Source organism: Aegilops tauschii, chromosome 2 (genome assembly GCF_002575655.3).
Source record: "Aegilops tauschii subsp. strangulata cultivar AL8/78 chromosome 2, Aet v6.0, whole genome shotgun sequence".
Lineage (NCBI taxonomy): Eukaryota > Viridiplantae > Streptophyta > Magnoliopsida > Poales > Poaceae > Aegilops > Aegilops tauschii.
This window is the reverse complement of record NC_053036.3, coordinates 162,260,211-162,332,299: the sequence shown is the minus strand read 5'-3', so window position 1 is coordinate 162,332,299 and position 72,089 is coordinate 162,260,211. Positions and strand designations below refer to the sequence as shown.

The 72,089-nt window shown below is 45.6% G+C and overlaps 2 protein-coding genes and 2 long non-coding RNA genes across 6 annotated transcripts; 1 reads left to right on the top strand and 3 right to left on the bottom strand.

The window, feature by feature from the left end:
- Positions 1-13,957: 13,957 nt before the first annotated feature.
- Positions 13,958-17,330, bottom strand: LOC109736287 (uncharacterized). 2 transcript variants are annotated; one of them, XM_020295512.3, is made up of 2 exons: positions 15,843-17,330; positions 13,958-15,776 (listed from the first exon to the last, which is right to left on the bottom strand). In XM_020295512.3, exon 2 carries the CDS (start codon positions 15,499-15,501, stop codon positions 14,788-14,790), a length of 714 nt encoding a protein of 237 aa, XP_020151101.1. In that variant the 5' UTR covers positions 15,502-15,776; positions 15,843-17,330; the 3' UTR covers positions 13,958-14,787. The 2 variants fall into 2 exon arrangements, with proteins under 2 accessions (XP_020151101.1, XP_020151100.1); XM_020295511.3 differs by having other exon boundaries at positions 13,958-15,767.
- Positions 17,331-35,429: 18,099 nt separating this feature from the next.
- On the top strand, positions 35,430-36,307 carry LOC109736286 (uncharacterized). Its single transcript, XR_002226369.4, has 3 exons — positions 35,430-35,706; positions 35,805-35,892; positions 36,094-36,307. It is a non-coding gene; the product is annotated as an uncharacterized lncRNA (long non-coding RNA).
- A 1,241-nt stretch (positions 36,308-37,548) lies between these two features.
- Positions 37,549-38,978, bottom strand: LOC120973199 (uncharacterized). The gene is made up of 2 exons (XR_005767408.3): positions 38,379-38,978; positions 37,549-38,080 (listed from the first exon to the last, which is right to left on the bottom strand). It is a non-coding gene; the product is annotated as an uncharacterized lncRNA (long non-coding RNA).
- Positions 38,979-47,939: 8,961 nt separating this feature from the next.
- LOC109736285 (vacuole membrane protein KMS2) lies at positions 47,940-53,316 on the bottom strand. Of its 2 annotated transcripts, XM_073508263.1 has the most exons (9): positions 52,868-53,130; positions 52,299-52,362; positions 51,632-51,843; positions 51,169-51,247; positions 50,769-51,056; positions 49,772-49,926; positions 49,356-49,472; positions 49,029-49,214; positions 47,940-48,534 (listed from the first exon to the last, which is right to left on the bottom strand). In XM_073508263.1, the coding sequence occupies exons 2-9, from the start codon at positions 52,312-52,314 to the stop codon at positions 48,340-48,342; spliced, it is 1,248 nt and encodes a 415-aa protein (XP_073364364.1). In that variant the 5' UTR covers positions 52,315-52,362; positions 52,868-53,130; the 3' UTR covers positions 47,940-48,339. The 2 variants fall into 2 exon arrangements, with proteins under 2 accessions (XP_073364364.1, XP_020151097.1); XM_020295508.4 differs by lacking the exon at positions 52,299-52,362 and having other exon boundaries at positions 52,868-53,316.
- Between the last annotated feature and the right edge of the window lie 18,773 nt (positions 53,317-72,089).

Sequence of the window (72,089 nt, the reverse complement as noted above, 5' to 3'; positions counted from 1 at the left end):
TGACAATCTAGTTGCAAGTAATCGAGACCTATATCCCTATTTTCGAGATGATGATGAGAGACCACTTTGTGTTGGATCATGATTATTATGATGACATGATTTGATGAGACTATCTGTATGTATATGCTATGGTTACATTTGTATGTGTTTGATATGCTAAAGATTATTGTATAAAGCCTGTTCGAATACAAAACAAATATGCAGGAAAAAATAGAAACTAATAAAACTAGAAGTAGCGAGGGCAATAAAGTTAGCAGTAGCGCTCTCTTACCAGTAACACGTCCTGGTCAAAAGCGCTGCAGCTATTAGCAGCAGCGTGTGGCACCAAAGCCCGCTGCTGCTAGCCATGTATAGCAGTAGCGCGGGACGGCAAGCGCTACTGCTACATGTTAGCTGTAGCGCCTTATCAGTAGTGCGGCACCACGCGCTGCTGCTAGGCAAAATACCCGTGCTACTGCTAGGCTTTTCCCTAGTAGTGGATGTCTGCCCGTTGCTATTTGGCAAACAAACAAAGTGACCGCAATTTTGGTGGAACTACACAAGAGAATAGTATAGTCACTGCATGTAATGCCATTTGAAAATAGACATATAAAGATTGGATAGTCACTTCATGGACTGCACAAAAGTAGTATTGTACTATTTATTGGCCAACACTAGGTGATTCATTGCTTTGCTTTGGCTATACAATCGGCATCATTTTGCCTAAGTTAAAGTTTGTATTCCGAAAATAGTCTCGCCGTGTGATCGAGAGAAGACCAAATCATATTGCAGTGGATGTTCCTCCATCATGTGTGGTTCATTCTCATGGTTCCAGCTGTTGGTGAAACCACTTACGTTTGTAAGAGGAATTGTAGACTTCACAAACAAATGTGTCTTTCACTCTGTACTGAATATTGGCCCAGAGAAGCATCCATGTTAGTAGGAAGAACAGATGTTTTTTTCTAGATCTTTGCTTTTGGAGCTACATATTTGTATATGATCTGTGAATCATTGAGATGCATTAACATGTTGATCTTATGTATGGGAATCGTACTAGTTGGTTGTGAATTTGGGCTACTAATGTGAACATATTACAATGCCAGGCCTGTGAGTCTCGTGTGAACATTTCGAACGGATCGTCTCTTACTACTGTGCACAGCATGATCCTTATTTCTGTGTTCTCAGTGTTTACAAGTTACTAGCAGTTCCTTATTTCTGTTCGCTCAGTGTCTACAAGTTACTGATCGATCACTAGCTAGCCTACTAATACGCTCCTGGCAGTTTTAATTGCGACGCAAGATCCGAAGGTGGCAGTTTTTTGAATAAAAATGCCTACCTCTGAAGAAACTTACATGCTGTTCTGAAGAAAATGCCATGTGAATCTGAAGAAACTGCCAGCAAAAATGTTCGCAAATGCCTTATCTCCCAGCGAACGTTCATCAGCTATTGCGATCCTACACACACACTATCCGACCGACTCGATCCTATGCGAATAACCAGCGGATCACGCATGTACCTCATCTGGATGAATCGAGCACACTCGTTTGATAGTCATGTCGACGTGTGACCCAGCACGGGCGGGACGCACCACTGACGGGGCGGGACGGGATGGCACAGTCATAATTTCAGTTTTTCTAGTTTTCCACGGCAAGTTGGCCCACTAGGCCATGCCTGCTTATGCATTGAATTCCGATGACCGTCACGTTTCCCGCGACATGCTGGTTCACCTACCTTCTGCCTATAATTACTGGTTCCCGGCGTTCTCCGGTGGCACCATCACCCAACTCGCCCTATCCTCATAAGCCCCCACCGGCCCGACGTCGCTCGCCACTTGTCCTCGCTCTCGCCATGTCCGCCATGCCCCCAACCGTCCGCAATAGGCGACGCCGGAGGCGGTCACCGCCGGAACTAGTGTTCGGTTTTTCACCGGAAGGCAGACGGAGGGAGGAGGCATTCTATCGGTCTTTAGATGGCAATGCGGAGTATCAGGACTTGTTCGAGCGCGACCGCCTGGCGGAGGAGCAGCGTATCGCCGATTTGCGTCGCCAGCGGGGCATGGAGTGGCAGCGCACCGACACTCTGAGTCGCGAGCAGAGCGCCCGCAACTGGGCCGACTATGTGCAGGCCAGTGCCCGACAAATAGCCCTGGAGGTTGTCGGGCACGCACGCGTTCGCAACGCCGAATTTTACTACCAGCTCGACAAGTGGGTTTCCCGCTTATAAGCCGAAGCTTCGGTGGACCACGCCGGCATGGAAAGGGCCAACACGCGCGAGCAATGCGCCCTATCGCACCTCTGGCAAGTCCAAGGAAAGGAGGAGGACGTCGGTGTCGGCGTTTAGCGTGTACCGTAGATGTCGGCCGGCATCGTCTAGTTAGCTAAGAGTAAGTTAGTACTTGTAGACTAATAGAGTATTAGTGGGAGTAGATAGTTAACTTGGCTATGATGGTTGTTAACGTGGAAGTTCAGTACTCTATATCTGGATCAGACATGTTACTCTGCTCTGAATGTTGAACTTTCTGTTTGAACGTATGGAATGGGTTGTTATTTTTTTAGATGGGTTGTATTTGTCCGCCACGGGTTTAGAGGCTGACTTGTGGGCCTACTAGGTTGACGCATACACAATCAAGAGATGATTATACATGGAGAGGATGACAACAGGGACCCACCAGGTTCATGGCAGTACGCAAGCACGTGCCTCCTTATTTCAAGCCAAAAAATGGTTCCTCCTAATGGATTTCTGACATCTGGGTCCCATGCCATTGTCAACGTAGTCAATAAACGAGAGAATTGTACAACGAGCGTCTGACACCAGGGACCCAGCAGCTCGCCCAGTTATTTTTGTTTTTGAGACGGAAGCAGGGTGTCAACTGGGCTGTGCGGGGCACTCTGGCCTGTCAAGTCAGCCTTTTCTTTTATGTTTACGACAAGACCAGCCCAGTAGTATTTTTCTTTCTGAAAATGGTTGGCCTAGTTTTTTTGTTCTTTTGCAGAATACCCAACCGAGGCCTACTTGCTTTGTCAGCCCTACTGGGCTGCAAATCTTTCAAGATGAGGAGAGCTTCATTCGGCTTGCCTAGAAAATGGGCTATTAGTAATGAGAAATGGGTTGTACATTTTTAAAACACATCAAACCGGATATTAGTTTCAAATTTCTTTTTTTTCATTTCGAGATTTTAAATTCCAATGATTTTTATGCGTGGACAATTATTTGGATTTTATATTGATATAAATTTATTTTTCAAATTAGTTTGAATGTGACTCGAAATTTCGGGATTAAAAATAGTTCGGACCGCACCGAAATATGCAAAATTTCGTATAATTTTTTAACCGTGGCCACAATATGGGCTGTAATGCTAACAAAAAGAATATAGGCTCCAAAAAAACCTTAAGAATTAGCAAATGGGCTGTAAATTATTAGAAATAATGGCAGATGGGTTGTATGCTGTTTTCCACATATTTGAGGCTGACTCGTGCGCCTACTATAGGTTAACGTGTACGCTTTCCTAAAAAAGATTGATGCACGCAAGGCCTCGTCAACTTAGTCAATACACGAGAGCAGTTACTGTTGGATGTCCATCCAACGGCCGTCATGTTTCTTCAATCTCCGCTCTTCCTGCTCCAGCCACTCAAACCAGCGCCGGCGGGACTGCCTGCTCCCTCCTCCCGTGGCCGGCTATGCTACCGCGCAAGCCTCACCGCCCCACCCTACTCCCATCGTTGGTCTGGCCATCCCTCTACTCACCCACACCTGTTGTTATTCTCCGGCGACACAAGACAAACCAGTAAACCCTCGTACTCCCCTTCGCGTGGGAAACAACTGCCGAGTCTTCCCTGGCTCCGTGTCGTTCCCTTCCTAGGCCTCACCGTCATCCACCGCCCTGGTGCTCTCGGCACAGCATGGTCAACATGGTCAATGAACGACATCCATCGGAAGAGGACTGTACGTGGAGAGGCTGACAGCTGGGTCCACATCCGCACGCAAGGAAGTGCCTCCTTATTACGCGCAAAATTATGATTCCTCCACCTGACAGCTGGGACCCACTGGAAGGGCCTTTGTATTTCACGAAAAAACATTCCCCCCACTGAAAGCTCGGACCCACCAACTATATCTTCGCACGCAAGGAAGTGCCTCCTTATTACGCACAAAAAAATGAATAATCCCCCTGCTAGCTGGGACCCACCATAGTGGGAGGCTGACTTGTGGGCCTACTAAGTTGACGTGGGCGGAGGGCTTTGTCAACTTAGTCAATATGAACGATTCTAGCTCCAGTGACCGTACGATGTCCATCCAACGGCCGTAGTGCTTCTTCAACCTCTGGTCTTCTTGCTCCAGCCGCCCAAACCAGCACCGGTCGTGCCGCCTGCTCCTGCCTCCCGTGGCCGGCTCTGCTGCCGCACAGGCATCACCGCCCCACCCTACTCGAACCTCTGGCCAGGCCATCCCTCTACTCACCCACAACCCCTGTTATTCTGCGGCGCCGGCAGCCTCACAATGCAGCTGAACCAGTTAACCCTCGCACTCCACTCCGCGTGGGCATCCACTGTCGCGTCTTCCCCGGCTCCGCGTCGTCCCCTTCCTAGGCCTCGCCGTCGTCCACCGCCTTGGTGCTCTCGGCGCGGCGTAGTCAATGTGGTCAAGGAACGACTTCCATTGGAAGAGAAATGTACGTGGAGAGGCTGGCATCTATGTCCACAGCCACAGCAAGGAAGTGCCTCCTTATTATGCGCAAAATAATGGTTCCTCCACCTGACAGTAGGAACCCACCGGACGGGCCACCGTATTTCACGATAAAATGTTTCCCCCCTGACTGCTGGGACACACCAGCTACATCTACGCACGCCAGGAAGTGTGTCCATATTAGGGGCAAAAAATATGATTCTCCCCCTGACAGCTGGGACCCACCAGCTATATCTTTGCACGCAGGGAAGTGCCTCCTTACTTCCTTGATAGCTGGGACCCACCTGGACGAACCATATGTAGGGTTGTCTGTCTGGTCGCGTACGTGTACGTACATACCGGTCGATTGGTCTGTCTGCAGGCTGCAGCGATGAACCGTGGCCGAGTAAGGAAGGGCACGTGTCGTAGTAGAGGCGCGGACGTAGCATGTCACGCAGTCCCGTCTATATCATGTATACGTACGTACATCCAGGGTGCAAGAAAGTAAATACGGCCACGTACGTACATACGGGCGGGGTCTCGAATGCCTACTCGTGCATACGTACGGCCAGGGTTTGTGTACATCGAGAGGCAGCGGAGGGCAGCAACAGCGTCCTGTTCATTGGCAGCCAACCGGCTGGGTCGGAATGGAGAATATGTGTCGTGTTCATCGGGAGGCAATGGAATGCGTCTTGTTCATCGGGAGCCAACCAGCTTGGACGGAACAACCCAAACAAGGCCTGGCATACCGCATAACGGAGGAAATGGCCTTCTGTTCGACCGCCTACGGTCGAAACGGGATCCTTTTCATCGGGAGGGGTTTGGCATACCGCAAAACGGAGGAAACGGACTTCTCATCGACCTCCTACGGTCGAAATGGGGTCCTATTGATCGGGAGGGGTGTGGTGTACCGCAAAACGGAGGAAACGGACTTCTCTTCGACCTCCTATGGTCGAAACGGGGTCCTGTTCATCAGGAGGGGTGTGTCATACCGCAAAACAGGACTCCACGGGCTACTGTTCGTCCACCGTCTACTGCCTCACTCCAGCCTCCACGGGCTACTATTCATCCACCCTCGACCTCCTCCAGCCTCCACCTGCGACTGTTCATCCACGGCGTCTCCCTCCTGCCTCCACGGGCTCCTGTTCATCCAGCCTCCCCCGGCTATTGTTCAACCAGCCCTCCACGGGGTGTTGTTCATCCAACCTCCATCGGCTACTGTTCAACCAGCCCTCCACGGGGTCCTGTTCATCCACCCCCAACCGGCTCGATCGGGGTCCTGTTCATCCAGCGGCAACGGCCTCTAGTACCACGGGTCCTGTTCATCCAACCCCCGCCGGGAACTGTTCATCCAACCGCCAACAATGCTCACTGTTCATCAAGAGGCAGCAGGTTCGATCGGCTTTAGTTAGCAGCAGTAGCGAAGGAATCGCTCAATCGGGTTCGGTTAAGAGCCAGGGATCGATCGATCGCTCGGGTTCAGTAACGTGTAGCCAGTGCAATCGCTAGGGTTCAGTAAGCGAACGCCTCGCACACACGTGCATAGTGTACGAGAGAAATGTGCAAACCTCGATGCATCACTCGGCCCCGACCACCCACAGTAACGGGGAACTCCCGGAAATTTTCCTCGCCCTCGCTTCTACCACGATTTTTTCCGTCATGGACGGCCCAAAGAATGTCATGCAGGTTCGTCCCCGGTCCGCCCAGGACAAAAAGCCCATTTTCTGTCATGATTTTTTGTCATAGAAGTAGGAGCCCACCACATCTATGATGATACGTGCTTTTGTCACAATTATCGTCATAGAAGTGTCATAAGCATGACAGAAAAAAAATCGTTCGGGACAAAATGTTACAGATGTGTCTTTTTTTGTAGTGCACCACGACTCCGAAGATCTCCTGTCCGATCATGGGTCCACGCCCTAGTTCGGCTCCATAATAGCCCATCAGTCCGGCCCGTAAGCAATGGGCCGGTGGCCCGAGAACCCCTTAATCCAGGACTCCCTCACCCTCACCGTCAACGACCTACGGCGTGTGAAGTAGTGCCTTGGCAAGACCCTTTGCAAGTTCATCCAGCGCTTCAGCTAGGTGCGCCGCAAGATCCCGCACGCCTCCGATGAGGCCATCATCTCGGTGTTTTCCTCCGGCGTCACAGACGCCAAGATGCGCGAGAAGCTCGCCATCAACGATGATCTAGACTTGACGCTGGAGCTGTTTAACTTCGCCGAAAAGTGCGCCAAGGCCGAGGAAGGCCGCCTCTTCATCCACAACGACCCCAACGCCATGGCAGACGACAACAAGGCCAACGGCAAGGACGTCAAGCGTAAGGGCCCTGCCGTGCTGGCAGTGGAACCTGAGCAGAAGCACTGCTGTGACCGCGATGAGCCCGAGAAGGACAACTGCGTGTTCTACGTCTAGCTTAATGTGCGCACCCACAACACTGAGGACTGCCAGGAGCTCAAGTCACTTCGCGATGAGTGTCTGGGACACCGAGGGGATCGTAGTGACCACGGCGCCGGACGTGGAGGAGGCCGGAATGGCGGTCGATGGGACAACCGCAGCAGCAACGGCGACTGCCGCTAGGCCTGGTGCAATCAGCCTCATGAGGGTGCCTGGCACGACCAGCCTCGAGAGGGCACCTGGCGTGATCAGCCTCATGAGGCGCATCCTCAGGCCGGCGCTGCCCTTCCACCACCGCTGCTGCCACCAGGGAGGAATGACGTCAACCAGCCTGACAAGGGGGTTTGGGGCTACTGGGAGCCTCGCGCGGTAGCCTGCGTCCTCGCGGGAGCTCAGGCCCCCGCATCCAGTCGCCTCTTCAAGCAGTTCTATCGTGAGGTGAACGCTGCCCTCTCGAGGCCTGAGGCTGCGCGGCCCCTCAAGTGGTCAGAGTACGCCATTTCCTTTGACTCCAAGGACCATCTCAAGTCCATAGCCGTTGCTGGCGTGCTCCCCATGCTGTGCACCCCCACCATTAGTAACATCGCGGTCACCAAGACCCTCATCGACGGGGGCGTCGGCCTCAACGTGATCTCCATCGAGACCTTCGAGATGCTCCAAGTTCCCTATGACCAGCTCGAGCCGACCAGACTCTTCTCCGGGGTGACAAATGGGTCTACCATCCCCTGGGGCAAGTGCGCCACCCTGTCATCTTTGGCACCCGCCACAACTACCACACTGAGCTCGTCGACTTCTACGTGGCGCACATCGGCCTCTGATACAACGCCATCCGGGGATATCTGGCACTCGCCAAGTTCATGGCAGCAACCCACCATGGCTACAACGTCCTCAAGATGCCTGGCTGTAGTGGTGTCATTACCATTGCCTACAACGAGAAGGACGCGGTCTGCTCGCTCGAGCATGCCTATCGGGCTACCGCGGCCGCGCATTCCAATGGCAAGGATGCCACAAAGCCTCCCGAGGCCGCTCCCACAAATAAGAAGCGGTTGCTCTCCCAAGACCTCCCCGAGGCGAAGAACTTGTCGGCTGATGGCACCAGCCCAAGCCTCGCCCTCCTCCCGCATAATAATGCGCGCTTGGTGCCTCCCTTCGGGAGGGCTCGAGGGCTTTCGCCTGGAAAGCATCTGACCTGACCGGTGTACTGAGGGAGGTGTTCGGTCACCACTTGGAGGCGTGCCTTGACGCATGCCCCATCAAGCAAGGAGCGCAGCGCAGGGCGCCAGAGGAGCAAGAGTTCATCGTTCAGGAGACCCACAAGTTGTAGGAAGCTCAAGCCATCCATGGCAGGCACCGCCTCACGAGGTCCTCCGACCCAATCATCATCCCCGAGAAGGGCGGCAAGGTGCGCATGTGCATTGACCTCGCGGGCCTCAATAGAGCCTGCTCACAGGACCTCTTTTGGCCGTCACACATCAGCCTGAGCAGGGGCCTCGCCACCAACTACACTCGCATGCCCTTAGGCCTAGAGAACGCTAGTGCAACCTTCCAAAGGTTGGCGCAGGTCATGATGGAGCCGCACGAGCCCCCTGTCCCTCCGAGCCCCCAAAACATCGGGAGCCTCTCGGCCCCTGAGCGATAAGCTCCCGCGAGGGACTTCAGCAAGCGGCTCGACATTCCCTCAGCACCACACTGCCAGGTGACTTTTTGGTTTGTACAAATTGAGGGTGTCGTACAGCTGCATCAACCTCAAGCTGGCTCGTGCCAGACGGGGCAGCAACATTTCCTTTTGGTTGTGTAATGAATCTTTTTGATTGTACACAGTAGTAGGACAACACCCCACTGCAATTTTTATATATTTCAAATAAAGTAACAAATATACAAACTGAATATACACAAGGCTTGAGGTGAGCCTTCCAAGAGACTAGAAGAAAGAGAGAAAGAAAAGAAAAAAAAAGGAAAGAAGAAACCAAAAGCTACTCCTAGAGAAGTTACAAAGTAAGATTATCAAGCCAGGAGAAGAAAGCCCTAGCATAGCTCTTTTTGATCCTGTATTTGAGCAGGTTGAGTTCCTCCAAGAAAATGTCTTTCCACCTCTGAGTACTGGGTTGTATAGCCTGGAAGATGAGATTGTTTCTTGAGACCCAAATGGCCCAGGAAGCTAGTATGATAATTTCCATGAAGAAGGGCACATGTAGCTGCTGCTTGAGGTCAGCAAATGCTTCTAAAACTAAGGCATTATCCTGCCTTGAAGGGTAGATTAAATCCCAACATTGTGAGGCAAAGGGGCAGGTCCAAAAGAGGTGTTGTAATGTTTCCTCCTGCTGGCAATTATTAAGTGCACAATTGTAGTTGTCCAGATGAAAAGTTTTCTTCCTTAATAAATTCCTTGTGTTTAGTCTGTCATGAAGAAGTCTCCAGAAGAACACCTTATGCTTGGGCTGGCCAGAACTATTCCAAATTCATTGAAATTGCTGAGGCACTATTTTAAGTCCCATCATGATTCTGTAGGCCTTAGCCACTGAGAATTGTTCATTGCCCCAGATATAAATCGAAGTATCAGTGCAATCATTGCATTTATATGTCCTTAATAAAGCACAAATGTCCTCCATACTTTTAAATTCCTCAAAAGCTTGAACTGTCAAAGGCAAATGAAAGAGATCTTCCAGATATTCAAGTTGCAAGACTGAGTGCACTATTGTTTCCTTATTTTTCACAGAAGAAAAAAGGTGTGGAAACATATCTTGCAGACAAGCAGAATTCCAAAGGTGGGACCAAAAGGGTGCACTTATTCCATCACCTATGTTGCATCTGGACAAAGATTTGTAATTATCAATGAGCTTGATGTTGGCTTTCCACCAGAAAGATCCTATCCAACTGTTGCCTAGCAATGTTCCATTACTGTAATAGGACTCCCAAATTAAATTGACCGAGGGAATGTTGTGCCTGTTGTAGAATTTGCAAAGATTCTTGAGTAGTAGGGCTTTGTTCTGTACAAAGATGTCCAACACTCCCAATCCCCCTTGGTTCTTTGGTCTGCAGACAGTATTCCAAGCCACTATTGCAGGCCTATGGTCCTCCAGATCTGGGCCTCTCCAGAGGCAATGCCTCAAATATTTTATGACCTGGGTTTTAATTGTGATAGGCACATCTGACTATGCTTCGATAAGCTTATTTTTCCCTCACAACTTTGAGTTCGACTCCTTGCCACCTTGAGTGCCGCGCGCCCGCATTTTCTCTCCTGGTCATTCCATAAAAAAGAATTCAGCACGGCGTCTGTGCTTGGGTCCGTCCCTGCAGTGCCGCTAGATCCAAGTGATCGAGCTCTGGTTCGCGGGCTAGGCCCGTGCACGCCACCTCGTTAAGGTCCTTGGTGCCCTACCTCTTCATGTAATGGCCGCAGTCGTTAGGCGCGCGTCGCTCCCCATGTTGCGGATTCTGACAACATACAACTACATCAAGAGCCTGGCGTAGACTACCTGGAAACAGAGGAAGGAGTTCCTGAGTCTAGTGCCTAGAACATCCGACACCTCCGCAATTTCTGCCCGTGATAGTCACGCATACGAACGAAATGGGGATGTACATGCCCCAGAGACTCTCGACAGAGCTCCCGCCCACGTCCCAGTGGAAGCCCCATGCCCGCACTTGCAGAACGATCAAACCGCAATCATGCCCACGCCCCAGTGGAAACCCCATGCTCCATGCTGTTGGAAAATTAAATGTGTAGTGATCCGACCTTAGATGGTCAAATCTCTGTCAGTGTCATCCCTGGATCGGTAATGCTGACACACACAGTACTCAAAGGATTTATAACAGAGTAGCAATCACACACTTATTACATCGAATGTCTCAAAAGAGAACTTATTACAATAAATATGGCTTAAGGCCATCTAAATAAGATAACAGCGGAAGGCTTGGAAGATAAAGTGAGTCCATCAACTCCAACGGCATAGCTGAGTGCATGACAAACGGCCTATGGCACCTTACTCGTCGTCTGAAAAGTCTGCAACATGATATGTTGCAGCCCGAAACGGGTCAGCACATGGAATATGTTGGCAATATAACACAGTAGAGCAATGAATAGATAAATGCTATCACTACATGCATATATGGCTGGTGGAGGCTCTATGGTTATATTGTTTTTGCGAAAAGCCAATTTTTTCCTACAACAAAGGAATAGACTTTATTTAACTATCATGGTGGTTGAAACATCATTGAGAAGGGTCCTCCAACTCAATCCCAATTAAAGTAGTCATTATCATCCCAACAGATTAATTTAGAGTGATGAGATCAAATCAATAATTCAAGTACCAGATACTCAAGATGTCCATAACAGGGGACACGGCTAACCATGATTAGTTTATACACTCTGCAGAGGTTTGCGCACTTTTCCCCACAAGACTCGATCTCCTCCGTTTGATTTCTCACACTACATGGTGTTTGAGAAACGGATGACCGGGACACAGTCTTTCAGAAGCATTAACTCTTTACTCTGGGTAGACAGTTACACCTACTTTCCCTCTACATCTACTAGCCTACCACTGAAAGAGGTCACGCAACATACTCAACTATGCCAGAGCCCATAATGGCTTGTGGCTTCACACGGAAGTTTCTAGCATGAATAATCTTATGATCCCTTTGAGCCTGGGTGGCGGACCATAGGATGATCACACGGGTACTCCGGGATATCCTAGGACAACACTGGATTCTCCAGGTGCCCACAAGCAATCCACCCAGATGTGTATTAAAGTTGCCACCTTAAGTTGAACCATTAATTAGCAATCTCACATCTGTCATGGATACTCTCAAACCCAGTCCACGTCTACGAGCATAGCATGGCAATATAAGCATAACATAGAAATAACTCTCAAGGGTTTGATAATAAACAGGGCAATAGGTTCTACCTCATCATCTAGTTCCCAGACCTACATGTTAAGAGATCTTACTCATGCAATGTGTGAGGGTTGAAACTAATGCATAAAAATTGGGTAGTAAAGGAGTATGATCAATGTGTGACTTGCCTTGCTGACAATCCGCAAAACCTAGTGACTCGTAGTAGCACGCTTCGCACTCCGGGAATTCTATCGCAAACAAACAATAGCATACATAAGCACTCAAGCAAATATGCACGGGTAAAACTCAAATAAGAAGATCTAACCAGAAAGTTCAACTGAAGAACTTCGGTTTGCAAAAAGAATCAAATCAAACGGAGCAACGAAACTCAAACTACGAAAGAAACAAGATCCATTTACTAATCTGGACTAAAGTCAAATTTTACAGTACTGAAATCTTGTTCAAGTTGGTTAAACAGAAAGAGGGCTTCGAGACGAAGATCTAGGCGCTTGTTTCACCTGATTTGGATAAACGAGCGAAAATATAAACTAAAATGAAGATTAGGGCAGAAATCGCGATCGGAAATAATCGCGGAAAAACCCTGGAAAAAAACTGACGAACAGTCTAACGAACAAACATTCGCTGTCTGCGGCTAACGGATGAACAGCGTTCGTTAAAACGAACGTACGGACGAACGTCCGCTAAATAACTTAAACCGAGAAAACCGAACCGATAAAATAAAAAAACGCATCTAGGGTTTTTTAAAAGAACCGGGGTTTTTACCTAAAAACCGAAAAAAACTGGCGGCTCAGATCGGATCGGGACGGCGGCGGCTCCGGCGACGTGCGGCGCAGCTCCAGCGAGGAGGGGCGGCGCGGGCGAGCGGTGGCGCGGCGCGGCAGCGGCGGCGAGCGGCGCAGCGCAGAGCGGGCGGCGGGCGGCGCGGGCTCGGCGGCGGGGCTGGCGTGGGTAGGCGGCGGCGGTGACTCGGGGCTCCTAGGGGCCCCGGGATGGGCTTTTAAAGGGGGGGCGAGGTGGCGGCGGCGCCCGACTTGGGGAGGGGGTCGCGGCGGCAGGCGCGGCTCGGACTCCTCCGAGTCCGGCCGCGGCACGGGACGGGGAATGCGGCACGGCGGCTGGGCCAGCTGGCCTCGGCCCAGTTCGGTTCGGCGGGTTTTTTTTAATAAATCCTAACGCGAAAAAACAAATAAAAGAAATACTAAACGGAGTCCAAAAATCCTGAAATAAATTTTCACGGTCCTCTAATAATATTGCGGACAAAGTGAACATTTATTTGGGCCTCTAATGCAATTTTGAAAAAACGCATATTTTTCCTAATTCAAATAAAATAGCAATAAAAGTCCAAAAATATTATTTATTTGATCTTAATATTTTTCCTTCAATATTCCCTTTATTTTGAAGAAGTCATATTATCTCCTCTCTTATATTTTAATATGAAATATTTTCGGTGAGAAAAATAATTAAAACCAAAGTGATCCTTGTTTCGATATTTGATAAAATTCAAGTATGAAAAACATGAAATCCGTATAGTGAAATCCCCAACTCTCTCCGTGGGTCCTTGAGTTGCTTAGAATTTCGAGGATCGCAAAGCAACAATGCAGTAAAAATATGATATGCATGAATGGCCTATGTATAACATTCCAAATTGAAAATTTGGGATGTTACAAAATGAGATCGCTGAAAAACCCAAGTGACCGGGCTCCGGCTAGCGGGCCTGCTCCTGCACACGCCACCCCACCAAGGTCCTTGGTGTCCGGTCTCCTCGCGTAAGGGCCATGAGTGAGCTGACTAGCACGCGCCGCCCCCGGGGGGACCTTTTGTATGCAGGACGATTCAGGAACGGGTCACTTGGGAGATTCCGTGAGGTGCGCCCTGCAAGCGGAAGGCTATCAGGCGTGGCAAAAGCTAAGTTTGGACACCTCCGGAGGCGGTCTCGCGAATGCTGGTGTTTTCCCCCGCGTGGACCGTTTGCACGTCAAAAGAGGGTTTCCTGAGCATTATGCCTCAGGAGCCTTCAGTAGCCTCCGGTGCCCCTCGCCTTCTGGCCTTGTCTAGGCATCGCGACCTGACATACCAGCAACGGTTGAAGCTCGCACGGGGCTGGGTCCTGACGTAGCATCAGGAGGAAACCCCGCGAGAGCACATGCATTCATTATAGCATTAAAATACTCCAACAAAAGTTATTGTTTTCATGCCACTGCGAGACCGCGTCAGTCTGTTTTAGGTAAAGAAGTGGAGTCCTAAAGGGAAGCGTCGCCACCGCTGTCAGCACCGTCGCCATCACCTTCTTCAACCTCGTGGGAGCCCGTGTCGCTATCGCAGGAGAACTTCCCAAGCAGCGCCTCGCCTCCGCGAGGCCATCATGGAACGCTTCAGAATGGGAGCTATCACCCTGCCAAAGTCAAAGTTGGGATCGCCGTGGAGGAGGTGGCTGAAGACGCGCGTGGCCGCCTGAAAGAAGAGGTCACGGCGCTCCTCCTCCAAGATGTCGTCCACCTTTCGGGCCCCTTCTTCGAGCTGCTCCACGAGCTTGGAGGCGAATTCAGGAAAGTCAGCGTCGCTGGGCACGAGGGGAGTTTCAAGCCTCTCCCTGCAGATGGACCGCAGGGCGCCACGGGCTCGGAGCTCAGGAGAGTGGAGTGTTGTGGGGCGTTCGGACTGTCGCCCCTGATTCGCGTCGAGCGCCGTCTTGAGTTCGGCAATTTCTTGCCGGAACTTCTCACGCTCCTTCTCCAAGTCGCCCTCCCACTGCTTCTGCTCCCTGCCATGCTCCTCGGCCAGCCTTGAGCGCTCAGCCTCAACCTTCGCGTCAGCGTCCGCTTGGGCCTTCTTCTCCTTAGCCTCCAGCTGGGCGTTGACTTCGGACACATGCTTCGCGTGGGCCTCCTGAGCGTCGGTCACCTAGCGCCCCAGAGTCTCCACGCGCTCGCGTTCCACTGCCTTCTCGGTCGACACCCTCGCCAGGTCCGACTCACGGGTTGCGAGCTTTGCCTCGCGCTCTTTGAAATCATCCTCCCGCGATTGGAGCTGCTGCGACTGCGTGGCCCGTTCGTCCAGGAGCGCCTTCAGGCTGGCCTCCGCCTCCTTGCGGTGCTTAGCGGCCGCCTCGGCCTCTGCGAGTGCAGTCGTGCAAGCTGATTTCACCTCACCGGTCTCCTTCTCGCTTTCCGCACGGGTGGCCTCGTTCTGACGTTGGGCCATCTTCGTGGTGACGTTGAGCTGGCGCCACCCGTCGGCAAATTTCAGACGCTCTTCAGTAAGGCGCGCCTCGGCAACCTGGAAGTCTGCCCTGAGCCGATCGAGCGCGGCCTTGGCGTCACTCAAAGCCCCATGCCTGAGCAAGGCGCGGTAGCTCACGAGCGTGAGGGCACGGCCCAGGCTCGGCTCCTTGGTGCCCGCGGGTGTCATGGCTAGGAATGCCTCGGCGACGCGCACCTGTAGCGGGGGGCATGCCAGGACTCGTTTCACGCTTGGTCGCTGTGGCACGTCACAGGGGCTCGCCGCACCGGTCTCGGGAGCGTTGGAGGCGGGCGCGACCTCCGTCGTCGCGCCGAGGGGGGCGGCAGATGCAAGGTTTGGCACCCCGTTCTTCTCCGGCGCCGCCTCCTTCCGCATCAGGCCCCGCGAGGGACGCGCCCCTACCCCCCGAGGGGGGGCAATTGAGGCTGGCCCACCTCAGCCTCGGTGATCGCGCCCCCGCACGGCTCTGGTGGGGCGGTCGGCCTCTCCTCGACACCAGGGCGGCCCGCTTCGGCGCTAGGACGTCGGGCGGCTTCCCCACGCCGCTCGGGCTCCCGGTGGGCATTGGCGCCCCCTTCGAGCTAGGGGCTGTCTTCACCCCCGACTTCTTCGTCTTCTTCTTCTGATCGTCAATGGCCCGCCTGCGCAAACTGGGGCCAGTTTAGACTTACTCAAGGGATACATGCTGAGGCGCGAGAGCGGGCACGGGAACTTACTCGTCTTTGGCGGCCCATTTGCTCTTCTTCGCCGCGGCAGCTGCTGCATTGCCTCCATCTTCGAGCGCTGCCTTCCCGGCCCTCGGGGCGGCCCTCGGCGAGCCTGGCGGTGTCGTCCTGTTTGAGGGCCTGAGAGACCCCCGTCCCCTGGAGGACCTCGGGTATGGGCTCCTCTGCCGCCTTTTCGCCGGAACCCACCTCCGCTGCGGGCAGCACGGCGGCCGAGGTGTTGGGCCTTACTTCGCCGGCTACTCCGGTAGGTGGAGGGGACGTGGCCGCGGGTAGTGTGCTGTCGGCATCGTCGTCCTCTAGAATCGCAGATGAGCGAGCGGTGGGAACGCGGTGGCGCCCGGCTGAAAGGAACATGCGGTGCCTGTGTGGTTTTGGTAATTGTTACATTCTCTATGGACTAAGGGTTGGATTGAGTTATATTTGAAGGATTTGTCCATAGGTATTTCTTAAAGTACATGTGTTGGTTTCAAGGAGTTTATGAGTTAACCAAGGTGGTATTAAGGAATTATCCAAAGATTGGTCATAGAGTTGGAAAGAGTCAAAGTTGATCAAGACTAAGTACAGAGAGTGATTCAAGTTGATCATCACACAAAGCATAGAAGATACATCGAGTGGGATCAGGTGATCTCATGGTACGTGTTCATGGGCTTGTGTCAAGAGAAAGATATCACTCAACCAATGGAGAGGATGACATCAAGTGGTGATCGTCATCAAGAATTCCGTGCGCAAGCTCAAGTGGAGCATCACGAAGAGATCAAGTGCTTGATGCTTGCCGTCCATTGTGGTGTCAATGGACTTGTGAAGATGTGCCGAAGAGTGGCTCACCCATAGTGGAGTATGGGGGAGCAATCATCTAATCTTCATCGACCCAACGCAATCAAGAAAGGTGGTTCAACTTGAGGGAGTCAAGATCGTCATCATCTAGCTCAAGTGGACTTCATGCAAGGCAAAGGTTTTCCCTTGATAGGTTTTATATTTTACCGGTCTCATGGTGATAGTTTGGAGACCGGGTTATAGGATCGATAGCTGTACTATCAAGGGGGCTCTCAAGTGAGTAGCGTGATCGTATCGTTTGTCGAGAGCTAAAACCATTGCATCCTTGCATCATATTTCTTGATTCTTATTTATATTTTCTTTTGAGGTTTTAGATCTTGTGGTTATCTTCATGACAAGCTCTAGTACATCAAAAACGGATTTCATATGCTTCTTCTATCGCGTTTTCGGTGTTGGAGGTTTTATCGGTCTTTTTCGAGAAAGGGTTCTCACCATTTTCTTTTGGGCCTTTTCTAATTTCCTTCTTATTGTTAGTTCTCTCAAGATTGTGTTAGCCCTTGTCGCTAGCTTTCCAACAAACTTGGTTTCGTTGAATTCGGAGTCCGTTTGCAGAAGTTGTGGCAGTTTTGGTGTTCTGAAAAGGCTGCAGCGGTACTACCGCGGACAGGAGCGGATGTAATTTTTTACTACCGCTCCAGAGCGGTACTACCGCGGCTACTACAGCGGTAGTACCGCTCCGGACCAAAAACTTGTCACAAGTCCAGCGGTGGTAGGCACGGATGTATTTTTTAGTACCGCTCGCAAGCAGTAGTACCGCTACCCTTTGAGGTAGTACCGCTATCCCTAGCGGTAGTACCATGAGGTCGAGCGGTAGTACCACTCTGTGCGGGCTGTGAGCATAACGGTTAGATTTTTTTCCCCACCTATAAAAGGGGGTTTTCTTCCCCAATGAATTTTATCTCTTGAGCTCGTGTTCTTCCCCCATTGTTGACCTTCTTCGAGCTTGCTAACTCTCAATCCCTCCATGAATTCTTGCTAGTTTTTGAGGGAAAAGAGAGAGGAGATCTAGATCCACATTTCCACCAATCATTTTCTCCTCTATGTGAGGGGAACCCCCTGGATCTAGTTCTTGGAGTTCTTGGTGTTCTCCTTCTTGTTCTTCCTCTCATTTTCCTCCCTAGCATTAGTTGCTTCGGTGGGATTTGAGAGAGAAGGATTTGGGCACTCCGTGTGCCCTTGCCATTGCATTTGGTGCATCGGTTTGAGTTCTCCACGGTGATACGTGGAAGTTACAAGTTGAGAAGCTTATTACTCTTGGGTGCTTGGTACCCTTGAGCTTGTTCCTCTTGGGTGCTTGAGCGCCCTAGACGGTTGGTGGTGTTCGGAGCTCAATCATTGTGGTGTAAAGCTCCGGGCAAGCGTCGGGGTCTCCAATTAGGTTGTGGAGATCGCCCCGAGCAATTTTACGGGTTTCGGTGACCGCCCCCAAGGGTTGCCAAAGTGTACGGGTTCGGTGACCGCCCCCAAGGGTTGCCATTTGTACGGGTTCGGTGACCGCCCTCAAGGGTCCCTTAGTGGAATCACGGCATATTGCATTGTGCGAGGGCGTGAGGAGATTACGGTGGCCCTAGTGGCTTCTTGGGGAGCATTGTGCCTCCACACCGCTCCAAACGGAGATTAGCATCCGCAAGGGTGTGAACTTGGGGATACATCGTCGTCTCCGCGTGCCTCGGTTATCTCTTACCCGAGCTCTTTACTTATGCAGTTTACTTTGTGATAGCCATATTGTTTCTTGTCATATATCTTGCTATCACCTAGTAGTTTATCTTGCTTAGCATAAGTTGTTGGTGCACATAGGTGAGCCTAGTTGTTGTAGGTTTTGTGCTTAACAAATTAACCGCTAGGTTTATTCCACATTTGTTCAAGCCTAAACCGTAATTATTTTAAAGCGCCTATTCACCCCCCCCCCTCTAGGCGACATCCACGATCTTTCACCGGCCAACGGCGGCCTCCGTGGTTTCCTCCCAGTCCGCAGCGTTGTCGCTGCTGCTGGAATCTAGCACCACCGTGAGGGGGTTCTCGCGGGCCCAACATGGCCCGCTGGCACAAGCCCCCATCGGTCAAAATGCGCATCACCCCCACCAGCTCCGACCTCTCCTGGTAGCAGTACAGCGGGAGCACATCCTTGCGAAGGTCCTCGGGGGTACCGCCGAGCAAGTTGGCTAGAACCCATCCAACTACACAGGCGTCAGGCCGCCAGCACACAACATTATCTAGTCCCTAGCGCCGGCGTACTCCCACATGGGCTGAGAATGCTCCACGAGTGGCGCGATGCGCCGCCGCAGGTACTTCTTGACGATCATTGGCCCCGTTAGCCCCGTGGCCCGGTACGCGGCCATCCGCTCCAAGACCGGCTCCATCCTCGGGTCGGTGAGCTTCTTGTGCCCCCACCCGAGGTTCTGCTCGGCCGGGTCTGTCGGAATCATCGGGAGCGGGTTGTCCCAGCATGCATCATGAAGATGCAGCGCTGCCGGTAGCCCTCCACCTTCTTCTCGGCCTTCGAGCTGATTATGTCGTCTTCCATGCCTTGACGGCAAGGAAAGAGACGCACGCGGAGCGTTGGTCTGCTGCAGTGAACCGCAGGCTGAAGAAGTGGCAGAAGAGTGCCACCGAGGGCCTCATGCCCACAAAGGCCTCGCAGTAGAAGGCAAACAAGGCTAGAAGGAGGATGGAGTTGGGTTGGAGATGGAGGGCATGGATTCGATAATGAGACAAGATGGCGTAGAAGAATGCAGAGAATGGCGGGACCAACCCGGCGTAGATGTTGTGGAGGAAGAAGGGGTAGGCGGACGCCCCAAGCTTCTTCGTGCTTGCGAGCCCGGCTTGGTCTGGGTCGCCTGCCCTTCGTTCTGATCGTTGTCCACCAGTGGGAGGACTGGTTCCATGTCCTCCGCGGCGACGATGGAGGAGCGTGAGAGTTCCGCCCCGACGACAAGCGTGCTTGGAGCTGGAGTCATCGCCTTTTTTCTTGTTGGCGGGCGCCATTCACGCGTCGCGGAGTTGCAAGCGAGGATGGGCAGAGATGACGCGTCTGGGTGGATCGTGAGGAGTCGTGCACGAGAAGGGAGGCGTAGGAAGGCGGATGCGGGGCAAGGAAGGAAATGGTGGCCTCGCACCGCGTGCGGGCAGGCTTTATGCCAGCGAGGGCGGTTGCCGAGGCATCATGGAAGAAGTGGGGGCGCCCCACGCTCCATTGTGCACCACGCGTCTAGCCTGGCCCGCAGGCAGTTGGGACCCACGTTGTTTCACCCCCTAATAGGTGGGGACGTGCGCGCCCCGGGCCCGGGGGCTACTGTCAGGCCTGTGGGACTGGGGGTATCCAGGCCCATCTGCCTTCGGCCCAGGGCGCGGTGCATACCAAGACGCCCAAGGAGTGGCCCACCAGCAAGCTTCATGACCAAGACGCCTCACAAGGCTCTTATCTCGCGAGGCCCACGTCAGCAAGTATCCCGGGCGGACTAGAAGCGTCAGCAGGAGCCTCGCGAGGCGGCCTCCCAAGGCCCCCTCTCGCGGCGGACAAGTCAGAGGTTGTTCAGCCCGGTCGTGAGGCTCAGAGTCGTCACGTGGGTGACACGCGCGACGACGAACAATGCCAGAGGCTATGCCAGTATGCGCGGATGAGGAGGCTTTCCTCTTTGGTGTTAAGGGAGCAAGTCCAGCGCGCCGGTTCCTAAAGCAATCCCCAAATATTGCTTGATCGGTGCAAGAAGACCAAGACGACAGGCGCGCAGGGCAGAGGTCACCATTGAGCCCACCGACGCGTCATGGGTGGAGGCTTTGCAGGCGAAGACCACCTTTTGTCAGGATAGACTGCGCCCCTGTCCCCCTTCAAAATTGATGTTGTGTGGCAACCCTTCTCGCCAAGGTTTTCCGGGCAAGAGGACCAAGGCATGTATAAAAGAGGGGCAGGGAGCTGCCGTAGAGGAGGTCGACCATTCTGGCTCTCCAGCCCTTGTACTCTTGCCTCCACCACCATAGCAATCCACAAACTGAGCAGGAGTAGGGTTTTACACCGCAAGGTGGCCCGAACCGGGGTAACTCCCATGTCTCCAGCCGCCCCCTCTAGCTCGCGCTTGTCGTAGCCTCGTCGTGGTTGGTAGCAGGATGGAGTAGAGCGGTAGGAGCGAGCGCACCCCCAGAGTTCGAACCTCTTGGGTCCCCGGAGCCTCGATTCCGACATGCTCCGGCATCGTAAGCCTTTGTACCAAAGCGATCTCATCTGGAGGCCCTCTTCGACACCCTGCCGAAGGGGGGCATCATCACTAGAGGCCAAGGAGGAGGAAGCCAAGGGGGGAGACTCTCTCCCCCTCTCTCTCGATGGTGCCAGAGTGCTACGGGGGAACCATCACCGCGGTGATCGTCTTCGTCAACATCACCGTCTTCATCACCTCCCTCATCTCTTTTCAGCGGTCCACTCTCCCGCATCTCGATGTAATCCACTACTTGAATATGGTGCTTTATGGCACATATTATTATCCAGTGATGTGTTGCCATCCTATGATGTTTGATTAGATTTCTTTTGTCCTTTGGGTTGATTGATGATTTTGATTGGTTTGAGTTGTATGTTTATTCTGGTGCTGTCCTATGGTGCCTCATGTGCCGCGCACACGTGGGGGATTCTCGTTGTAGGGTGTTGCAATACGTTCATGATTCGCTTATAGTGGGTGGCTAGAGTGACAGAAGCTTACACCTGAGTAAGGGGGTTGTTGTGTATGGGAGTAAAGGGGACTTGATACTTAATGCTATGGTTGGGTTTACCTAAATGATTCCTAGTAGTTGCGGATGCTTGCTAGAGATCCAATCATAAGTTCATATGATCCAAGTACGGAAAGTATGTTAGCTCATGCCTCTCCCTCATATAAAATTGCAATTATGATTATCGATCTTGTTAACAATTGCCTAGGACAATTTCGCACACCGATCCATCATTATGCCACACCCGCTATTTGTAATATATTGTAATATATTATAACTTTATTTAGGCAGCACATATTTTCATATTTTTGCTCTCCGATATTATGCAAAGAAATCCTCTTTATACCCACAACGTAGTTTTATTTCTCGTCTCTAGATGAAAGCAAGCGCTTGGTGTACGTAGGGTCGTATCAGTGGCAGATAGGACCCGAGAGAATATTGATCTTACCTTTAGCTCCTTGTGGGTTCTACATTGCATACTTATCACTTCCATTTGGAAATTGCTACGATGATTCCTTGCACTTGGGGATTATCACGTGTCATCTTGCACAATTCAGTAAAATTATGCAAATGCACACTGGCATCTTCAGAAGCAGAGCCTCCAAATTAGTCCTATTGAATGATGGAAACTAAGTTTGGTTTGATCTCATACTCAGTGGCTGCAACCTCAGGTTGTGCTTTGGGTTCACGCATGAAGTTGTTGCTGGGAGTAGCAAAACTTCCAAGATTACGAGCCATGGTAATCTGTTTAGTTTTACAACTGACAAGACTTGCAGCTAAAATAAAACTTAGGACTAAAAACATAAATACTAGGAATACTAAACTCCTCCCCGGCAACGGCGCCAGAGAAAGGCCTTGATATCTCCTTTTAGTGATCCGGTAACGGAACAGAAAGTGTATCCCGCACCTATTTCCCCATAGGCAACCCTGGGTTATCAAACCGACGAGAGGCAAATTCCCTTGAAGCGATGGTCTCTAGCAGCTTTTATCAAAGGATCAATTCCAGGTTTTGACCAGATCAATCAAGCAAACAGTGATTCAAACACTTATAATGAAAAGAGGTAAGGGTATGAGGGCTTAATGCTTACAACCATGTACTTGTGTTGGGACCAGATATGATCTTAATTTGTGCGCTAGAAGTCACCCATCAAGATGTGCTTGTTACAAACCGAAGTGGGGGATGTGTCTAAATAGCATCTTGACCACCATGAGCCCTGCATCAAGAATCAGTTGTCCTACCGCAGGCCCTATCCGTCACGCGGGGTTGCCTTGATAATTAAGATAATGAAATCAAACAAGAGCTTTGGACGTTTAATGACTACACCTCATGTATCCCCAAGGATAGGATCCGTGTTACCCTACTAAACCATACTATCACCGGTGTTTTGTATCACATTTCACGGTCTCTTTGCTCCAAGACTCACCATGGCATGATCTCCATGATCTTGGGTACCTGCAAGGATAAAGATCGCGGGAAAGACAAGAGACTTCTACGGAACAGTTTTATTTCACAGATATGGGATATTAATTCAAAGCCCTTCCATTGATCCCCACAACAAATACAAAGGGTTGCAAGGATTATGCCTAAACTCATACCTTACCGAACTACTCAGACATGGAGATCAGATCACGAGCATAAAACATTGAAGAACACATCCTGAAGATTGATTGATTGCAAATATTTCTTATAATGGATGCCTTATGCGATGCACGATTACAAGTATGAACCAGATGAGGAAGCTCTATGGTGGTGATGGTAGCTATGGAGATGGAAATGGCGGCGGCTAGGGTTTGTGGATGAAGATGGTGATGATTATTGATACGTCTCCAACGTATCTATAATTTTTTATTGTTCCATGCTATTATAGTATCAATCTTGGATGTTTTATATACAATTATATATATATATTGGGACTAACCTATTAACTTAGTGCCAAGTGTCTGTTGCTATTTTTTGCCTGTTTTTGGTTTTCCAGGAAATCAGTACCAACCGAAGTCCAAATGGCACGAAACTTTTTGAAGATTTTTTTTCTGTACATAAGAGACCCTAGAAGCTTCGGGGGTAGTCAGAAGGCGAAGGAAGTGGTCATGAGCCACCAGCGCACGCCCAGGCAGTAGCCATGCCCTGGTGCCTCATGGGCCCACCTTTGCTCCGTTTGACCTAATTTCGCCTCTATAAATTCTCTAAAATTGGGAAACCAACAAAGAGCCACCCAAAACACTTTTTCGTCACTGCAAGCTTCTGTTCTCGCGAGATCCCATCTGGAGGCCTTTTTCGGTACTCTGTTGGAGGGGGAATCGATCACGGAGGGCTTCTAAATCAACCTTGCCGCCATGTCTGATTAGTTTACCACAGACCCACGGGTCCATAGCTAGTAGCTAGATGGTTTCTTCTCTCTCTTTGACCTCCAATACAATGTTCTCCTCGATGTTCTTGGAGGTTTATTCGATGTAATCCTTTTTTGCGGTGTGTTTGTTGGGATCCGATGAACTATGGGTTTATGAGTAGATTATCCATGAATATTATCTGAGTCTTCTTTGAACTCTTTTATGCCTGATTATTATAGCTTTGTATTTCTCTCCGATCTATTGATTTGGTTTAGCCAACTAGATTGATTTATCTTGCAATGAGAGAGGTGCTTTGTGATGGGTTCGATCTTGCGGTGCTCAATCCCAGTGACAGAAGGGGACATGCAGGTATTTTTGTCGCTTCCATTAAGGATGAAACGATGGGGTTTATTCATATTGATTGAGTTTACTTTGTCTACACCATGTCATCTTACTTAAGGCATTACTCCGTTCTTTATGAACTTGATACTCTAGATGCATGTTGGATAGCGGTTGATGTGTGGAGTAATAGTAGATGCAGGCAGGATTTGGTCTACTTGTATCGGACGTATTGCCTATATACATGATCATTGCCTTGGATATCATCATGATTATTCGCTTTTCTATCAATTGCCCAACAGTAATTTGTTTACCCACTGTATGCTATCTTCAAGAGAGAAGCCTCTAGTGAAAACTATAGCCCCCGGGTATATCTTTATTATATATTAAAACTCCAAAAATACATTGCTGCGATTTTATTTACTTTATTTTATTTTGTGTTTTTATTTATCTAACTATCTATCACTACGAGATTTGATCCTTGCAATTAACCGCCAAGGGATTGACAACCCCATGTTTGCGTTGGGTGCAAGTATTTGTTATTTTGTGTGTAGGTACTGCTAACGATGTGTTGCTTGGTTCTCCTACTGGATTGATAACCTTGGTTCTTAACTGACGGAAATACTTATCTCTATTGTACTTCATCATACTCTCCTCATCAGGGAAATCCCAACGCATCTCACAAGTAGCAATGATGTTCCGGCTTCTGTCAACGCTCTCCCCCTTGACATTTCGATGGGGTCCCCTTTATGGAAGTTGTCCAGGTGGATGATCTGCCTCGAAATCCATGCCATACAACCGCTCATACGAGCGCTCGCGGTCAGATGTAACACCATTGTTTGTGCCATCTTCACGGAAACGCCTCCTGTTGATTCCTCCTTTCTCCATTTCCATTCCTTTGCATATTCCTACGTGACTTCTTGCCTTTTTAGCCCATTTCCTGTGGAAGCACATCAACATAGGATTTGTGGAATCCTTTGCGTTCATTAGTCATTAGTGGCAATATCGGAGCGAATATCTCTTTTCAAATGAAATATCTCGGTTCAAACTAAGGTAGATGAGGGTAAAAATATCACACATCACTAGATTAACTTTCGGGGTGTGTGAGAGAAGAGACTTAATTAAAAATCTCTAGCTCCACATTAAACTTTGTCAAATATGTGTGACCCCCTAGAAGATCATTCATCTTCATCGCCCTCTTGTGTACGTGACGGTTCACTATTATTGACTATGATGAAGCTCAAAGAACTGTTAGCAGATCGTCAACAGCCAGAGCCGAACGGTTGTCAGAACTTCGTACAAAGCTACATCATGTCGTCAATGAACTGAACTGAAGCAACACTCGAGGGAAGCATAGCAAGAACATCAAACCCTCACATACACATGTGATCAAGATAGAAACCTGCATCTACTCATAGAACCGCTCTAATACCATCGTTGCGAAACGTAGTAGAAAACAAAAAAATTGCCCCACGATCACCCATGAACAATATGAAGATGCATAAACAGTTTGGATCACAATCGTTACCAACTCTGGAGTTCAACAGAAGTAGACGAATTGGTGTAGATCATACTGGCAGTCCCTCAAACTGTTGATGACGATCCCGTGAACCACCCTTGAATGACCCCTTGAACGGAAGATCGAAAGCGTGGCCTCTCTACTTGGTTGCAAGCGTACGGTCTTCACATCCGGCAGCGCTTCGTCGTCTAGAGCTAATCGTCGCCAGAGAATTAGAGGAAAAAGATTAGAACCACATTGGGTTTCTAACTATGAGGATTAGAGGAACTAGGTCTAGCTCTAATTCTCCGGCGACGATTAGATCCACGATCACCCAGGAACAATATGAAGATGCATAAACGGTTTGGATCACAATCGTTACCAACTCCCGAGTGCAACGGAAGTAGACGAATTGGTGTAGATCGTACTTGGAGTCCCTCAAACTGTTGATGACGATCCCATGAACCACCCTCGAATGACCCCTTGAACGGAAGATCGGAAGCATGGCCTATCTACTTGGTTGCAAGTGTACGGTCTTCACGATCCGGCAGCGCTTCATCGTCTAGAGCTAATCGTCACCGAAGAATTAGAGGAAAAAGATTAGAACCACAATGGGTTTCTAACTATGAGGATTAGAGGAACTAGGTCTAGCTCTAATTAGAACAACTAGCATCAACTAGAACTAGAACTAGATGAACTACAGGAGGCTCCAAAACTTGTGTATCCCAAAGGGTAAAATCCTGTAGTATATATAGGTTAGAGGGCAGAGGAGGGGCTTCCACCAAGGAGGGAAAGCTCCTTGGTGCGAAGGGAGGGGAGGAGGAATCGGGAGCTCCTATTGGACGCATTTTGCGTCAAACAGCCATGTGACGCACGCACACACCCCGCGACTGGGCCGGCACAATAGTGGGCGCTGTAGCGAGCGCGCCTATTTGCCATACAGTAACGCAGCTATGTTGAAACAAAGGAAGCACGCAAAGTCCTGGCTAGGATTCGAATTTCGGACCTCCATCTTGTGTGCGAGAGCTAACAAACGTTACTGTAAAAATGGGAGCATGCTAGTATAAGAACTAATTCCAAAGCACAATCCGGACAACAGTTTTCATTTTTTTTCAAACTTTATTTGGAAATTTGATTCTTTTTAAAAACAAACAATGTTTGAAAATCTGATAATTTATTCAACAACTTGGACAAATTTTCAAATTTTCAAAAAATAAAATAGAAACATGAACATTTTTCAACAGAAAGCATTTAGAAATTCCAGAACATTTGATGAAAACGCGAACATTTATTGAATTTTGAGAACACAAATTTGATAATGGGAACAATTTTGAAAAGTGCAAACATTTTTAAAAATTCCTGAACATTTTTTAAAAACTCAAATATTTATTGAATTTTGAGAACAAAATTTGATAATGGGGACTGTTTTTGAACTATTGAACATTTTTTAAATTCTCAAACATTTTTTGAAAACACGAACATCATTTGAAAAGAGGGACAGTTTTTAATATTCTAAACTTTGTTGTAAACATGAACATTTTTTGAATTTATGAGAATTTTTTAAAAACAGAACAATTTTTTAAATCACAAACATATCTTGAATTTTTAGAAAAAATTCAAAATGGAGAACAATTCTAAAAATCCCAACAAAATTGAAATGCGAACAAATTTTGAATACGTGACCAAAAATTTGGAAACACGAATTTTTTTGAATTTGTGATCAAGTTTTGAATATAAGAACATTTTTTAAAATGCCGGTCATTATTTGAAAAGTTCTGATAAATTTGAACAAAAACATTCCGAACAATTTCTACAAAACGGGAACATTTCTTGAAATTCCTGAACAATTTTATAAAAATGCAAACCTTTTTTGAATATATGAACAATTTTTGAAAAAAGACGACCATTTTTATAAAATTTGAACTTTTTTAAAGCGCGAACATTTTTTTAAGTTTCTAAAGAATTTTCAAAACATGAACTCTTTTAAAAAATAAAAATAAACTTGAAACATAAAAAAGAAATGAAAGAAAAAAGAAACGTAAAAGGAAAAGAGAAAGAAGATAAATAAACAGAAAAACTAAAAAGAAAAAACCAAAACCCAAAAAGAAACAGGAAAACCGGTTCCCAAGACCATAAAACCGGCTGGGAAATTCTAGAAGGTTCCCAGAACGAGAAAAACCAGCTGGGATCTAGAAGGTTCCCAAAATCAAAAAACGCTCAAACCTGTTAATGGGCCCGACCCAGGTCATCGCTCGAGGTCACCTCTGTGCGAAGGGTTGACATTTTGACGCAATATGCGTCCAATAGGAAATTCCGGAGGAATCCTCCCCCCACTCCAATTCGGCCTCCCCACTTGGAAAAGTGGGCCAAGTAGGGAGCCTTTCCTATTGGGCCATGGTGGCCCACTATTCCTTCCACCACTTGGCCTTTTAAGGCTCGTTGATATTAAATATAAATGCCCTCTGACAATTACTAGATAATATTACTATTAATTTAACACCTCCACAAACATTTTCCACCTATATACTATTTATCGGTAATACCCGGTATTGCTCGATAAACTTCGGAACCCTTCCGGTGACCCCGAAACGCTTTCGATTCCTCTCAAAACTATTCTTGATAATAATGAAACAATTCCACAAATAAATCCTCGATATTCTCGTCCAACAAACACTTAGCAGATCGTGTTTACCTTAAGTTTGTGACCCCGTAGGTTCGGTGAATCATAGGCAGGAACGAAACTCCTTCGTTGAATGACCAATAGCAGAACCGTGGACGTCCATATCGATCCCTATGATTACACGAATGATATTCGAGTGAAACTTTGGTTATCATGTGATGTTCCCTTTGCTTCATGACACTTTAAAAAACCCGAGGTGTGCTGGTATCCTCTTGAGCCATGCACATGCTCACTATACCGTTCTTCTTGTTATGGATATTGTTTTCTTTCTCGTTGAAGTGTTCCGGCATCTGAATGACATAGTCACCTGTCTCTGGCTATACGATGATTGACGCCGTCACACCGAGAGGTCCCTAAGAATATCTCTCCATCATCGTAGGAGCAAACCCCACTCTCGAGCTATCTAGTCCCTTGTCAAACTTTCCGATGAACCTGTAAGTTGTCGTCAAGATCACCGTGTTACAGACGATGTTTGAGCAACCCCAATGTTCACCATACAGTGGGAAGTGACTACGATACTCTCATGGTCTGAGGAACTAAAATCATATGCTAACACTCTGTGTTATAACAATTGATTTCAGACGATATTATCTCAAAGTATAACAAACAGGTTTGGGTTGATTCAATTTGATCGTTCTTCTAACGTCATACTCGCAATGTTGTTCTAGGACTATCATTACACTTAACGTATCCTATGATCCAGAAAACATGATCACCAACAACACTTGAGCTAGTCTTAGAGGAGAGACTAGGAACCTATTCCTTACCTGTTATTATTTCACATGTGCATATGAGTTTATCACTAAATCACATATTCCAGTATCATAGCAGTTAATGGCATGAAATATAAACTCTTAATTATGAAAATGGAAATATAATAATACAATATTATTGCCTCCAGGGCATATTTCCTACGGTGGCGATGTCCCTCATTATTAATAATGTCTCCCACGTCCTATCCCCGTTCCGTTAAGGCGAATAGCATCGTCGGAGGATATGTGGAGGTGTGTCTTCGTCGTACCTCACGGGATTCGGTCGGTGCTGGTCTTTGGTGGATCTATTTGGATCCAGGTCATCTTCGTTCATGTGGTTACATATTTGATCTTTCCGATCTACAACTCTCTTCATCGATGATGGTTACTGCTCTGGTGTGCTGGTCCTTTGGGGCCTTAGCACGATGACTTCCCGACTGTTTACTACAAGATTTGTCCGGCTTCGGTGAGGGAGGAGCGATGATGGCGACGCGCCTTCGACTTGCTCCAGTGTTTGTAGTCGTCGCTAGGTGGTCCATAGAACTGATTGTAATTTTCATTACCTCTACTGTTCTTTGTACCGCCATGATTGATGCACTTGAGGGAAGACATACCATGGTAGAGCTAGTTGGGTGCCGTATAGACTTTTTTAGGGAAATGTTATATGGCGCACGTCAGATATAAGGGAGTTGTGAGCGAAAGCCATGTGCACCGTTAGACATTTTCTACTACGAATCTTGATGCACAGTAAGGTGCCACGTCATTTTTCTGAAGGCGTTCGTTGTATGCTCGAACCCATCGAACAGAGAGCACCGCTCTCTTTTAAACAAACTCCAACGCACTGACCCAAACGGGCGTGGTTTTTTTTTGCTTTTTGTTTATTTGGATCGGCGTGTCCGCCTTCTTTCGTGCTTGGGTTAGCAGTGGACCTAACATATGAACGCATTTTTGTCTGCAAGACCGGAATACGGTCCGTGTTTCTCTCTTTTTGCATACACATAAGATAAATTGCCCCAAGTTCACACAATTCAATCAAATTTAAACTTATAGTTTCCCAACCAAATAATATCTCATAGTTTACAAGCCAAATAAAATTTAAATTTTCACAAATATATTAAAAATAAAAAATAGCCGATACATCTATTGGTTGCCAACGTAAGCCCACATATGCTCAACCAAATCATCTTGCAGTTGAATGTGAGTTTTTCAATGATACATTTGATGATGAAATCCAGTGAATTGTGCAAACGTTGCCGCTCCTCCATGCTTAGGCACAACACTTTCACCCTGACATTGAAACCTATTGTCGTAGATTTCATCCAGACGTTCATCCTCTACGACCATGTTGAGCATGATTACACAAGCAATCATCATCTCCCACAACTTCTTGGTGCTCCAAGTTCCAACGGGATATCGAATGATGCCCCATCGAGATTGAAGAACACCAAAGGCACGCTCCACATCCTTCCTAGCACTCTCTTGTGCTTAGGCAAATCTCTTCCTCTTCTCTCCTACAGGGTTGGGGATTGTCTTCGCAAGAGTAGTCCACTGACGATAGATAACGTCAGCTAGGTAGTATCATTTGTTGTAGTGGTGGCCATTGATCTATGGGCAGTTGCCTTCAGCAAGCCTTGCGAACACCAGAGAGCGATGAAGCATGTTGGTGTCATTGTGAGAGTCGGCCATGCCGAAGAAATAGTGCCAAATCCAGAGATCTTGTGAAGCCACGGCCTCAAGTATGACAGTGCAAGCTTTCACATGGCCACTATATTTCCCCTGCCAAGCAGAAGGACAGTTCTTCCATTCCAGGTGCATACAATCTACGCTACCAAGCATCTCCGGAAAGCCCTTACTGGCATTGGTCACCGACAACCGGGTTGTCTCTACAACAGTCGGCTCTCTCAAGTACTCTGGGGCAAACACTGCTACCATAGCCTTGCAGAACTTGTGCATGGAGTCTAGGCATGTGGACTTGCTCATTCGAATATATTCATCAATGAGATCACCGGGTACTTGCAAGCATCCGAATAGCTGCAGTGCATTTATGATAAGAAGAGAAGCCAATCTTTCCCAGGGCATCCTCCTTGCTCTCGAAATAGTTATCATACGCCACCACCCCCTCCCGGATATGGTTGAACACATGTCTAGCCATCCGAAAGCGGCGCCGAAATAGGTGGTGTTTGAAGAGCCTATTAGGGGACTCGAAATAGTCCTGCCGGAGTAGGCAATGGCCGCTCTCTCTGTTGCGATTCAACGCCAGAGTATGCCCCGTGATCTAGCCCCTATACATCAGCCACTGCCTACTAATGTGGTCATGGATGACCAAAGCAGCAACCACAATCTCCTCATCATCGGACGACGAATCATCCGAATCGCAAATGAAATTATTGAAAGTACTCGTCACCGGCGTCCATTTGTACCTTGCGGGCGAACCGTCGAACACCTTGCGGGTGTGGTGGAAGAAGCCGGTTGGTGAAGAGCCTCGCGCCTCTATGAGACCAGGTAGCAGGATTATCTGCATGGAGGCGAACGTGGCGGCGTCTAGCGAACGAGGTACACGCGTAAGGCGGTGCGGCAGTCGGTGGAGGCGAGGGGGTGCCGTCGACGTTGGAGTACTGCGACGGCGGCAAAAACGGTCTACCGACGCCGTAGTATGGGGTCGTCGAAGGGTGGCGTGTTGCTAGTGGAGGTATCTGGGTGCGGGCGGCTGGCCTGGGCACCAGAACTGGGTGCCGGCGACGAGGGGGCGGGTTGGTTAGCTGGTGGTCAAGGGGAGAAAGGGAGAAATGGCCACTGTGTCACCGACTCGTGGGCCGGGGGAGGCTAAGGGTGGACGTCGCACACGTCCACTGTTTGTCCGCGCCGACACAAACGTGACCCAAATTTGGGCATGAAATAGGTCGCGCACAGACAAAATACAGACGCTGGTGCGCGTTGTGCCATCATTTGTGTCCGGTTCGATCCAAAGGGACACTCGCGAACAATTTGGGTATTCGATCCAAACGGACACTCGCGGACAATTTGGGTATCTCCCCCACTGCTCTCCGTCTCTACCCCAATGCTATCATTCCCCATCAAATCCACTCACCGCGGGCCGAGCTGGCGATCCCGGTGGTGCGGCGGTCGCCGAGGAATCCAACCCCGCCCCCTCCTTCCCCGGAGAGGCGGAGCAGCCGCCGTCCCCGGAGGAGGCACTGCCGCAACGGTGGCTCGCGTATGCGACAAGCCGTTAGGCCAGTCCGGCATGGTTGGCGCGACGCAGCGGTGCCACACGACGAGCAAGCCACCACCTCGGCGACCTCTCCTAGCGGGCCGCCGACCAGGATTCGTGACAAAGAGGGCATCGATGGACAGGGCGATTACGGAGGGGGAGGCGGGGGCCTCCTGATCGCCATCAGGGCCGCGCGCCTCTTGGGGGGCTCCGGTCAGTCGGCGCGGTGGAGGAGCACCGGCGACTCGCGTCGGTTGCGCCAAGAAGAGCACCGGGGTGGCCCGCCGCGTCTGCACATGAGGAGCACAGTGGTTGCCGCTCCTTCAGCCGCGCGTGGTGGAGAACTAGCGGCCCGCGTCGGACGTGCAAGGTGGAGCACCGGCGTGTCTTCATCGCCGTCGTTGTTGTCCACTCTGTCGCAGCGCGTTGGGTGGTGCCGGTGCGCGTCGTGAGGATCCAATCCCTGTGTTTGTTTTAGTACTTCGTTTTGGGGGAGATTGGACTGTTTGGTTCTAGGCCTAGGAGTGCCACACTTTGCCATACAATATTGTCAAACTTGCCTAAGGTTAGTTCTTCAAAATGAGAGCCACGAGTTGGCAAGCCTAAGGGAATTTTACCACACTTTTTGTGTGTATGTAATGTGGGACCATAATGTGGCTTGCCTAAAATGTGGCTTGAACCAAACACACACCTAAGTTGGTCAAACTTGCCTAACCTTAGATGTGGCAAGCTTTGGCAAACTTAGTCTTAAACTAAACAACCCCTTAATTCCACATCTATGTGGATGTTTAGCCCATCCGATGAAATACCATGGTTACTTTTCAGGTTCATTTTGCCATGAACTTTGTATCAGTTTTGTCCGAATTTGCCCTATGAACATAGCACATGATTTTCTGAAACTGCCATGTGCTTGAGCATCGTGTGACAAGGTATGGGCGTGTGGCCACTATAATGACTAACCTACGGGGTGTCACTTTCAGGTTCCTTTTGCCATGTCTTATATGAGTCTTTTTTTTTTTCTAATTTTGCCATATGAAGCTAGCACATATTTTCTGAATTTGCCACGTTTTGAGCATCGTCCTAAATTAGGATGACGCCATGATGTGTTCTACGAGCATCATGGCAAAGTAGTTAATTTGCATTATGGCATTTTCACGTACATTTTTTCCCATGTCTGAACATTTTTGTACAATTATATTATGACATTTTTTGTTATATGATGCATGACATTTTTATTGAACATGACATGACAAAAAAATGCCATGTTAAGTTCAATAAAAATGCCATGGAACATACAACACTTTATGCCATGGCATAATAAAAATGCCATGTGGAAAACAATAAAAATTCCATAGTTGCCATGCTATACTATTAATAGTTGTAGTACTAAAATAGACGGGAGCGACCTTTTGGTGGACGGGGGCATTGACTCCTGTTTTTTCAAATTATTCAAAAGTCATATTTCCAAGTTTTAAAATTATGAAAACTTATACATACTCATGGTGGAGCTGTGAAATTTCGTTCAAAAATATTATGATTTGCAAGTTACATAAAGAAACAAAATCCCGGCCCAACAATAAAAAGATTGAACCATTTTTATTTATTTATTTGCTTTTTTTGTCTACGCCACGTATGAAAGTATATTGTCATGAAAATTTTCTTGAACGTTTTATATGTCTACTTGTGTATGTACAATTTCTTTCTTTTTTTTGCGCTGTGGAAATACGCTTTTCCTAAAGTCCAGCAATGCACACGTCCACTGAAAGGCATTTTCGTAAAACAGCCATGTTATACTACTAATAGTTGCCATGTAACATGATATAAAAATACCCATCAAAATACTATGGTATTTTTGGTAAGATTGTATCATGGCATTTTTGTTGTTGTATGATGCATGACATTTGTGATTGAACATAACATGGCATTTTTTGTTTGCATTTAAGAGAAATGTAGGTTTTCTACTTTTGTGACATGCAAATTCATAACTTTTTATTGTATTCTTTAGAGCATGGCATTTCTTAGAGAATATTTTTCCCACTAACCTTGCCATGTGCAATTTTATTAATGTACCTTAGCATTTTTAGTTTTTATACCATGGCATTTTTACTAATTAGAACATGACAGTTTCAAAGCAGGTAGCATGGCTTCTTTTTTGTTCCTTAGTCCATGGCAATTTTGTTAATTAGACTATGGTTAAAAAAAGTAGCTACATGGCAATTTTTAGTAATTAGACAATGGCTTTTTTTATTAAGTAGATCATGGTTTATTCAACTTACGTAGCATGGAAATTTTATTTCTACAGAGCATGACATTTTTAATAATTAAACCATGGCATTTTTATTAAGTAGACCATGGTAGTTTAATTTAGTTAGAATGGCATATTTATTCTTGAGAGAGCATGACCATTTTTGACATATGTGCTGATTTTTTGGACTTGTGATTGACTTTTTTCCAACATGTCTATTTTTCCTATGTCAACTTTGTAGCATCGTTCTTGACATTTGTCCCAATGGTATTTTTATGTCTATTCCTAGAGCTAGCATGTCCACGTTAGATGTTATGTTACTATGGTAAAAATATCTACTCCCTCCGTCCCAGCTTAAATAACGCTCTTATATTATGGGACAGAGGATGTACATGGTGACTTTAGTAATTAGACAATGGCATTCTTATTAAGTAGACCACAACATATTCAACTTAGGTAGCATGGCATTTTTATTTCAATAGAGCATGGCATTTTTATCATTTAGACCATGGTAGTTTTAGTTTGGTAAGTTTGGTATATGGTTGTGCGTGTTTTGGTTACTGATGTTGATTTGATATATTTGGCCCCCGTTCGAAAAAGCTTGTCCATCAAATAGATATATCTAGCACCAAATTAGTGTTAGATACATCCATTTGAGGAACAAGCTTCAGACAAACTTTTTTAGATGGAGGAAGTATGTGTAGATGCACTATATTTGAGAAGTCCAGCTGCATGATTGATATGTGTATGGGTGTTGGATGACGGACCATCATTCACTAACTCTTTTTTAACAGTATAAGAGACAATAAAGATTTAGTACTAGCCAAAATAATGTAAACGCTAAATGGTGACAAAACACAAAGTTCCCCGGAGGTCGCTACAGAAAAATTGGCACATTTTTCAGTACACGAGTCGAAATTGACCATCGACTGGAGTACTGTTGGGGTGTGTTTAGTTCCAGGCACCAAGCGGAACCTAACGGGTCGGACCCGTTCCTACGCATCGTTCTGGCGTTTAGTCCACAGCTGGGATGGAACCTGCTCGTTCCCACCGACCGAATATTCGGCTGAGATCCGGAACCAAGTGATACCTCCAAATCGAAGGAATTACATGGAACCGGTCGTTCTCTCTTTCTCCTCTCCCGCGACCCCTTGTCTCGCCGTCTGGTGCGCCGCCGCCCCCTCGTCTCAGCCCCTCCCTCTCCGGTACACCGCCCCCTCGTCTCGCCGTCTAGTGCGCCGCCGCACCTCGTCTGGGCCCTCCCTCTCCGGTAGGCCGCCTGCCCCTCGTCTCGTTATGTGCCTCCACTGGATCTGCGTCGTCGCCGGCTCACGTATCTATTTCTGTGTCGATCTGCATCACAAAAAGGGGAAGAAGAGGAGCACGTGCAGCCGGCGAGCAGCTGCGTGGCTGCAGTCATGCAACGGGTTGCAGCGGGGCTACATCAACGGCAGAGGTGAAGATGTCCTCCTCCCTCCTCCTTGTATGGCACTCGCGTTAGTTTTCTGATTAAAGTTTGGTGTTCTATGCTGTTCAAACTAGCTACATGGAAGCAATCAAGCAAAAGGAGGGAGTTAAATAACAATAAGAAGCAAACTTAGTATGTGCGTGCTCGAGTCTATTTTGTTAACAACTGTACATCTTTACATCTTTTCAGGGTCGCCCAGCACCTGGATTTGCACCTGATTTCGATCAAGAGAGTGCTAACCTCGCTTCAGGAGGGCCAATTGTTCAGAATGTAACCATACTTTTTGGCGAATGAACTTGCCATCTTACGAAATTGTGTTCTATGTGATGTAATACATATATCATGCTTGTGAATATATACTGTTATATTGTTTTTTTTAAATACAAATGAAATGTTGCCGAAATTTTGAATTTTTGTTATTCCATCTTTCATTCCATGCTTCCGAACCAAACACAAGAACAGAACCATTCCATTCTACCTTTTACTCGTACCAAACACAAGAACGGAACTGACCCGTTCCTCTGGAATGGAACCATTCCATTCCATGACAGTTGATTCCTCAACCAAACACACCCTTGACCACCGGGCAAGCTGGACGATACTCGGTTCCGAAGTCAGACAGTAAAAGCGGTTACTCCTGCAAAGCGGCAGGTTAACCGCGTCAGATCATGCGGCATAACCGCGCGTTTAACCAGGAGATTCTTCTTCCCCGAGGAAAAAAAAACCCAGGAGATTCTCCACGGGCACGGAGCAGGCGTGGTCGCGGTGCACCATGGGCTGTCGTGCACCACAGGGCGAGAGAAAAAGGACGCGCGGTGCGGATGTGGCGGGGCCCGCGCCGAGGATAAGCCCCCTTTTTTCCGTGACAAGCACGAAGAGCGAGCGAGGGATAGAGGAAAAGAAGGAGCACGGGGCCCGCGGCGCGTACTTTTCGCTGCCCGCCGGCCAGTGACATGCGGGCCCGACGCCGTGCTGGCGCGGGCCCCGCGCGTCAGTTTCCGCCCTTCTCTCTCGGGCTTTCCGTCCGCGGTGGGGGCCTGGTGCGGTTCGGGGGCGGGAAAAGCGTGTGGGCGGCGGGGACCACACGCCGCTCACGTGAGCCCCGGATCTTGCTGGGCAAGCCGAGCACGTGGTCGTAGCCTCGCGCAGGATCCTCTGCGGCAGCGCCGCGTAGGGTTGTTGATGCTGCCGCCGCTAGGCTGGTCCATCCAGCTGCACCGCACCTGGTCCACGGCCTCCTCCGGCCAGTGACAAGCGTGGTGGGTCCCGCCCAGACCGGACGTCCCTCGTCCGTGCGGTGCGATGCCCCGTCCAGATTCCAGCGAGAGGTCTCCGTCGACTACGTGTGAGTCGCGTAGGCGATGAGATATATACCACGGGGTACGTACTACTACTTCTGTACGAACATGGCAATGACTGTCGCCGAGCCGAGCAGTGGGCTGAGAACGTATGTAAATCCACTTGTATGGAGAATGGTACACCGTACGCGACTCTGGCGTTGTTCTTAGGTAAGCATGCCGCGTCCATCTCACTTTTGCCGAGGTTGGCATGGCAGGTCGCTTGTCACTTCATGGTGGAAAAACACTTTTGAGTCTTTGATGAGGCACGTACTATAAGTATGTGTCAATGTCATGGTCACCGTGCTTTTCGTACCAATAATGCATAGATAACACGAAATTATCCCGGGCCCAGCAGGCCTCTTTACTTAATCTATTAACAAATTATTAAAATAATAAAGAAATCGACCTCGAAGAGTTCTTTAATAGCAACAGGTCAAGATCCAAAACTTCACAATGCAGCAAGCAGCGGCAGCTTGGAAAAGCCAAAACAGTCGGCATAGAAAGGAGACAAGCGCAAGCAAGCAATGTACATGTAGTACGGCCGGCACACTCCGGATAGATAAGCATGATGTGTTCCCGTCCGTCCTTGTTGAACGATTCCGAGCATGAATGACATGGACGGAACCGCACCACGCAGGCTGTGTCCAAGCATATGCAGATACAGACCCTGCGTCACGGTCGACCTAGAACGGTGCGCCCTGGCTCGAACTCTGCGACGACCAATCCCGCGCCATGCCGGCCAGACGCCGCGCCGGTTCACATCTCATCAAAGTCCTCACGTCATCATGCTAGTACCGCCGAGGCCGACGAAGCAGCAGTGGGCACCCCGCCCTGCCCTGCCAGCAGCAGCGAAATATCGAAGCAGAGTAGGAGGACCAGTAGTACTTGCTCAGCAGCAAAATCCCAACACACAAAGAGAGAGAGAGAGAGGGGGGGGGGGGGGGGGGGGGGGGGGAATCCAGACGGTCGCCGCATTGCATTGCGTCGCGCTCCGGCTCAGGCCCTGGCACGCTGGCTCCCTTTCCCGTTGACCCGCGGGAAGCTCTCGCCTGAGCTCAGGCATGACGCCAGGGCAGTCGCGGAGTCCCAAGGCCAAGCACTGATTGAACCGCAAGGCGAGCGACGCCGACGTACCTCACACTCCAACAGCGAGCACCAAGGCGCCCCGCGCCCCCGCCCCCGCCTCCTCCGCGGCCACCGTCTCCGACTCGGCTCGCCGGCGAAATCTCGCGTGTCGCCACTTTGCTACACACCGGCAGCAGCCTTCCAATCCGGGAGACGAGACGACCAGCCGGGCGGCGATGAGCAGAGGACCTACCTGGGCTCCATGGGGAGCGAGGCAGATCGAGAGGGGCGCGCGCGCGCGTTTGCGCTCGCCACCGCGTGGGTTTTATAATGCCGCTCCTGTTGCCATCAGCTTCCACCGATTTTTCCATTGTGCGCGTATTTAAAGGGGTGGATGTGCTGCTCGCTCGCACAGCCAGATCAATTGTATACTCTGTGGCGGACGGAGTATTTTAAGGGTTGCGGATCGCGTGGGCGCACCACCACCCCCTGGACTTTCTCTAGTGATGATCTTTGAACGCCACCAAAGGTGCTTGGACCTTTTCAATCGATTAATCTAGTTTTGGAGCGAGTACCTAAGCATGATTTTTCTATCTTGGTAGAATTGCATGCATATGCATGATGATGGTGATTAGTTGTAAGGGCTTAGTCACTAGCCCTCTGAAAAATATTGTTAATAACCTGTCATCGAACAGTATAAAAAACGTCGCATCTTTCCAGAATACACATCCTACCTGGAGTAGTTCATTTCGCTCACGGGAAACAGTATAAGTAATTTCAATTTTACTAATATCACTATCCATATAAACTTTATGTCAAATCACCATCACCTGTATTGTCAAAGTTGCACCCATTGGGATCATTTATTACTTTGAGGGACAGTGTGTGGAGGAAGCATGTGAAAATACATTTGTTAAGTTATACCGATCTGCATATATGCATGGATGTAAAAAAATGACATCAGTAATGCTACTAATAATAATGATATTTTATATTGTCATCCACATGAGTAGGATCTGGAAAATTTGCTGGTCCACACTCTAGCCACATGTCCAGCTCACATGACAAGGACATATACCAGTCCACGTCGCAACAGAAAAGGGAAACTTGTCTAACATATTGCAGTCCATTCACAATCGCATTCATCAGTTGGTCCAACACCCTAACCCCGATAGATAACATATCATTTGGGTAGGCTGATGACCTTTCCACCCTCTCACGACAGAGGACTGGCAAGCCAAGCCACGCATTAGTCTATAGACAGTCTCTTGATTATTTGACCACATGCATCGCATCGCCTAAGCAATGACCAAAGATGATGATGATGGCTTGTATTTGTGCGCCCTGCACTTTGTCCCTTCTTAAATCAGTCACTAGCTTGCTTGCCTGCCCTTTTTCGTTGTGATTGTCTTTGATCACTCCGCTATTCCCCCTTTCCTTTTTCCTTCTCTGGAGGCTAGGTGCCATTCTAGACGAGACTGGCCACTAGATGTCCTACTAATATTGATTTTTTTTCGATAAAGAACATTACATTGAATTGATATATCGAGGCGATACAACCGCATTCAAAGAATACCCGGTCTCTGCATAATAGTGATGTACACAACCAACAAATCCAACGCAACCAAAAATAAGCGTCGTATTACAACAATAATAAATCAGTGTAGTTCCAGGGTGTGTAAGATGCTAATTTTTTTTAAATAGTACATTTTTTAAATTAATTTTCATAAATATTACGTTGGGTAATTTTTTTTAAAAAATAATACACCGTCGGCCTGGCCTAGTCGGCCCACAGCAGGCCGATTGGACTCCAGTCGGCCTACAGCTGGCCGACTGGCCCCTGTCGGCCCACTGTGGGCTGATTGGGTCCTGTCGGCCCACTGTGGGCCGACTGGAGCTAATTAGCTCGCTGTGGGCTAATTGTTTTTGCAAAAAAATAGGCATAAAAAATATGTTTAAAAAATGTTAATTATGTAATTCAAAAATGTTAAACATGTATAAAAAATGTTCCTGGTGTATACAAAAAATGTACAATATATATGCAAAAAAGTTGACATAAAAAATATGTTTTAAAAAGTGTTAAGCATGTATTTAAAGTTGTTAAATGTGTGTATAAAAAATGTTCCTTATTTATACAAAAAATATAGATTGTGTATCAAAAAAGTTGACACCAAAAAAATATGTTTGAAAAGTTGACATTTTTTCAAATACATGATTAAAAATTGTTAAATGTGTGTATAAAAAATGTATCTTATCTATTAAAAAAATATAGAATGTGTATGAAAAAAAAATGACACCAAAAAAATATGTTTGAAAAAAATGTTCCAGTTCCATACAAAAAGAGCAACCAATCATACTTAGATCCGTGATGCTCCCATACCGGATCCGGAGCTGGAACATTTTTTTATACACGTTTAACCTTTCATTCCAATACATGAAACTTTTTGTGTACTCGTTGAACATTTTTTCAAATACATGATTAACATTTTTTTCAAACATATTTTTTTAGTGTCAACTTTTTTTCATACACATTCTATATTTTTTGTATAGATAAGGAACATTTTTTCAAATACATGATTAACATTTTTTTCAAACATATTTTTTTGGTGTCAACTTTTTTTCATACACATTCTATATTTTTTGTATAAATAAGGAACATTTTTTATACACACATTTAACAATTTTTAAATACATGCTTAACACTTTTTCAAACATATTTTTTATGTCAACTTTTTTGCATATATATTGTACATTTTTTGTATACATCAGGAACATTTTTTTATACACGTTTAACATTTTTTAATTACATAATTAATATTTTTTTAAACATATATTTTTTATGCCTACTTTTTTTGCAAAAACAATTAGCCCACAGCGAGCCAATTAGCTCCAGTCGGCCTACAGCTGGCCGACACACAGTGGGCCGACAGGGGCCAGTCAGCCAGCTATAGGCCGACTAGAGTCCAATCGGCCTGCTGTGGGCCGACTAGGCCCAGTCGGCCTGCAGCGGGCCGACGGTGTATTATTTTTTAAAAAAAATTATCCAGCATAATATTTATGAAAATTAATAAAAAAGTATTATTTAAAAAAAATAGCGTGTAAGATCCCATGCGGAGATTACACTAATATTGATGGTATCTAATACCAAATAAATATAGTATTCCTTTCAATCCTTATTAGTTGTCGCTGAAACGGATGTATCTAGAACAGATCGGAGGAAGTATCAAAATTTATTTCATAATGGATCTACTAATATCATTGTAGCATTGTGGATGCTCTCTCTCTCTCTCTCTCTCTCTCTCTCTCTCTTTTCTATGAAGTGTCTGGGCTGTCCGCACTAACATATGAGGACGATTTGGAGACCTTGGTCGAAGATGCTATAAACCCGGATGGTGGTCACTAAGATAAAAGTAATGCTTATCATAGTGGTGATTAATTAATAATTGCATCGATGAAGACAAAAAAAGTATGCTGAACTATTGTAAGTAATTTACACTATTAGAAATTCTCGAAAAAAATTGCACGATTAGGACAACGCTAAAGCATAAGGAGTAGCGAATCAACCGGTGGTTGTTTGGTTAAGAGGACAGTGGTATCCTCAACCCACTACGGTTCAAATCCCGATGCTCGTATTTTTCTGAATATATTTCAGGATTTCTGGCGATACCCGTTAGGGTCACGTACGCGGCTGCGTCTCTATCATAATCATATTCTACTACTGCTCGCCATGTCTCTTGTTCGTACCGGAGTAGCTTTTCTTAGTAGTTTTCATACCCTAGATTTCTGTTATGGTACTGTTCGTACCTAGCTAATGGTACAATGATTCCCCCATAGAATATGGTTTACCAATTCCACTAGCTAACCGCTTATTTCGATCGTTTTTTCTGCATACTCGAGAAGAAAAAAGCAGATTCCTACCTATTAACTTAACACGAATATAAGAGAGCGATTGTTCAAGAAATGATTATAACGCTGACCAGCTATCTGCTGACCACTTAAAATGTTGATTGTTGGACGAAACTCTGCTTGGAAGATCTGCTGTTTCAAACAGACCTTTATTGAAAACCAGAGATTTTAGTTAATTTCTTCTCAGTTATTCTTGAAATTTTATAGGTTAAAATAAGTAACTATCAAAACAGACTATATATTTAGTTACTACTACCCCATCTTTGGTCTTTAGGAGTTCAAAAAAGTAGTATCACGATGTGATGTGCACTCATAATCCTACATGTTTGATTTTGTGTCAAAGTTTGTTTGATTGCACCACATAAAAAACAAAAGGTTCTTTTCAAGAGGTTGAAATGGGTAATTGTTTTGAAATATATTACAAAACAATCCATAGAAAAAATTCTTTTACAAATCATTCTATCGACGTACGAAAATTTTCCAAGGAATAATCCTCCAAGTTTCTATGAAAATCGTTTGAATCAAAGTGACCCCCGAATTGCAATCCGTATGAGGCTAATCAAGAACAACCTCGCTATAACAAGGATAATAATAAACAAATATTTTAACTTTGATTTGAGGAATACCACAATGAGATATTAATACATTAGTTTTTGCGAGGTTACTACAACATAGTTTTCCATCTTGTATTTTGCGTCTCTAAGTAGTTGCAGATTAGATAATGTTGACCTAGGTGCATAGATTGATTCATATCGATTTGGTATTTGACTCTAACTAGGTGCATAGTTTAGTCCAACTTGCTGCCCATTCGACTTGATTGTATACTCATCGCTAGTTATTTGATCTTTTCGGAACTCTGCAACTTTCATTTTCCTAAGCGAATTAACAAATGTAGTTCAGATAGCTGCCATTTAGACTTTGATTTTGTTTTTTTGGAGTGCTACATTCATTTTTCAGATAAGTAAAAATGTCAAATCTAATTTTAGCCGATCTGTTCGATCTCCACCAGTTAAAATTGTAGCACTAATTACAGTGAATGAAACTGCACATGCATACGCTGACGTGCACTGTGCATTATACTTGAAGTTAATATTTGAAGCATAGATGTGTAAAATATCAAAAGACTAAATATGGTTTTTAATATTTTAAATGCAAACTAACTAAAGCAAATATAATCGCAGATTTCTAAATTATCATTACTTTGTTAAGTCTCTTATAAATATGTGCAATTTTGTTAGCTATAACCAAATCAGTGCAGTAGATGGCATGTTTTTCTTCACTATATACCCTCTACTTTGACACGGATTACCCTATTTAGCAAATGTTTTGCTAGCTTTTACACCATTTAAAATAGTGGGAGTGATCTACAAAATAGGTCCCAACAGTCAGGTACACCTGGCGGTGAAATGTTTGAGTCGGACCTGCCTAGACGGTGCCAACCCTCGCAACACCCTTGACTTTTGTGCCATTGGTTCTCCTCATATGCACGTGGTTGGGTTAGGATTTTGGCAGAGGTGGTGCCGACAGAGTGACGATGATGACGTGGCGTCATAAGAAACGGTGGTGGGTGCGGAGCTGGTTCGAGGTGGTGGTGGCTCTGGTGCTTCGCAGAGGAGGAAGAGGAGAGTCACACGGTGAGGACGAAACATCTAGCAAAAGAGGAAGTTGAATGGGGGGCGTTGTCCATGGCCTCCTTCTACTCCTAGGAAGGAGAAATGTCAAGGAGCACATTCATTACCGCACAAACAATTTCTTCCTCATAGCTCAACTGTTCTTGCCATCATCTCAAATTCTCCTAGTCTACCCCTGAAATTGTTCTTTGCTTTAAGTTGTGGACAACTCCTCCAATTGGTTTGTTGGCAGACAAAGCGCCGATAGAATTATTTCTAGTGCGATGAAAATCCTTAAACATATATGGTGAAGCAAAATGAGGCGAAAGCAATCAATAGGGAGCAGCTTTGACATGAAGAAGGAACCCACCAAAATGAAGCAGTCCATATGCGCGACTGACAACCATGAGAATCAAATTGTTTCTGGCTGACTCATTCAACCGATTAAGGCACGGAGAAAATCCTAGGAGGAGAACCACGATGTGACAAACTATGTACTTGATAGCTGAGAGCCCACCTAGCAAATTGCTCTAGAAAACTAGGGTTAAAAACAGGCAAAAGTTTTGTTAAATGAGGTAATCTGGATGAGAAGTTGTTAAATGGACAATTAGTGTACAAAATTTTCAAAGTAAGAGATATAAACTAAACTCACTCTCTTATCAATAGATGCACTGTATACAAGGAGGGGAGTTTTACTCATCTAATTTTACAAACTTGCATACCGTAAAAACGTGTAGGATGGCATACAAAAGGAAGACTAATTGCTATAAAAATGAAATGAAGAGGTAATAGTTGTAATGATGATGATGATACCCATGGAACCTCAAATTCAAAGTGCAGACAAATGTTGTGTCTTGTACTAGTAATTAACCAGCTAGACTTGCCGACTTAGCAAAAATAACTTGCTTTTTTTTAGTTTCACTTTCTTTTTGAGTTGGTGGAACTTGCTTTGTTGATATAGAAAGAGCTAGTGAATGAGAGTTGGTTTCTAGGATCTACTAGCTGTTTGGGCTTATTGGCCCACCACAATTTATATAGATGTCAAATCTACTGATATCTGGCCCACATTAGCCATTCATCAAACATTCATTACTTTTCTTGTCCAAAATAAAACCATTACTTTTGGATGATTTGTTCGTATTATAATATGGCAACTTGCATTATTCCGAAATGTGCTGCCACTACATCCTATAGGGCTAGTGAGGGGGAAGGTACTAGTATAAAGCCAGAAAGGCTGAAAACATGATAATGAGGTCTATCAAAAGAGATGCCCAAATGCTTGAAAGCTTCTTTCTTGTCCAGTTTGTTTACACTACTAGCAAGATGCCCATGCGTTGCACGGAAAATCAAGATGCATTTGTATGAGTACTTTATGTTGTGGGAGAAAAGGATGAACAAGAGAAACCCTTATTTGCAAATGTGGAGAGAGGTGTGGGTATCTTTTTACAAAATTGCCATAATTTCGTTCCTATCCGTCAGATATAAATCGGACGGCCTATATTGCAGGATGGCAGGCACACAATCATCACCAACTCTGTTTTTTATAAGTGTAGAGATACTTGGGACTAAACTAATGGCAGGGGAGGCAACAATGTACGATGGCTCTTATATTTTTTGCGTTCTTTGTTTCCACTTTATTGGCCCCATCCGGCATATTATATGCCTGGGATCATGTCTCTAGGTTGAAAATTTCCTGAGCCCCAATGTGACCTGGACAAGCAAGCCAATGTTGCCACATCCCTCCAGAGGCTTGATCACACTAGCTGGCTCGCTGGCACATATAAAAAATACTGATATTTTAAAATTGCACGATCGATGCAAGATATCATCATGTTCACCACTAGATACAATATCTTGTGGTAGGGCCAATTGTATATTTATCTATGGCAAGTGCATGGGCTGGGATGCTTTGTTTGACTGGTGATACGTACAGATATAGCTATGAGCACACATCTGAACCATTGTATATAGGCAATATATGATCGGCTGATGGCCAGTTCCACATACATACAAGCATATTTAATCCAACCATTTGGTATGACAAGATTATCCTCAGCACTAAACAAATGCTCATGTTACCAATCTGTTATTATATCGGTATCATGGCGATTACTTTACGAGCAAGTACGTGGTAATGACTACCGATCCTAGACGTATTCTCATGGATATAAATATGATGGCTTGAAAGGGATCTAATAGAGGGTATATAAAATTAAGAGTGGCGTGGCAGGAAGTAGGGGAAGACTAGAATTGCTTGTCATTAGTGCCTAACAAAGTCAATAAAACTAGTATAGTGTAGCTCAAGAGAGAAGTTGGTGTCTATGAAGCTAATAGATAAATAAATAGTGGAGTAGTAATGAATATGCTTTGGCATGTTACCCCGGAATACCAACATTTCAGAGACTGAAAAATAACGAAGGGTGCGGCATTACCATCAAAAGTCTTTTGTTGTAACTCATGTTTAGTACTGAAATTTACAGAAAATGTACACCGTAATGATGCACCGATGGAAAATATATAGAGAGAGCAAGAGAGTAGATAACAGTGAAAGTTTTTGCTCCCCATGAGTTCAAGAAAAAGTTGAGCGCACCTGTTTTTTTCTGTGAAAGTATTTCAAATTATGCGCTAATAAGACAAGCGGCGAATTCGTAATACGAGAAGTATGCATACCCGAGCTTGAATATCTCTGATGAAAGTAGCACAAAGTAACATCAACAGTACAAAATATCCAAGAAACGCACAGCGAGTACTTCTCGCCAACATTTCTTGAGATGTGCAAACATATTCCCCCCTCCTGCTCATAGCCGCCGGGATCACATTGCTATTTTTCCGTTCCCAAAAAATGGATTCGATTATTTTTCTCTGGCTCGGATCCCCACAGAGAAGCCAAAAAAAAATGGAGTACATTTCCTAGCACCACTGTTCTGATATGATGCCTGACCAGCTTGCAGTAGAATAGCAGCAGTGCTACCATATTCCGTTGGCTTTGCAGTCCGTAGCCTCCTACTAGCCGCCTATAGCTGGAAAGCTGATAGGATCGTAGCGGTAGATTTACGTTGCTGTAGCCAAGCATAGGGGGGCCAGTGGTAGGGCAGTGTAGGAAAATAGCATGCGCGTAGGATAGGTTCGGCCAGTGTATGTGCATTTACTTATCAGTTACTGCGCGCCAGTAGTAGCTTTCCGGATCTCTGGCTCAGGTGAGGCGATCTACTGGCTCTACTCCTAACTGTAATATAGTATCGAATAATGTAGTTTTAAACGATTTTATATACTGCCAACTATGCACTCCCGGCTGCAAAATGTAAAGGTGTATTTTAGCAGTTGAATATTTTAATTTTTGTTAACCAAATAATGCGGCCTACAGTTTAGAAGAAAAAAACATATATGCTTTTTTTTTTACATTAGCATATATTTGCTATATTATGCCAAAAGTTCAGTTTCAAAAAACAGTATGTAAAAGATAGGCTTGTGTTTTTAAGTAATTGAAGATGACCTAATGGATCCAATCAATTGTAGTACAGTATCTTTTATAAAGATCCTCCCCTGGAGCTTTCCCCATTCCTGCAGAATTGATGTCTGTTGCGAATGTAGAATTTTTATAAAGAATTTTGAAGGATTTTCGCAAGACTTATATTATGGAAAAGGATAAAAGGATCACCTTTTGTGCCAAACGCACTTCCTCCTCCCTGAACAATGGAAATACAAATTTAGGAGTAGGTGTTTAGTCACTAACACCTTACCTCAATGTCTCATAATTAAGCAACATGACGATTTTAGACAAACATAAACCTCGCACGCTGCAAGCCATTCGATGTGATTGACCCATGAGTGCACAGTCCAAACTCGCTCGAGCCTCCAGATAAGCACAACAAGACTGCACGGTTCCTCCCACCCTTTACCTCGTCAGCCAACGGTGACCTCACTGAAGAGTAAAGAGAGTAAAATGACAGCTGATAAAAAGACAGAAGTTTTTTTTTCTCTCCTGACATGCCATCTGGCATCTGCATTGACACTTGACAGGAACATGAATTTTCTCAACGCGTAGCCATCAGGAACAAATGGCGGATCTTGACAGATCATCACCAATGCGGAGACAAAAACGACAACATCAAGATGGTAGGCACAAACTTAATGCTTATTGTGCAATTCATGGCAATATCTTGGTTGCTATGTACAAGGCCAACATTACACTTGCGCACTAGTCGAACTTCCTGTTTTTTTTTTTTTTGACCGACGGACGGTGACTTCCTTTTTTCTCCTCTCTTTTTTGCTGACTTTCTACTAAGTAGATCAATAAGCAAGTGCTCCACGAGAATACAGACAGCGCTTCTTAATTTTGCAGTCATGCTGGCTTGATGGGGTGGGCTATATACACTGTATCAATGTGATTTCTTGGAGAAGATGCCAGCTATCCAGTAAATGACCAGATTTAGAATTCCCAAATCAGTATCATGCAGGAACTGATGGCATGAATATAAATTGAATATCTGTCTGGATGAAATGCCCTGGCTCGATTAATTTGATATTCCGGCAGCAGGTTCAGAAGCGGAACTCATTGTAGCTGATGACTTCATGCTGATCTCAAGCTCTTGTTGTTTCTTGAGATAACTCTGTGCCGTGGAAGTGATTATCTGAACGATGAAATTCACGACCATGAGCCACACCACGGTATTCCAGATCAAAGAGAACGACAGATTCCACTTCTTCCCCTGCACAAGGACAATTCAGATTTAGGGGAAATGGCAACTTTCTGGGAAAGCAGACGATAACATCAAGCTAAGCAAAAACAGCAGAGTAACCAAGAAAAGGAAACTTTATCATAATCATTGTTCCACTCCACTACTGCTGAAGTTATGTTACAATTGTCATCAATCATAACCATGTATCCAAGGCCTCTCATCAGTTCATCTACAACTAATCAATTGTGCAAACAACACCGAGGACTTGGTTAATTTGTCTGTTGGAAAATATATGAAAATACAAAACATTTCAACCAGATTATCGGCCGTAAGCCCGCGATTATCACTTACAGCATACTATTACATGATAAAATAGGACACTCATTTAAGTTATTAATAAATTAATTAAATTTCCTAAGAAATAAGCACATCAAAAGATGATAGAGATCATTTAAAGAAATAAAACATAAATAGTAGAATTTTAAATGCTCAAAACTATTTCGAAGCTTAGCAAAAACCGGTACCTTCGCAGCACTAGAAGCTGATGTAGCAACACTTGCCATTAAAAACTTATCCTTAGCTGTCTTCAACTTGGTGACTAAAGAGGGAAGGATGGATGATACTCCAGGGGAATTGCTAAACACCCATACAAGCCTTTCCTCCACCAATTCAAGAAGTTGGTTGTTGCAGAGAGTAATTACCAATGTTGTCTACATAAGTAATTTGTAAAATACGTTTAGGTCCATCAGAATAAAATTAATTAAAGAAATGAAATATGAATATGCAAATGTTGCAGTTAAAACTAAATGCTGTACACAGGAGGAACTGCACCAAGCTAGAAAGTAGCAAACCTGCATATAAACCTTGATAATGGCCTTCCCAATTAAAGTTGCCAGAAAGAACTTCCAGAAGGGGACGTTAAATTGTCCACACAAAATGCCAGCAAGATCAAACAGAGGGTTTGGCACCTAACAAAAGGAAAAGTTAGTCTCTAACTGTCATAGTTAACAATGAAGCAATAATATGCCAAAGATAACTTCTCTGCATTTGCAATAGCTCCACTGGTCACAAGGAAAGTCATGGTCACATTTCACATCCAATTTTTTATAGCAACTATAATTTGAGTGGGGAGAGAATGAGCTTCTCAAGAAATTTAAATGGAGTTCACCTAACAGCTTAAATTGTTAAGGAGCTACAAGGCAACTAGTATGGTGACCTAATCAAGCATGTATACAAGTAAATAAATGTCCACAAGAAAGAAACTAACCGAAGCAAGTAGCAGTATTGTAGGGAAGTTAAGATATTGTGAGTGAGACATAAGCCAGCGCTTGGCCCGCCGTAGAATTGATGATAGAAAACCTTCTTTTGAGATAGAAGCATCCAATTCTGCCAACTCCTCTACTTTTTGGCCTGACATGCTAGCTGTAGTTCATTTGTATTAACCTGAATCAGTTGCGTCAAGTAATTTTTCCTAATTAATTACATAAATTTAGAGCTATTTCAGTCTAAATTAAGCTAAAGTTGGTACAATAAAATGTTAGAAACATGGATTAACAGCATCAATTATTCTTCCAAAGAAATCACTAAGATCACGGATTGTTTAGCCTTAACTTATGCCAATCTTATATGGTCGCTTATTGTGGTCAAGATAGTCAAACTTATAAGCCAGATAAGTCAAACTTATCATATAGTTAGCCATAATCATTAAAAATGGGAACAAAAAAGATTGTCATTTAAACATAACTATAATAAAAGTAGCAAAGGAAGAACCACAAAAGGCTTAGTGGGAGCCTGGATGGAAGTAAAATGCATTCAAGATCTAACATCTGAACAGGACCATAAAACTGAATTTTATAACTACTCTGCTCTGCATACAGGGTAATTATATTTCTGATTGAAGGCTATACTGGAAGATGGTACAGAAATAAGCAACAATCAAATAAAAAAGTCAACGGTCATCACTAATCAAAGTCTGCTATATATGTTCGATCAATTTGTAATCGATCAAGAAGCTTCTTGCTAAGAGGATTATGCAGTTCTTTCTGACACACAATTACACATCAAAGTAACTATGTGATGTGTTCATGTAAGTTTAGACGTGGTGAGGCATTTATACATAATTTTAGGTGATTCACAACGACGCCCTCGAATAATAATTTGAAGAATAATGAAGTATAGCGTGATATGCTTAAGAAGGTATGAGCAAACATAGAACTATGCAAATTATGTTTGAGTTGGCAAGAGTAAAGCAGTACAAACATAACCTGCTCTAGAGATAAAATATGGAGGAAGCTCTCCAAGTGCAGTTCCAATGCCCCAAAGAACAGCTTCAAGATGAACTTCATGCAGTATTTTGCTGAATGGGATTGTTTCCTGATATATTGGAGGTCCAAACTCCAGACATTCTTTCTCCAACCATGAAGGCCTCCTTTTAAGAAGAATAGTGTCATAAGGAGCACTCTTTAAATCAACCCGGCCACACTGAACCGCTTTCATTGTGAAAAGGGCGATATGAGGCCCTAAATACAATACAAAGGTGTGCAAGCCAGAGCCTGCAAAAATAGCATGTATACTCTTAATGATAAATACTTAGTTGCTATGCTAACATTTTATTCAACAGATTAACCAATTTCACACACATATAAATTGAATTTTGGGTTTTACCTAATCCAATGGATGAAGCCACCCCTAGTATGACCCACCATAATCCAAATCTGGCATACCAAAGCAGTTCCTGCATATGCTGCATTGAAGACAGAATATAATGGTTTATCCATGCTGCAAGAGCGCACGCACCACAGACAGGGTACAAAAATGCTCCCACCCGCCTAGGTTTGAGTCTCACATCTACCTTAACCTCAAAAAGTGCAAATCTTACCCCTTCTCATTCAGAATAAATAGATACTGTGAAAGCATTGCTCTGTTAATTTCAGTAATTTCACCATTCAAAAGCAACATTTTCTTTCATGCATATCCAGAGACTGTGAAAGCATACCGCCACTCGATTCATCTAATTTGAAAGCATTGCTCTGTTAATTTGCATACTTGCAGTTCAATTCAGCATACCGCCACTCGATTCATCTAATTTGAAATACAGAAATGTGCTAAAACAGAAAGATGATGATACCTTCTCATGTGGGCCATCAGTTACCAAGAGAAGCACACAGGTAGCACCAAGCAACGGAACCAGGAACTTCAACCGAGAACCTTCTTTCAGAACACATGAACATGTGCTTCTTATACTCTGTCCAATGGCTAGCACAAATAATGCGAGTGTTTTGAATGGCTGTGATGTCAACGTTAAACTCTCCAGGTCCAGGCGATGCTTATCGCGAAGGTCTGAAATATATGTTAAATCTATTACATCATCGACACACAGTCACAGAGTAGTCTTACTTTTATCTCATTTAAGATTTAAGATAACCAAGCTTTCAGAGAACTCTGATTTTATCTGATGTTACAATGAAGGTGGCATAGACTGAAGGATCCAATGGACGATGCATACCCCTAACATTGCCTTTTATAACAATTTTACCAATCGGGATTCCAGACATTGTGCTGTGCATGAAAATGAAAATTTGCAACTACCTTCCCTGACATAGATTGACCGCAATAAGTAGCATTTCTATCATATCCAAAATAACTCATACTAGAAAACTGAATTTATATTGGGGATTCCCAAAAGCACATCACAAGAGACATAAGGCAGAAAGAAAAATGCAAAAAATAGAACAATCACCCCTAGCGAATCTTTGCGGGTAGATATCGATGGAAAGTTATGGAGTAGAACTTACCTATAGCAAACGCCATCTGCCCTAAAACCAAACGAATTCCAATTCAATTATCAAGTTTCTTCAACTGTAACTTTCCAAAAGTGGAGTAAATAATTCAATAACAGTTGAAAGGTAAACCTCCAGCGTAAATGGCGATCAACTAAGACGAACAGGATCGTTATTCTACCTCCAACAGAAACAAAGATGAAGGAGAACAAAGTTATACAAGAAACAGCTCAACCGGTGTTCTAATTCATGAAGCAGTGAATCACTATACTCGCCTCAAACGAGAATAGAAAATGACCACTAACTTGTACGTGAAGAAAACAAAATGCTCCAATTTTCCAGGAAAACCTCAGTGACACGCATTCGCAGCCCCATATCGCACAAGAAGATATGACAAATATGACGCCTTCGACAACCACAAGAATCTCGAAAAAACCAACCATGAACGCCTAGGACCTTACATGATTCTAATTTCTAAGGTTCGAAAGCCCAAAGACCCCCTAGAACCACAGACGTCTCCAGGAACAGAGCGAGATCAAAGTAACGACGCGATAACAACCCAAGCCCGGCATCGGCCCACTCACCGGACATGGCCTGATCCTCACCGACGGCGGTGTGCTCCATCATGAACCCGGGGCTTCCCCTCTGCCGCGGTAGATCTGAGCGGCACCGGCCGGAGCAGGCCGCCACGGCTACTCAAACCAAGGGAAGAAAGAGAAGGTGCGAGCTCTGCAGCTCGTTTGGCGGTTGGCGCGGAAACGCCTGGCCGCTTCTTCTAGGGTCCGGCGGCGAGGCGGGGTCACGAACTCGGCGAGTCGGAGGATACAGACGGAATCGCTCCCTTCTTTTCTCCTGGAAAGCTGGATGCTTTTGAGTAGAAGTAGATGAAAACAAAGCTTCCTCTGTTTTGTTGCGTGCTCAGGCTTTGTGGTTTTACCAGGTCGGAGACAAACGCATTGCTTTGCCTTTGCCAAGGCGTTTATCTTTCCTTTTTCTTAGGGAAGGCGTTTTTGCTTCTTCATTCATGTAGTTTGGTCTTCAGTAAAATAAGGGAAATATAATGTCTAATGTAGAGGGTTTCAATTTTTGTAGTCAGTACTGGGTATTTATTTCGCACAAGCTAATTTCTCCTTTTTCCCAAGAAAGAAACTGTCGGTTATGATAATTTCTTTGTGTGCTCAAGAAGAATTGGTCAAATTTTTTTCATAATATAGCAATTTTCCTCTTTTAATTAAACATGTCAAAACCGCTTCTAATAAAATTTTAAAAATAACATAAGTTGTTTCCACCTCTCCGGTATGGGACAACCGACAACGACGCGTCCACGGCTCGTTCTAGTCGCGTTAGTGGTCGTTCGATGGTCTACGGTGCATCGATTTAAATTTTATTATGTTTGAGGTGCTTTGTGATTCTCATGAACCTTTATATAGATTTGGGTCTTTTCACGAAAAAATCCTCTCTCAAATTTTATGTAGATTTTTAGAGTGAGATCGACTTTTGCACATCTTTCTCACGTGAGTGAGCTATACTTCTACAACATGATCCATGCGGTATTTTGCCAAGCAAAACCAATTAGTGTGTATTAAATGGTAATAGTATTTTCTTAAGAATCTTTAGGATCGGAGGGGTGTGTAGAGAAGGGTGAATGGGTAATTATAAAAAAAATTAACCATTTTAGTTGCAAAGTTTTAGTCTAGTTGCTAGTAGTTGTCTACAACACCCTAAGCATGTCTACGAAACTAAAAACCTAAGGAGAAGTTGTAATAATAAGTAAAGAATTAGGGGAACACAATAAAAACATGGGGATTTTCACCAAGGTTTGGATTATTAGTGGCGGGGTGGTTTGTACATAAAGTCCTAAGTTCATCAACATCGACCAATAAGGATCTAACTCATCTACTCCACCATGGCAATCACTCCGAAAGGCTCACTCGGGGTAGATATTCACAAGAAAGGCAATCTTCAAGCCTTGTACAAACTTTTTGATTTCTTCGCACACTTAAAGTGTCTCACCTGACACTAACCGTCTAAGAGGCGTGCAACTTACAAGAGTAACAAGCAAAAGCAAGGCCACTTGGATGAACTCCCAAACAAGGTCTTCAATAAACACCCCCCCCCCCTCTATCTCTTAGTAGGTTTAGAGAGAAAGAGAGGTGATTCAAGTAGCAAAGGCATTCTCAAAGGTATAGTTCTGATATAAAAAACATCTCTTCAAATCGCCTCCCAGTAAAGGGTGTGGGGTCTATTCATACAAAAAAACAGAAATCCGACTGTTGAAGTCTAAAATCGCCACCCGCAGTGCCCCTCCCTAGGTGGGTCCAGGCTCCTCCATTATTCTGTCCCAAAACTTCTTTAACATTTTATTTTTTATTCTTTTGTCTCCAAAAAATTGTTTTTCCTGAAAGTCTTAAAAATAACAACTAGCACTTGGCACTGTATAGTTTAGTCCTGAAAATGATGAAAATTGATGCCAAAATTATGCCATTATGATATCGTTATAGAATCAAGCAAGCAAAAATGATATATGTGTTTAGGACGTATTAGAGGCCCAACAATGTCTACAAGAATAGAAGTGTGTAGTAGACATCAGTGTTCCAAAGAGAGACCCTTAGATATAATTAATCATTACACACTTTTTCATGTAGTTCAGAGGAGCTGGACGATTTGCTCGGAGGCCTCGACTAAACTAAAAGAGGCAACTTCCAAGTAGCCCGGAGGGTCCGAACAAAACTCATGTGGAAGCTCCGAATAGTATTGACTCACCCGCACACGCTACTGGACATTGTACGGAATATCCAACCGAGTTGGTTTGGAATATTTGAGCCGGACTACATAGGCTTACGTAAGTGCTCCGGTGGCACCGAATGGAGTTGTCATGGAGACTCCAAATGGATTAGGGTTTGCAATGGCTATCTCTGAAATGGATCAGATGATCCAAATGGATGTTCCTCGATGGCTTCGAACACTCTAAGATGAATTAGAGTGAGAGGGAAATGGCTGAGATTGTTTGGAGTTTGATCTCCAAGCACATAGCAAGAAAAGTATTATCACACCCCAGTATCATGCTACAGTAATCTCATGCCTAATGATGACATGTCATCATAATTAAGTTGCTTCCTCACTTTTGAAAGTGCTAGTTATCGACTAGAGGGGGGTGAATAGGCGATTTTTATGAAAGTCTTCAAAACACGAGGTCTTTGAAGACAAACAATCAAATTGAACCTATATGATATGCAACGGAAGAAAGACTACACTAGACAGGCCATAGTCAAGTAAGCAATATAATGAAAGCACAAAGACTAATAGCAACTAGGTAGTACAGATTGGAGTGGAAGACAGAATGAAGCCAAACAGGTAATAGTCTTCGCACAGTGAAGTCAAACAGATCAGGCAAGCAAGCAATGACTTCACGAAGACAAATTGAAATGTAAAGAAGGTAGGGGATAGAACTAGTAGCTTGGTGAAGACAGGGATTTGGTAGACCAGTTCCAGTTGTTGTGACAACTATACGTCTGGTTAGGGAGGCTGAGATTGAACTCAGAAGACTGTGTCTTCACCTTATTCCCCTTGAGCTAAGGACACCCAGTCCTCGCCCAATCACTCTGGTAAGTCTTCAAGGTAGACTTCCAAACCTTCACAAACTCCGTTCACTGACGATCCACAATGACTCTTGGATCCTCAGAACATGACGCCTAACCGGCTGGAGGATACACAGTCCTCAAGTGTAACAAGCTAGTGCGCGTCGGTCCTAAACAAACGGTTTAAAACCCCTTTCCGCGACGACATTTGGAACCGTCGCCAAGTGAGTGTGGGCGATAGGGGGGTCCTTCCCACACGACCTAGAAATCGTCGGGGATAGGCCATCGTGGGACCCAGGCTGGGGCCGTGTGCGATCGGTGAGGCATGGAAACCCAATCATTTCCGTAGGTATGTACATCCCACACGGTGAATCCCAGAAATCATTTCCGTAGGTATGTACATCCCACACGATGAATCCCAGAAATCATTTCTGTAGGTATGTACATCCCAGACGGTGAATCCTAGAAATCATTTCCGTAGGTATGTACATCCCACACGGTGAATCCCAGAAATCATTTCCGTAGGTATGTACATCCCACACGGTGAATCCCAGAAAATCATTTCCGTAGGTATGTACATCCCACATAGTTCTTTGTGTGGAAACGTTTGTGCAAGGTGGCCTAACGCAAACAGTTCGCTGCCGGAAGCCGTGTGTGATTGTTAGTTGATCGAACACGCCTACTTTCTAGAAACCGTGCGGGTTGTTTGAGTTCATCGCCACGGTGCTGTCTGAGTAACCGTTTGCAATAGAAAACCCCAATAAGCAGGGTAATTAGCCTATTATTGATAATCCATGTACTAATCAAACTGATATTTCTTATAAAACACGCCAGATATTTCATATCCGTATAAAAGCAACCAGGATTTCATAATCGAATTACATCAGATAGCTTCGGCACTCAGTTACGCCATTACACAACATCACCAAGTTTCACATGCAGCATCAAAAACCTTTGGAAAGTAGCATCATACACGGTAAATAGACAGATGAATCTCATCCGGGAAACTGCAGAAGCGGAAGGCAAGTATTGAGCCTTCAGTAATGTTGAATGTCCTTGCAACTTTAGGCCAGTGGCTATGGATAATAGCCCGCCCAACCTTCGTCCTCTTCAGCAAGACTTCAATATTGTGCCGTGGGTGTTGAATGAATACCTTCCTCGCCTCTTGACCATGCAGGTGGTTTGAGAGGTAATCATCGGTGAACTGCTTTGAAAAGTACTGAAAACAAAGCTATGCATAAATCGCTGTTGTAAATTTTGAAATGGTCCAAGGGGTAAAAACAAGGTAAAAGAGTTGGTACCATCCTATAGTTGACTGATGTCTTCTTCATCATGCAAACAAAGATCTTCTGTTATTCGTCGCAAGTTTCTTCATCCTAACAATTTTTCTGAGTTTCTTGACTTGACTGATATTCATGGACATCTCATTTCCCCATATGCAAAATGGGTCGAACAGTGGGTCTAAGCCTCTCACAGCAGGACCTACATGTGCAAGACCAAATTGTAAGAAACCTAAATATTAGAATGGTTCCTGCAACTGCACAATAATGTGCTATTAGCCAAAGGACCCTACTTGAACAAACCTCGATGGTAAACCGCAGTGTCTCCCATTGTTTCCCTGCAACACACATAAGGAAGATCTTGATCAGGTTAACTGAGAGTTGCCATACTATCAGTAGAATATGTATTGAGTACAGCCAAATTCGATTGGTGTCACATGCATAACAATACAAAATTGTACCCATAGCAAATGAAAATCGAATTGCAGAACTGAACCAAACAGTTAAATGGACAGCAGACCAAATGAACCAAAATAGTTAACTGAGCACGACATTGCAGAATAGAAACATGTACTAGAAGATAAGACAGTTAACAAAACAAAGAATGCTTGAGAACAGTACTACAAAATGTAGCAATTGTTGGACCAAAGTGTTAACTGAACATTACATTTTAGAGGACCAAACTGTTAACTGAACATCAGATTGCATATTAACATTACAGAGGACAAATCACTAGAAGGCACTGGCGGTGGCCTCGAGAAAATATCACGAACTGTATTTTAAAGTAGACAACCGCGTGGCGCTGTCGACGGTGGCCTCGAAGACGAGGTGCTCCTCCAATATCTAGCGGTCGACACGCATGTCAGCCATAGCGACCTCATTCGCGCGTGCGGCCGCATGCTACTCAGCTCCACGTTATACTACGTGTTATGGTTGTGGGCGGCGCTTAATTGGAGGAGGGGGGCAGTGATTTCAGTGGAAGGTGTCGCTCCGTCAGTCGGGGCATGTGGGACGGGAAAGGAGGAGGATGGTGTGGGTGGGGTGTGGATTACCTGACCATATCGACGAGGCCGCGCAGCAAGAAGAAGGGTCGGCGGCGAGGAGGCCGCGCAGCAAGAAGAGGGTCGCCGGCGAGGAGGCGGCGCTGGAAGAAGAAGGGTCGCCGGCGAGGAGGCGGTGCTGCAAGTAGAAGGGTAGCCGGTGAGGAGGCAGCACTGCAAGAAGAAGGGTCGCCGGTGAGGAGGTTGAGCTGCTAGTAAGCAGCAGTGAAGGTTTGAACTTGGAAAGCAAGGAGGAACAGTGGAAATGTGGCTTTTGGTAGGAGGGAGGGGGCGGGGAGATAGATATTTCCGCGGTGGCCAAAAAATTTCGCTCGGTGCCGCGAGAAACTGGCGCGCAAGTGTGGTTCAAGCGGGGGCGGTGGACTGTAGACGACGAAGCTTCCTGCGTAAGCCAGACAAGACGGTGCGCCAAGATATTTTATATCGCATCCCACACGATTCTTTCTAGTAAACTGTTTGTGGTATACCTGATTTTTCATTATGTTTTGAAAGAAAAAATGGTGTTACGGAGGGAAAGGATGGTGTTTGAATTGCTAGAACATTTACGTACAGTGAACATGCAACTAGTACATGAGTGTCGTGTTTAAATTTGGAATTATTCCGGGTTCGTTCGGCATTTTTATGTATTAATTGAGTCTCTGGGCTTTTAATGTGCATAATTCAAATTTGAACTACAATCACATGCTCCAACACACCAAAGTTTGCTGAAAAATCACATGTGTGTCTTTGGGTGAATTTATAGGTCCCATGCAAGAAATGGGAATAAAATCCAAACATCTGGGTGTCGTGGCTCGACCGGAATGATTGAGAAACTTGGTTTTTTAATTCTTGTAAATTCAAAACACGGCTGAAAATCATGAAACTTGGCATGGTGTCATGACATGGCACCAACATGTTGCAGTAAATTTTTTGGCCGAATTGGGACAAACTTTGGTGTAAGCTTCTTGCAAACCGGAGCTTCCCTCAAGAAGGCTCCTGGTTCCGAGAGGGAACGTGTCACCTCCGTGTGAGAAACGACATACGTACACTGCCTTCTCCCGCCTTAATTTTTTTACACAGAGATTAGACCAAATATAAGCATCGTGCTAAATTTTGGAATTATTCCGTGTTCGTTTGGCCTTTTCTATACATTGATTGAGTTTCTGGGCATTTAGTGTGCATAATTCAAATTTGAACTACAAGCACGTGCTCCACTGCACCAAAGTTGTTTGAAAAATCACATGTGTGTCCTTGGGTGAATTTGTAGGTCCCATGCAAGAGATGGGAGTGAAATTCAAACATCTGGGCGTCGTGGCTTGGCCGGAAAGATTGAAAAACTTAGTTTTTTAATTCCTGTAATTTCAAAACATGGCTGAAAATCATCAAACTTGGCATGGTCTCATGACATGGCACCAACATGCTGCGGTAATTTTTTTGGCCGAATTGGGACAAGCTTTGGTGTAGGCTTCTTGCAAACCAGAGCTTACCTCAAGAAGGCTCCTGGTTCCGAGAGGGAACGTGTCACCTCCGTATGCGAAACGACATACGTACACTGCCTTCTCCCACCTTAATTTTTTACACAGGCAGATTAGACCAAATAGAAGTATCATGCTAAATTTTGGAATTATTCCGTGTTCGTTTGGCCTTTTTATACATTAATTGAGTTTCTATGCATTTAATGTGTATAATTCAATTTTGAACTACAAGCACGTGCTCCAGTGCACCAAAGTTGTTTGAAAAATCACATGTGTGTCCTTGGGTGAATTTCTAGTTCCCATGCAAGATATGGGAGTGAAATTCAAACATCTGGGCGTCGTGGCTTGCTACCTCTTGAGCACTACGTTGGTTTTCCCTTGAAGAGGAAAGGGTGATGCAGCAAAGTAGCGTAAGTATTTCCCTCAGTTTTTGAGAACCAAGGTATCAATCCAGTAGGAGGCTACGCGCGAGTCCCTCGTACCTACACAAAACAAATAACTCCTCGCAACCAACGCGATAAGGGGTTGTCAATCCCTTCACGATCACTTACGAGAGTGAGATCTGATAGATATGATAGGATAATATTTTTGGTATTTTTGTGATAAAGATGCAAAGTAAAATAAAAGCAAAGTAAAAAAGCAAAGGCAATAACAAAGTGTTGGAAGATTAATATGATGAAGATAGACCCGGGGGCCATAGGTTTCACTAGTGGCTTCTCTCAAGAGCATAAGTATTTTACGGTGGGTGAACGAATTACTGTTGAGCAATTGACAGAATTGAGCATAGTTATGAGAATATCTAGGTATGATCATGTATATAGGCATCACGTCCGAGACAAGTAGACCGACTCCTGCCTGCATCTACTACTATTACTCCACTCATCGACCGCTATCCAACATGCATCTAGAGTATTAAGTTCATGAAAACAGAGTAACGCCTTAAGCAAGATGACATGATGTAGAGGGATAAATTCATGCAATATGATAAAAAACCCATCTTGTTATCCTCGATGGCAACAATACAATGCGTGCCTTGCTGCCCCTACTTTCACTGGGAAAGGACACCGCAAGATTGAACCCAAAGCTAAGCACTTCTCCCATTGCAAGAAAGATCAATCTAGTAGGCCAAACCAAACTGTAATTCGAAGAGACTTGCAAAGATAACCAATCATATATAAAAGAATTCAGAGAAGATTCAAATATTGTTCATAGATAAACTTGATCATAAACCCACAATTCATCGTTCTCAACAAACACACCGCAAAAAGAAGATTACATCGAATAGATCTCCACGAGAGAGGGGGAGAACATTGTATTGAGATCCAAAAAGAGAGAAGAAGCCATCTAGCTACTAACTATGGACCCGAAGGTCTGAGGTAAACTACTCACACTTCATCGGAGAGGCTATGGTGTTGATGTAGAAGCCCTCCGTGATGGATGCCCCCTCCGGCGGATCTCGTGGGTACAGAAGGTTGCGGCGGTGGAATTAGGTTTTTGGCTCCGTATCTGATCGTTTGGGGGTACGTAGGTATATATAGGAGGAAGAAGTACGTCGGTGGAGCAACATGGGGCCCACGAGGCTGGAGGGCGCGTCCTGGGGGGTGGGCGCGGCCCCCTACCTCGTGGCCTCCTGGAAGCTTCTCTTACGTAGGGTCCATGTCTCCTGGATCATGTTCGTTCCAAAAATCACGCTCCCGAAGGTTTCATTCCGTTTGGACTCCGTTTGATATTCTTTTTCTGCGAAACTCTGAAATAGGCAAAAAAACAGCAATTCTGGGTTGGGCCTCCGGTTAATAGGTTAGTCCCAAAAATAATATAAAAGTGGATAATAAAGCCCAATATTGTCCAAAACAGTAGATAATATAGCATGGAGCAATCAAAAATTATAGATACGTTGGAGACGTATCATGGCTCGACCGAAAAAATTGAGAAACTTGGTTTTTTAATTCCTGTAATTCTGAAACACGCCTGAAAATCATGAAACTTCGCATGGTCTCATAACATGGCACCAACATGTTGCGGTATTTTTTTTGGCCGAATTGGGACAAGCTTTGGTGTAGGCTTCTTGCAAACCGGAGCTTCCCTCAAGAAGACTTCTGGTTCCGAGAGGGAACATGTCACCTCCGTGTGCGAAATGACATACGTACACTGCCTTGTCCCGCCTTAATATTTTTACACAGGCAGATTAGACCAAATAGAAGTATCGTGCTAAATTTTGGAATTATTCCGTGTTCGTTTGGCCTTTTTTATACATTAATTGAGTTTCTGCGCATTTAATGTGTATAATTCAATTTTGAACTACAAGCACGTGCTCCAGTGTACCAAAGTTGTTTGAAAAGTCACATGTGTGTCCTTGGGTGAATTTCTAGGTCCCATGCAAGAGATGGGAGTGAAATTCAAACATCTGGGCGTCGTGGCTCGGCCGGAAAGATTGAGAAACTTGGTTTTTTAATTCCTGTAATTCCAAAACACGTCTGAAAATCATGAAACTTGGCATGGTCTCATGACATGGCACCAACATGCCGCGGTAATTTTTTTGGCCGAATTGGGACAAACTTTGGTGTAAGCTTCTTGCAAACCGGAGCTTCCCTCAAGAAGGCTCGTGGTTCCGAGAGGAAACGTGTCACCTCCGTGTGCGAAACGACATACGTATACTGCCTTCTCCCGCCTTAATTTTTTTACACAGCCAGATTAGACCAAATAGAAGTACCGTGCTAAAATTTGAAATTATTTCGGGCTTGTTTTGCCTTTTTTATACATTAATTGAGTTTCTGGGCATTTAATGTGCATAATTGAAATTTGAACTACAAGCACAGGCTCCAGTGCACCAGTGTTGTTTGAAAATCACATGTGTGTCTTTGGGTGAATTTCTAGGTCCCATGCAAGAGATGGGAGTGAAATTCAAACATTTGGGCGTCGTGGCTCGGCCGGAAGGCGCCCTCGCCATCCACTTCGCGTACGACGGCGCCTCCACGATGTTCTTCAAGGTTTTTGACGCGGAAGGCCGCCGCTTGGAGTGCTGCCCTGGGGAGGGTCGTCGGGGCGGCGCAGCGGCCAGCGCCGAGCTTGCCGCTGGCTTCACCAGCGGCTCCTCCAGCAGCAGCGGTGGCGCTTGGGAGTCCAGCGACTCTCCCGAGCCCTACGAGACCCCGTAGACGAGCAATGACAGCTACGTGCCTCCAAGCTCTCACCGGGCCCGGAGCAAGGCCGCAGCGTCCGGCCGCCACCGTCGCTGATCTGCATGGGGTTGGCGCCGGCCTCCCATGGCCCACTGTTGATGATGGTGTCGGCCATGCTGGCGCGTGTAGATGGAGCTCCTAAGAACTCCCTCCTTTTGTTCCCTGCAAGGAATCGAAATGGACCCCGTGGGGGCGTGTAAAGGGTCTGTAATGTCCTCTATTCATATTATCCTTATTATGAAAATCTGTGAATGCATGTCTTGTTTCGGCTCGGTCTCCCCTTTCCATCCCCTCGGCAGCTTGGTGCTCTACGCCGACAGGTCCCAGTCCCCAGGCAGGATGCAGCCGTCGCTGGTATGCCAGGTCGCGATGTCGTGGTCAAGGCCAGGAGGTGAGCGGTCCGAGGTCCAGTAAGAGCTCCTGAGGCGCGATGCTCAAGAGGTCCCCTTTAGCGCTCAAGCAGCTACCGAGAGGCAGGAAAGGGTGGCGACGTTGCCGTAACAAGGCTGCCTCAGGTGGGGATCCTTGATGTCTACTACGCAACCTTCTTCTTATAGACGTTGTTGGGCCTCCAAGTGCAGAGGTTTGTAGGACAGTAGCAAATTTCCCTCAAGTGGATGACCTAAGGTTTATCAATCCGTGGGAAGCGTAGGTTGAAGATGGTCTCTCTCAAACAACCCTGCAACCAAATAACAAAGAGTCTCTTGTGTCCCCAACACATCCAATACAATGGTAAATTGTATAGGTGCACTAGTTCGGCGAAGAGATGGTGATACAAGTGCAATATGGATGGTAGATATAGGTTTTTGTAATCTGAAAATATAAAAACAGCAAGGTAACTAATGATAAAAGTGAGCGTCAATGGTATTGCAATGCTAGGAAACAAGGCCTAGGGTTCATACTTTCACTAGTGCAAGTTCTCTCAACAATAATAACATAATTGGATCACATAACTATCCCTCAACATGCAACAAAGAGTCACTCCAAAGACACTAATAGCGGAGAACAAACGAAGAGATTATGGTAGGGTATGAAACCACCTCAAAGTTATCCTTTCTGATCGATCTATTCAAGAGTCCTTAGTAAAATAACATGAAGCTATTCTTTCCGTTCGATCTATCATAGAGTTCGTACTAGAATAACACCTTAAGACACAAATCAACCAAAACCCTAATGTCACCTAGATACTCCAATGTCACCTCAAGTATCCGTGGGTATGATTATACGATATGCATCACACAATCTCAGATTCATCTATTCAAACCAACACAAAGTACTTCAAAGAGTGCCCCAAAGTTTCTAACGGAGAGTCAAGACGAAAACGTGTGCCAACCCCTATGCATAGGTTCATGGGCGGAACCCGCAAGTTGATCACCAAAACATACATCAAGTGGATCACGTGATATCCCATTGTCACCACAGATAAGCACGGCAAGACATACATCAAGTGTTCTCAAATCTTTAAAGACTCAATCCGATAAGATAACTTCAAAGGGAAAACTCAATCCATTACAAGAGAGTAGAGGGGGAGAAACATCATAAGATCCGACTATAATAGCAAAGCTCGAGATACATCAAGATCGTATCACCTCAAGAACACGAGAGAGAGAGATCAAACACATAGCTACTGGTACATACCCTCAACCCCGAGGGTGAACTACTCCCTCCTTGTCATGGAGAGCGCCGGGATGATGAAGATGGCCACCGGTGAGGGATCCCCCCTCCGGCAGGGTGCCGGAACAGGGTCTCGATTGGTTTTTGGTGGCTACAGAGGCTTGCGGCGGCGGAACTCCCGATCTATTCTGTTCCTTGATGTTTTTAGGGTATATGGGTATATATAGGCGAAAGAAGTCGGTCAGGGGAGCCACGAGGGGCCCACGAGGGTGGAGGGCGCGCTGGGGGTGGGGGTAGGCGCGCCCCTGCCTCGTGCTCTCCTCGTTGCTTGCCTGACATACACTCCAAGTCTCCTGGATTGCTTCCGTTCCAAAAATAACTCTCCCGAAGGTTTCATTCCGTTTGGACTCCGTTTGATATTCCTTTTCTGCGAAACACTGAAACAAGGGAAAAAACAAAAACTGGCACTGGGTTCTGGGTTAATAGGTTAGTCCCAAAAATAATATAAAAGTGTTTAATAAAGCCCATAAACATCCAAAACAGATAATATAATAGCATGGAACAATAAAAAATTATAGATACATTGGAGATGTATCAGCATCCCCAAGCATAATTCCTGCTCGTCCTTGAGTAGGTAAATGATAAAAACAGAATTTTTGGTGTGGAATGCTACCTAACATATTTATCAATATAATCTTCTTTGTTGTGGCAAGAATATTCAGATCCATCAGATTCAAAACAAAAGTTTAATATTGACATGAAAACAATAATACTTCAAGCATACTAACAAAGCAATCGTGTCTTCTCAAAATAACATGGCCAAAGCAAGTTATCCCTACAAAATCATATTGTCTGGCTATGCTCTATCTTCATCACACAAAATATTTAAATCATGCACAACCCCGATGACAAGCCAAGCAATTGTTTCATACTTTTGATGTTCTCAAACTTTTTCAATCTTCACGCACTACATGAGCATGAGCCATGGACATAGCACTATAGGTGGAATAGAATGGTGGTTGTGGAGAAGACAAAAAGGAGAAGATAGTCTCACATCAACTAGGCGTATCAATGGGCTATGGAGATGCCCATGAATAGATATCAATGTGAGTGAGTAGGGATTGCCATGCAACGGATGCACTAGAGCTATAAGTGTATGAAAGCTCAAAAAGAAACTAAGTGGGTGTGCATCCAACTCGCTTGCTCACGAAGACCTAGGGCATTTTGAGGAGGCCCATCATTGGAATATACAGGCCAAGTTCTATAATGTAAAATTCCCACTAGTATATGAAAGTGTCAACATAGGAGACTCTCTATCATGAAGATCATGGTGCTACTTTGAAGCACAAGTGTGGTAAAAGGATAGTAGCATTGCCCCTTCTCTCCTTTTCTCTCATTCATTTTTTTGGGCCTTCTCTTTTTTTTGTGGCCTCTTTTTTTCGTCTGGAGTCTCATCCCGACTTGTGGGGGAATCATAGTCTCCATCATACTTTCCTCACTGGGACAATGCTCTAATAATGATGATCATCACACTTTTATTTACTTACAACTCAAGAATTACAACTCGATTCTTAGAACAAAATATGACTCTATATGAATGCCTCCGGCGGTGTACCGGGATGTGCAATGACTCATGAGTGACATGTATGAAAGAATTATGAAAGGTGGCTTTGCCACAAATACGATGTCAACTACATGATCATGCAAAGAAATATGACAATGATGGAGCGTGTCATAATAAACGGAACGCTGGAAAGTTGCATGGCAATATATCTCGGAATGGCTATGGAAATGCCATAATAGGTAGGTATGGTGGCTGTTTTGAGGAAGGTATATGGTGGGTGTATGATACCGGCGAAAGGTGCATGGTATTAGAGAGGCTAGCAATGGTGGAAGGGTGAGAGTGCGTATAATCCATGGACTCAACATTAGTCATAAAGAACTCATATACCTGTTGCAAAAATCTATTAGTTATCAAAACAAAGTATTACGCGCATGCTCCTAGGGGGATAGATTGGTAGGAAAATACCATCGCTCGTCCCCGACCGCCACTCATAAGGAAGACAATCAATAAATAAATCATGCTCTGACTTCATCACATAACGGTTCACCATACGTGCATGCTACGGGAATCACAAACTTTAACACAAGTATCTCTCAAATTCACAACTACTCAACTAGCATGACTCTAATATCACCATCTTCATATCTCAAAACAATCATAAGGAATCAAACTTCTCATAGTATTCAATGCACTTTATATGAAAGTTTTTATTATATCCCTCTTGGATGCCCCTCATATTAGGACTAAATTCATAACCAAAGCAAATTACCATGCTGTTTAAAACTCTCAAAATAATATAAGTGAAGCATGAGAGTTCATATATTTCTTCAAAATAAATCCACTGCCGTGCTCTAAAAGATATAAGTGAAGCACTAGAGCAAACAACAAACTACTCCGAAAGATATAAGTGAAGATCAATGAGTAGTCGAATAATTATGCAACTATGTGAAGACTCTCTCTCATTTAAATTTTTTAGATCTTGGTATTTTATTCAAACAGCAAGCAAAGCTAAATAAAATAAAATGACGCTCCAAGCAAAACACATATCATGTGATGAATAAAAATATAGCTCCAAGTAAAGTTACCGATGAACGAAGACGAAAGAGGGGATGCCATCCGGGGCATCCCCAAGCTTAGGCTCTTGGTTATCCTTGAATATTACCTTGGGGTGCCTTTGGCGACCCCAATCTTAGGCTCTTGTCACTCCTTATTCCATAGTCCATCGAATCTTTACCCAAAACTTGAAAACTTCACAACACAAAACTCAACAGAAAACTCGTGAGCTCCGTTAGCATAAGAAAATAAATCACCACTTAGGTACTGTTGTGAACTCATTCTAAATTCATGTTGGTGTAATATCTACTGTATTCCAACTTCTCTATGGTTCATACCTTCCGATATTACTCCTAGATTCATCAAAATAAGCAAACAACACATAGAAAACAGAATCTGTCAAAAACAGAACAGTCTGTAGTAATCTGTATCAAATGTATACTTCTGGAACTCCAAAAATTCTAAAATAAATTGGTGGACCTGTGGAATTTGTCTAGTAATCATCTGCAAAAATAATCAACTAAATAGCACTCTCCAGTAAAAAGTTTTAGCTAATCTCGTGAGCGCTAAAGTTTCTGTTTTTTACAGCATGATCATAAAGACTTCACCCAAGTCTTCCCAAAGGTTCTACTTGGCACAAACACTAATTAAAACACAAAACCACATCTAAACAGAAGCTAGATCGAAAGTTTATTACTAAACAGATCCAAAAGGCAAGAAACACAAATAAAATTGGGTTGCCTCCCAACAAGCGCTAACGTTTAACGCCCCTAGCTAGGCATGATGATTTCAATGATGCTCGCATAAAAGATAAGAATTGAAACATAAAGAGAGCATCATGAAGAATATCACTAGCACATTTAAGTCTAACCCACTTCCTATGCATAGGGATTTTGTGAGCAAACAACTTATGGGAACAATAATCAACTAGCATAGGAAGGCAAAACAAGCATAACTTCAAAACTTTAAGCACATAGAGAGGAAACTTGATATTATTGCAATTCCTACAAGCATATATTCCTCCCTCATAATAATTTTCAGTAGCATCATGAATGAATTCAACAATATAACCAGCACATAAAGCATTCTTTTCATGATCTACAAGCATAGAAATTTTATTACTCTCCACATAAGCAAATTTATTCTCATGAATAGTAGTGGGAGCAAACTCAACAAAATAACTATCATATGAAGCATAATCCAATTGAAAATTAAAATCATGATGACAAGTTTCATGGTTATCTTTATTCTTTATAGCATACGTGTCATCACAATAATCATCATAAATAGGAGGCATGCTTTCATCATAATAAATTTTCTCATCAAAACTTGGGGGACTAAACATATCATCTTCATCAAACATAGCATCCCCAAGCTTGTGGCTTTGCATATCATTAGCATCATGGATATTCAAGGAATTCGTACTAACAACATTGCAATCATGCTCATCATTCACATATTTTATGCCAAGCATTCTATGTAATTCTTCTTCTAGCACTTGAGCACAATTTTCCTTTTCATCATACTTACGAAAGATATTAAAAAGATGAAGCGTATGAGGCAAACTCAATTCCATTTTTTGTAGTTTTCTTTTATAGACTAAACTAGTGATAAAACAAGAAACTAAAAGATTCGATTGCAAGATCTAAGATATACCTTCAAGCACTCACCTCCCCGGCAACGGCGCCAGAAAAGAGCTTGATGTCTACTACGCAACCTTCTTCTTGTAGACGTTGTTGGGCCTCCAAGTGCAGAGGTTTGTAGGACAGTAGCAAATTTCCCTCAAGTGGATGACCTAAGGTTTATCAATCTGTGGTAGGCGTAGGTTGAAGATGGTCTCTCTCAAACAACCCTGCAACCAAATAACAAAGAGTCTCTTGTGTCCCCAACACACCCAATACAATGGTAAATTGTATAGGTGCACTAGTTCGGCGAAGAGATGGTGATACAAGTGCAATATGGATGGTAGATATAGGTTTTTGTAATCTGAAAATATAAAAACAGAAAGGTAAGTAATGATAAAAGTGAGCGTAAACGGTATTGCAATGCTAGGAAACAAGGCCTAGGGTTCATACTTTCACTAGTGCTAGTTCTCTCAACAATAATAACATAATTGGATCACATAACTATCCCTCAACATGCAACAAAGAGTCACTCCAAAGACACTAATAGCGGAGAACAAACGAAGAGATTATGGTAGGGTATGAAACCACCTCAAAGTTATCCTTTCCGATCGATCTATTCAAGAGTCCGTAGTAAAATAACATGAAGCTATTCTTTTCCTTCGATCTATCATAGAGTTCGTACTAGAATAACACCTTAAGACACAAATCAACCAAAACCCTAATGTCACCTAGATACTCCAATGTCAGCACAAGTATCCGTGGGTATGATTATACGATATGCATCACACAATCTCAGATTCATCTATTCAAACCAACACAAAGTACTTCAAATAGTGCCCCAAAGTTTCTACCGGAGAGTCAAGACGAAAACGTGTGCCAACCCCTATGCATAGGTTCATGGGCGGAACCCGCAAGTTGATCACCAAAACATACATCAAGTGGATCACGTGATATCCCATTGTCACCACAGATAAGCACGACAAGACATACATCAAGTGTTCTCAAATCCTTAAAGACTCAATCGATAAGATAACTTCAAAGGGAAAACTCAATCCATTACAAGAGAGTAGAGGGGGAGAAACATCATAAGATCCGACTATAATAGCAAAGCTCGCGATACATCAAGATCGTATCACCTCAAGAACATGAGAGAGAGAGAGATCAAACACATAGCTACTGGTACATACCCTCAGCCCCAAGGGTGAACTACTCCCTCCTCGTCATGGAGAGCGCCGGGATGACGAAGATGGCCACCGGTGTGGGGTCCCCCTTCCGGCAGGGTGCCGGAACAGGGTCCCGGTTGGTTTTTGGTGGCTACAGAGGCTTGCGGCCGCGGAACTCCCGATCTATTCTATTCCTCGGTGTTTTTAGGGTATATGGGTATATATAGGCGAAAGAAGTCGGTCAAAGGAGCCACAAGGGGACCATGAGGGTGGAGGGCGCGCCTGGGGGGGGGGGGTAGGCGCGCCCCCTTCCTCGTGCTCTCCTCGTTGATTGCCTGACGTACACTCCAAGTCTCCTGGATTGCTTCCGTTCCAAAAATAACTCCCCCGAAGGTTTCATTCCGTTTGGACTCCGTTTGATATTCCTTTTCTGCGAAACGCTGAAACAAGGGATAGAAACTGGCACTGGGCTCTGGGTTAATAGGTTAGTCCCAAAAATAATATAAAAGTGTTTAATAAAGCCCATAAACATCCAAAACATATAATATAATAGCATGGAACAATCAAAAATTATAGATACGTTGGAGACGTATCAATCCTATGTTGTAGCGCTGGGTCGATCCAGGCGCGAGACTTATCTTGGCATTCTGGAGCTGGTTCCTTGTGTTGCGCCAGACTTGTGCGTCGACCACTGTTGGGTAGCTAGGTTAGGCCCGTGCGAGCCTCTCCCTCTTCTCCATACTCTTCTGTGTGCTCTGCGTCCTCAGGTCCCGGCCCTCGAGTGAGCTCAGCCACCGCTGGTATGCCAGGTCGATGCCGTGGTCAAGGCCAGGGGGTGAGGGATGGAGAGCCAGTAAGAGCTCCTGAGTCGCGATGCTCAGGAGCCCCCCTTTTAACGTGCAAGTGAATCGCATGAGAGAAGAGGGAGCCCATGGTACTGCCTGCTATCGTCCTCAGGAGGTCCCTGCAGGTTAGCACGAGGAGGGACATAGATCGCCGCGATGATTGTCGGTCTGCCATAGGTCGCTCTACAAGAAGATGAAGGCACTGAGGGCCTAGTGAGGTGGCGTGTGTGAGGCGTGCCGCGAGCCAGAGCTCGACTGCTCAGATTTGTCGACGTTGCAGGGACGGACCCGAGCACAAGCGTCGTGCCATCATGTGTAGCTCCTGTGGTGGGTGACAATCAAGCAGGTGATAACCATAGATAGATTATGCATGAAAAGCAAACTAGCTCAGGTAAATGCAAGGATGATACACTCCATCGGGTCAGACCCGAGCGGCTTGGGGATGATGCAGCCCGAGGGGCGCCCCCAGCAAAGTAATGCTAAAGGCGTAAATGGATGCATGCCACAGGGACATGCCCACGCAACCTGAGAATAATGCAGCCTGGGAGGCGCTCCCAGCTAAATAAACTTGGAAAATGTCACCTGGTTCAATTGTCGAAGGGGTGTTGGATTAGCTGAAGATGCGTAGCGAAGGAGTTGCTCCTCATGAGCCATGGGGGCCCTGAGCCTCGGGAGGCTCTGGGGGCCCGGCGGCTCCTCGAGGACCGTCTCCATCTCCGTCAGGACTGCGTGATGCCTGGCCTCCTGAGCCGCCAGGATGCTCTGCAGGTTGCGCTGGAAGGCGGCTGCCATGCTCAGCAGGCCGAATGGCATGCGAACGTAGCTGTGAGGTGGGCCCTCGCAATGTCCCACGCGCGAAGGCCAGAAGAGCTCCTGAGATGCGGACCTGTTGAGCCCTGGAATGTCGACGCAGACACGCAGCCCGCCATCCTCACCTGGATGGGGAGTTGCGCCAGGTGGGCGGCGGTCGCCGCGCATGGCTCTTGCATCCTGCAGCTCCTGAGTGACCTTGGTGATGAACTCCTGAGCGCCGGGCGCTCCTCGCCCGGTGTCCTCCTGAAGGAAACGTGCCGCAAAGCACGCCTCCATGTGGTGCCCGAGCGCCTCCCTCGTGAAGTTGTCTAGGTCTGAGGCCCTCCAGAAGAGAGCCCCCGAGCCCTGCCGAAGGAGGGCGCCGGGCGCGCCTTCCTATGCGAGGGAGGGAGGGAGGCGCCCCAAGCGCGGGCGCCGATCCTGATGTTGCACCGCCAGAGGCGCCGCTCCCCTGAGGCCCTATGCGGAGTAGCTGCTTCTTCTTCTTGGGGACGGCCTCAGGAGGGTACTGTGCTGCGTTGTTGTCGGGGTCTTCGATCGCTGCGGCTTGGAAGGCGCGCTCGAGGGAGCACACCAC

Bases quoted from the DNA above. Each gene is read 5' to 3' on its own strand.
- LOC109736287 (XM_020295512.3), bottom strand. From the start codon at position 15,501: ATGCGGAAGGAGGCGGCGCCGGAGAAGAACGGGGTGCCAAACCTTGCA.
- LOC109736285 (XM_020295508.4), bottom strand. From the start codon at position 52,910: ATGATGGAGCACACCGCCGTCGGTGAGGATCAGGCCATGTCCG. The intron at 51,844-52,867 runs GTGAGTGGGCCG...CATATATTTCAG, and splicing joins TGAGGATCAGGCCATGTCCG to ACCTTCGCGATAAGCATCGC. The intron at 49,927-50,768 runs GTTATGTTTGTA...AATGAACTACAG, and splicing joins ATATTTTATCTCTAGAGCAG to CTAGCATGTCAGGCCAAAAA.